This window comes from Saimiri boliviensis, chromosome 17, assembly GCF_048565385.1.
Source record: "Saimiri boliviensis isolate mSaiBol1 chromosome 17, mSaiBol1.pri, whole genome shotgun sequence".
Lineage (NCBI taxonomy): Eukaryota > Metazoa > Chordata > Mammalia > Primates > Cebidae > Saimiri > Saimiri boliviensis.
The window spans coordinates 59993949-60066037 of record NC_133465.1 but is presented as its reverse complement, the minus strand read 5'-3'; positions in this window follow the sequence as shown (position 1 = coordinate 60066037).

The following is a 72089-nucleotide window of genomic DNA, read 5'->3' as shown; positions in this document are numbered from 1 at the left end:
TTGGGAGGGCAAGGCTGGCAGATCATTTGAGCCCTGGGGTTCAAGACCAGCTTGGGCAATATGGTGAGACCCTTCTCTAAACAGATAAACAAACAAACAAGACTAGAGAGGAACATAAACACAGAAACAAGACAGTTCTTCAAGATATTAAGTATCAAGGAAAGGGTTACATCTTGCCAGATCACATCAACATTTCATGAACAAATAAGCATTTGATATAAGTTTTGCTTAATAAAACTTTCAATGAATCAGCTAATAATGCTAAAAGCTCCCTTGTTTCAGCTAATAATGCTAAAGCCTCCCTTTTTTGAGCACTTAAATGTATCCAGCCTTTTACAGATCTGTTTGACAATTACAGCAATCTCATGAGTTGATTGCTATTGCATTTATTTTGTAGATACAAACAGGTCCAAATAAGTTAAGTAGTTTGTCAAAACAAATACAATAAATAAATGACAGCCCCAAGATTTACACTATTCTCTCATCCAAAAGCCCGTGTTGTTCTGTGCTGTTATGTGTATGTGACTTTCAAGTACAAATCATTTATTTAGGCAACAAGTGTGCCTATATGCCAACCACCACGTTACTGTAACTGTAATGGTAAGCTAAAGATACATGTGCTCTGTATTCCCAAATGATTGAATAAGCAATATCATGACAAATGACCAATACAATTTTGAGGAAAATACAGAGTTATAGAACCATAAATGGGAGAATCTGACTCATTAAAATTACAGAATAATGGAAGGTGTTCTGAAGTCAAATGTAAGACCTGGAGGATGAGTGGGAGACAGTCAAGCAAAATGGAATAGGAGGAAGTAATAGAATAATCGAACTCAAGGCCAAAAAAAAAAAAAGTATATGCCAAATGAAATTTGAGATAAACGGAAGGTAGAAGAGAAGGGTAAGAAGTGACAATAAATGAGACTGTAGTGATCGGAGGTGGGTAAAGAACCGAAGTCTGTGCTCCCATCTTGTCCCAAGGGCAATGTAAGTGTAAGAAGGGAATGGCATAATCAGATTTGCAGATTTGCAGTTTGGGTAGATCCTTCTGGTTGGTGTGTGGGATGAATTAGCAAAAGAGTATGCACCTCATGGCACAGCTGCCACAGGTAGTATGACAAGGGAACGGCAGTGAGAGCAGAAAGAAAGTATAACATTGGAGAAAAGCTTGGTAAGCAGAATTAGCAGAACTGCGTTCAGGGATAAATTTTGTCTTAAAGGAAAAGTTGCAATGAACCAGATTTCTGGTTTAGTAAATTTACACAGAGCAATGAGCAGGCGCCTTTTAGGGTGGGACACTAATTTCGTATATATGGGGGAGGAGGTAGCCTAGAAGCTTCCTTTTCTAGGTAAAGGGGGAAGCAGTGTGGATTCTTTAGTGTGTTCTAATAGCCATTGTCACTATGCACTTCTTTGAGTTTTTACGTCTCCTCCTGCTACATTTTAAAGCATTTTCATAGTAAGTAGTTTGGCCTAATAAAATATTTTTATAGCAAAAAAAAGGGTTTTGGGTTTTGGGGTACATGTGAAGAACATGCAAGATTGCTGCATAGGTACACACATGGCAATGTGGTTTGCTGCCTTCCTCCCCATCACCTACATCTGGCATTTCTCCCCATGTTATCCCTCCCCAGCTCCCCACACCCTGCTGACCCTCCCCTAGTTCCCACCCACAGACCCCAGTGTGTGATGCTTCCCTCCCTGTGTCCATGTGTTCTCATTGTTCAACACCTGCCTATGAATGAGAACACGTGGTGTTTTATTTTCTGTTCTTGCGTCAGTTTGCTGAGAATGATGGTTTCCAGGTTCATCCATGTTCCTACAAAGACACGAACTCATCGTTTTTTATGGCTGCATAGTATTCCATTGTGTATATGTGCCACATTTTCCCTGTCCAGTCTATCATTGGTGGGCATTTGGGTTGGTTCCAAGTCTTTGCTATTATAAACAGTGCTGCAATGAACATTCGTGTGCATGTGTCCTTATAATAGAACGATTTCCTTTTGGGCAAGTAGAGATTAAGATACCTAAAAAACTTTTAAAGAGACAAGTCCACTGGAAGTTAAGCCAAAACTACAGGCTTGATTTTAAAATAGACTTATTAACTGAACATAGAGTGTTTTTTTAATTAGTATGTAGATAGTAATTACATCCATGAAAGGATGATAAAATCTAAGTGTTGAAGTGAGAACTAAATAGGTCCAAAGATAGAGCCCTGAAGACCAATAACCTTTAATGAGTGAGCTGAGGAAAGGGAACCTGCAAAAGAAATATAATCAGAAGAGAGAAAAATAAGGGGCTAGAAGGGAAGAAGACAGAGGAGGAAAGTAAGTCAAGAATCATGGAGTGGGTATTTACTAGAGTTTGAAACTCAAGGAGAAAGTTTGATTGTTTTCCATGATTACTGATGTCAAATGTCTACACTTACCAATCCCTCTACCCAAGGTGTTCTTTGTGCACCTGCATCTACCCTCCCCAGCCTTCCATAGAACTCATTCATCTTTGAAGGTGAACCTGAAAATTTCCTCCCACTGAAGTAAGGTGGGACCGCCTGCTACGTGTTCCATAGCACCCTGGTCTCTTCCTTCAAAGAACCATCAGAATCATGGTAGTTTAGAAAGCAAATAAATACACATCTGGCTAATTCCTTGCTTGTTCTATTTTCAGGGCCCTCTCTGCCATGCCTAGCATAGAGTAGAAACTCAATAAATGAAGTTTGTGTGTTTCATATATGAATAACCAGTAACTGCTCAATAAGCATTTGTTATCTTGAGGCAGTATAGAAATTAAGTGTATATACTTGAAAGCCATATTGTCCATGTTCTAATCTCATCTGAGCCACTTCTTAGCTATGTGATTTTGAGCTGTTACTTAACCATATAATCCTGCAAACTAAGCAGAAAATCTCTTGGATTCTATTTATAAGTTGTTAATTTTCTCTGTAAGGTTTTGACTCTTTATAATTTCACTCTAAGATGAGTCTTTCATAAAATGACTACCATAGATAGTGATCTCTGCCCTCTCTTCTCCCACAGAGTTTCAGTGAGGATTACATGTGATAATGTACGTGAAAGTCTGAAAGTGTTTGCAAGTTATTTAAACCAAAACAAAACAATGCTCAGCTACTGCAGCATTGATTAGCCTAACTGGCACCTGAAATGATCTTTGATCTATGTCTGGGTTTACTGTTGGTTTCGTTTTAATGGTAGCTTCATACTCTGTTGTTTAAACAGTGATTCTCAGACTTGGAGTGGAGCAGGTGGATTCGGTAATAGCTTAATTGTATGTATATAATAAGGCTTGGCAGTTTCAATAATATTCACCATGCTGAAACAGTAGAGAAAGACAAATCCCCCTGGGTAGATGTAAAAGTCTAAAATAGTAACAACAATTACCCAATTTTTCTGGAGTTGGAGAGCCATGCTATGTCTCAAAAGCAGTAGAAAGAGGTCCTGGTTTCAGAAACATGTGACCTCTGTTTTGAATCGAAGTGTGATTACTTGGCATGATCTAAAGCTTTTTTGTCACACATAGCAACAACACACTCCTGGCACAAATACACGATGGGCCTGTTTTAGTGTAAGTATGCAATTTGAGTCACTTATCTTTTTAAAAGAGGGTTGAGTCACTCTATAGGCAACTGATACGGTTCAGATCTGTGTCCCAGCCAAATCTCATGTTGAAATGTAATCCCCAGTGTTGAAGGTAAGGACTGGTGGGAAGTGTTTGGATCATGGAGGTGAATTACTCGTGAATGGCTTAGCATCACCCCTTGGTGATGAGTGAATTCATGTGAGATTCGGTGGTTTAAAAGTGCATGGCACCTCCCACCCTCACTCTCTTGCTCCTGCTTTTTCCATGTTATATGCCTGCTTCTGCTCTAGTTCCTGCCATGAGTAAAAGCTCCCTGAGCACCCCTTACCAACAAGCCAAGCAGATGCTGGCACCATGCTTGTACAGCCTGCAGTGCCATGAGCCAATTAAATCTCTTTTGTTTATAAATCACTTAGCCTCAGGTATTTCTTTATAATAATGCACAGCTGGCCTAATAGAGCAACTAACACTATCCCCAATTTTGAAACTCCTGTGTGCAGCAGTATAACTTTGTGAATTATTGACTGCAGGAAGAACTAAAACCTGTGACAAAAGAATAACTTTATGTTTGATGCCAACTCCCTTCAAAGTGGCATGTGATTGCCAGTCCTCCTGCCTCACTGATATGCACACAGACATGGGGGTTTTCTGTCATCCCTTACGCCCAAGAGAAAAAAAAAATTGTAGATAAATATTAACTTCAAGCACTCTACAAAGGAGTCAGCAAACTTTTCCTGCGAAGTGCTAGAAAGTGAGTATTTTAGGTTTTGCAGGCATAGTCTCTGTCAAAACTATTCAACTCCATCGTTGCAGTGCAAAACCACTCGCACAATATCTAAGCAAACAACTGCAGTTGTTTTTCAATAAAACTTTATTTACAAAAACCGATAGCAGGTCAGATTTGACACATGGGCTATGGTTTGTCAACCTCAATGCAACAGCGTCATGTTACCCTTTTGAATATTAACATGTAAAATATGTTTATAAACTGTGGCATTCATAGGTATAGAATCCTTCAGGACATAACATTTACATATGACCTTACTCTTTTCAAAGAAACCCAGGACCTATCCTATGTTACCATCAAAATGAACCAACTGCTTTCACTCAGAAATGGTACTTCATCTAAATGCATACCCTGAAGTTAAATTTAAAATTTGTCACAGTGGCATATTTAAGCTAATTAACTTGTTTAAAGGGTAAGTTAAGGAGATTGTTTTTAATGTTGAATATTCAGTGGAATAAGTAAGTCACTGTAGATAATTCACTAAGTAATCAGAAATCTCTATGTCTTTTGCCTTCTCTTTTACTGTTTGCCTTCTAAATAGCAAGCTACTTGACCATTAGTTTAGAAGATATTAATGTGAAATATAACAAAGTCTCTAACAATTACATTAACATCTCACTACTCTGTCAGTATGCGAATATCATTGCATTTTAGGCACCTGAAATGGAGAGAAAGATGCACTGTCCACCTTCTTCTTTCATGACAAATCCTCTTCTTGTAATGTTATTTAACTTTCATTACTGAAAGAAAATGACTTTATGATTTAGGCCACTGACTCTAAGTACTAGAACTTATCTGTGAATATTCACCAGGATCTTCAGCTTCTTATACGAAGTATTATGGAGATTATTAATAGAGATGTAAATGAAAATAGACTTGCTTTTCTGCATATATATATATATATATATATATATATATATATATATATATTGGTGGTGTTCTTGGCCATTTCTGCTGCTCCATGTTGTGAGAAAACAACTGGAAAATTTTAAAGGAAAAGGTATCCATGTGAATGGATGAGAAAAGGAGGTCAAGCAGAAAATACGGAGCACTGAAAAGAGGTTTGTTCTGTCTACTGCTGAGTGCCAAAGCTTTTTTTTTTTTTTTTTTTTTGAGGCAGAGTTTCACTGTTGTTACCCAGGCTGGAGTGCAATGGCACGATCTTGGCTCACTGCAACCTCCGCCTCCTGGGTTCAGGCAATTCTCCTGCCTCAGCCTCCTGAGTAGCTGGGATTACAGGCACGCGCCACCATGCCCAGCTAATTTTTTGTATTTTTAGTAGAGACGGGGTTTCACCATGTTGACCAGGATGGTCTCGATCTCTTGACCTTGTGATCCACCTGCCTCGGCCTCCCAAAGTGCTGGGATTACAGGCTTGAGCCACCGCACCTGGCCCCAAAGATTCTTAAATATATTAATGGGATTGTTTTTACAATTATTCCCAATATGATAAAACCTTTAGTTTTCCATTTCAAGAGCTTTTTCTCTTTCAGGAAATTGAAGACACTAATAATGGGAAGGTTAATTCTCTCCCCCCTGTACACAGGTCAGGCATGACTGGGGACAGATGCAAGCTAGTCTTTTTTCATTATTTTTTCAGGAAATCCAGCTCAGGGTCTTATTCTGCTTGAGTGCTAATCTGATACAGGTGAGTGTTGATGCGGGTTCTCTGACCTACCTTGTTGCAGAACAGCTGTAGCTTCAGCTTATCTGACCTTGATAAGGAACCTCAGTACCCTTAAAGATCTGACTGGTCTAAGCAATTAGGACCAGGTAGTGCCTGCCTCATTCTCTGAGCTCCCATATGTTATGTAATAAGATATGTTGATAGTTATTTCATATGTTGATAGATTTTTGACCTGTGTCAGAAATCCAACTCAAGGCTTACGCTGGTTACATTTATGATAGATATACAAGTACCTTTACAGGACTTAAAGGAGAATCACACAAAGCTATTTTTCTTTCTTTTTTTTTTTTTTTCCTGGGTATTTTGTTTTTTGTTTTTTTGAGACGGAAGTTTTGCTCTGTCACCCAGGCTGGAGTACAATGGCATGATCTCAGCTCACTGCAACCTCCACCTCCCAGGTTCAAGCAATTCTCCTGCCTCAGCCTCCCGAGTAGCTGGAACTACAGGCACCCACCACCATGCCTGGCAAATTTTGTACTTTTAGTACAAATGAGGTTTCACCACATTGGCCAGGCTGGTCTTGAACTCCTGATCTCAGGTGATCCTCCCACCTCTGCCTCCCAAAATGCTGGGATTACAGGCGTAAGCCACCGTGCCTGGCCACAAAACTATTTTTCAGGAAAACAAAAACCTGAAATCAGTAATTTTTTTGAAATTCGCTTAAGGGAAATGGGCAGGGGAAAACAAATGGAAGAATTTTATAAAGGAAGCCTCCACCTCCCCTCCCCATTCTTTTCCTTTGTAAATTATTTCCCAGTTAATGATGAGAACATGAACTTCCTAGAAGACATAGAGACCTGGGTATGCTTCAGGGCACTAACCTTCTCTTGGCACATGTCACTAGGAATGCAAGTCACATTTCTCGGTTGAATATTTTTCAGCTGCACTGCAGCTGACTTCATGCAATCTTTATGTTGTGAACCATCAGGTATCTACATCTGACTGTTTCTTTTCCTGTTTCACGTTAAACAGTGGCAGTAAAAACTGATGGAATCGGTTAAAATTTTAAACTATGATTGGTTGCTAAGTTAGCTGTGAGTCTGTGAAACCAAGCCCTGGCAGTCATAGGCAGGTACCCAACAAGGAAATTATAGATGAGCGGGAAGAACAGACCTGCCAGGCAGGATGATCTTGAAATTTAGGATTCAAAAAATTCAGAAAGTTTTCTGTCCGTTTAATTCCTCTCTTGGTGTTACATAAATTCACCACATACATAGATTTAATGTAATTTTATCCTGTTGTTCTGTGTGATCAGTTAACTGTCAAAAACTCTTTACAAAACTGCCACGAAATAAGTGGGAGCTAAATGATGAGAACACATGGACACATAGAGGGAAACAACACACACTGAGTCTGAGGAGGGTGGAGGGTGGGAGGAGGGAGAGGTTCAGGGGAGAATAACTAATGGATACGAGGCTTAATACCCAGGTGAGGAAATAATCTGTACAACAAATCCCCATAGACACGTTTACCTATGTAACAAATCTGCACATCCTGCACACGTACCCCGAACTTAAACTGAAAATTAAAAAAAAAAGAAATTCTAATTCTCTTCACCCAACAGACCCATTTTCATTCAGCTGGGGAAACACTTTGATATGACCAGGTGTTTTTGCCTCTGACTGGGCAATTTGAGTCACGGTAGGAAAAGTGGAAGTCGCAGTTGGAAATTATAAGTAGAGAGAGAGGCAGATCATTCTCCAATTTTTCCGCAAGGTAGATCGTGTTACATTCTCACGTCCATGACTTGGACTCAATACAAAATGAGGTGTAGAAAACTGCCAAGATACATCTCCTGTTCTCTTTTTCTAACAGGAAGTGTCACAGCATGGCCACTATTAAACACAAGTCACTTGTTTGTCTTCCTTTTTAGACGAACACCATCTATTATCCTCCTAGACTCTTTTAAAAAAGACAGGCACAGCAAGTCTTGGCATTGCCTGCACCTGACTCCAGTCTTGCTTCTGACTGCAGACAGGCATTATCCCCTAGCAGATGGAAGATTTGACTTATGTCAGATTCTTTATTAGTGTGTCTCTGGTGCATGCACAAAGACGTTTTTAAAAGCAGGATGATCGTTGATGACACCACATAAGTCTGGCTGTTCTAATTTGGAAGAACGAGAACTACGACTGAACCACAATCAATAAATAAACAGGAACGGCTGTCTGCACAACTTCCTGATTAGACTTGGGAGTGTTGTATCCACTGATCTGAACAGTAGCATTGCTGTTTCACTCATGTGGATGGATAAATTTAAATGAATCAATACTTTCTGTGGACTAGAACATCCCTATATGTTTCTACCACAACCAACTGATATTCAGAAAAGCCTTAAGTTGGTTTTTATTTCTTTCCTATGATTGTTCATTATAATAATTCAGATTTTTGTGCCCACTCAAATCATTTTATGTGAGTCATTCTAAAATGGCTTACTGCTTTCATAAAAATAGGTAATGACTAGGCTCTGTATTTAATAGACACGATTAATTTTAATATAAACAGAAGGTAATTTATTATCTCTAAGAGATTAAATGCTTTGATTTTGAAGAGCAAGAATAAACAGATTTAAGGCTATGAGAAAAAAATAAGTTTCCTATAAAAATTAGTTAAAATCAGATTGTGTATAGATGATATTTAAACATATTTGTATCAAGAATTCTCAGTCAACATTAAAATGGAAAGAAAAAATTTAAAGTTGATTCTCAACATCATTTTATCCTACTGCCTCAGGTGGCATGTGTGTGTTTCTCTCCCAGAAACACACACACACACTCATACACCTATACATACATGGCAACTCATATACATATATCGGTAGTCCTGATACTCCTGCAAAGCACTGAATGGGTTCCAAGCTACTAAATATTCACATTAGCAAGGTTCTGTATAGAGTGCAGACCATGTAAAATAACTAGATAATAGATTAATTTGACCCCCTTATTTCTAGCACCTAATCATATTTATGTTTAAGTGACATGCAGCTATAGATGTCGTATCACAAAGACTATCACTTCTTCTTTTCTATGGTACATATTCTAAACATTAAATCTGAATGTTCCATGTTTGTAGTTGTGTTAGTTACTACAATGGCTTTTGAAATGGAGTTATAACAGCCATTCTTTTTACTCTCAAATTTAGTCTTTGCATTGCTAATAAAGTAGTCTTTATGCATACAGTATTTGATCAGTGAGGTCCCCTGCTTTCAAATCCCTCTGGTTCCAAATTGCTTTCAAAATGAGGTACTACTTCCTAAAGTATAGTCTCCAAGGCATTTTGCAAATTGATTCCACTGCATCTATCCTGGCCCATGCTTTGCTATAAACTTTGCTAATTCTGCTCCTTTGTGTCTCTTATAATCTCAAGGGAGAGAAAATACTTTACAACAACTCAAGCATGCCATGCAATATAAGTTGGGTGCTTCCCAGGCAAAATATGCACCCATGCAATGTATTGGTTGAATACTTTCTGTATGCCTTTTTCTGTAGCAAACATGGGATAAATAAGAAAATATGGAAAAAGAGACACATTATTTTTCTGAAGACTGTTTTGATGTCCCCATGGTGTTTTGACCTAGCCCAAAACATGAATTACTGGATTTTTACATTTTCATAATTTTTATCTTGACCTGTATAGAAATTATCTCGCCACATTCCTGGGCTTCACACCATTGGTCTCACCATCACCCCATCGCTCTTACCATCACCCCATCAAAGGGAAAATTGACAGCAAGGGATAGCAACAGGTTTATACATGGAGTGCCAAATGGAACATGGAGTTAGCACCATTTAGATTCATTTGGCAAGCGTTTCTCTTTCAGATAAAACCATTAGTTAATTGTTCCTCCTCCAAGAGTCACTTGTCTCTAGAACCATGTGCATCTCAAGTTTGCTAGGTCATTCCTTAAAGTTATATATTGTTGAATGAAGGGTAGCTGGACTACAGTATGATTTATTTTTCTTGTGTCCAAAGTACAATTACTAAGATTTCAATACTACACATACATTTAATATCATTAAGGTCTTATTTATAAACTTTGGGGACAGAATGAAATTTGGTAAATACTAACTCTTTTGAATTGGGCTTTTGAAAATACCTGCATCACTTTTAAATTTTAAAAGGGATATATTTTCTAGTAAAAGTTCAAATAATTAAAAAAAATAACTGAAAATGAGGCAGGAGAATTGCCTGAACCCAGGAGGCGGAGGTTGCGGTGAGCCGAGATCGCGCCATTGCACTCCAGCCTGGGTAACAAGAGCGAAACTCCGTCTCAAAAAAAAAAAAAAAAAACTGAAAATAATCTAAACTAGGAACGGGGTTAAGGACAGTGTTTTGTGTATATTACTTCATAATAAAAAGGGATTTTTTTTTCCACATTGATGTGGACATTGTGATGAATCCTGCTTCATTTAGGTTCAGGAGAGTCATATATAATTGTAAGTGTGTAATAAACATGGGACAAATTATCTTTTCCCCATATTTTCTTGTTTATTTATCCCATGTTTACTATAGAACAGGGCATACAGAAAATACTCAACCCATTTATTGTATGGGTGCATATTTTGCATGGGAAATAATACATAAGGAGATTGGCAATATGCTGTGGGAAAATAATCACCTAACTACTCTTTGTGAGGAAAGGAAGGGACTCAGAGCAAATGAAAGAAAAAAGTAACCACTAAATTATAGTTTGAGATCTGGTCAGAAATTTACAAAAAATTTGAGAAGGAGGAAGGACATTCTATGCCAAGGTAACAAGCCTGTACAAAGACCTCAATAGAGAAAAGAGTCATCATTTTAATGGAAAAAGAATGATTTAGTGTAATTGAACATTGAGCTTTATCAAGGTCCAGATGGGATTTCTGGCAGATTCAATTTACATGTTCTGAGTTTCAATAGATTCAAACAAAAAGTATGACAATGAATCTTACAAAAGTCAAGTTTATCCAAACAGCTTACATTATAAAATGTCACTTTGGTAGGCTGAAAATTGTCCCCAAAGACATATCTCAATCCTAGGAACCTATGACTATGTTGCCTTACATAATAAAAGAGATTTTGCAGATGTGATTAAATGAAGGATCTTGAGATTTTGAGATTATCCTGGATTAACGGGGTGCGCCTAGTATAATCACAAAAGTTCTTGTAACTAGGGAGGCATGAAGGTCAGAGAGATGTGAAGTTGGAGGCAGAGATTGGACTGAAGTCCTTTGGTGATGGAGGAAGTGGCCACAGTTCAGTTAACATAGATAGCCACTATACACTAGATAAAGCAAGGAAATAGGTTCTCCCCTAAAATCTCTAGAAGAAACACAGTTCTGCCAATATCTCGACTTTAGCCCAAAAGATCTACTTCAGACTTCTGACCTCCAAAACAATATGATAATAAATTTGCATTATTCTAAGCCACGAAGTTCATGGTAATTTATGACAACAGCAAGAGGACACTAATGCACTCACTGCATTGGAGATCTGTTTTTCTGTTTCATTTTACCATTTTTTTGCCATTGATATTTTTTCTTAGAGCAGTTAATTTAAGAGACTAGAAAGTACATAAAGAATGTACATGGTGCAATACTTGCCAACATTTCTCCTTGGGTTTTCACTTTTGTGAAACAAGGCACATCTACTAAAACATAACTTTGAGAAAAGGAGTTCAAGACCAGTGTGGGTAACATAGTGAAACCCCATCTTTAAAAAAGAAAATAAAAATTACCCTGGCATGGTGGCACATACCTATAGTCCCGGAGGAGGCTGAGGCAGGAGTGTTGCTTGAGTCAATGAGTTCAAGGCTGTGGTGAGCTATGATCACACCACTACACTCCACTGCTCTCTAGCCTGGGCAACAGAGCAAGATCCCGTCTCTAGAAACAAAACAAAACAAAATCTCCAAAGCATTATGGTAATGATCAGTGATTCAGATCTTCAAACAAAGTAAATGACTTGGATAGAGAGTCCTAAGTCAGTAGCTTTCACTAAGAAATTTATGATGGCTAGCACAATTGTAAAAAAAAAATATTGATATGAGGTAGACAGAAGCTATCAAAACAAAAGTAACTGAACCTTACACAGTCTAGTAGCTACTTCCTAATTCCTCATACTGAAGTTTCTTTGAGTAGTAGAAGACAAGAGAGATACTTATTCATGGTCTTTCTTGAGATGTCTGTAAATTTTAATCTTTGCTAGTTGCTGGTATGTTTATCAAGACGGCAGGGAGTCAATACTTTTAGAGGTAATAAATTGTTCAAATGTGCTAGCTGCATTTAACAAATGGAGGGAAAAATTAAAATATCATCTGGATATCATCTTCACGACAAAAGTGCATTGACAGTTACTGAGTATAAGCTTACCAAAGTACCAGAATATTGTAGGACCGTAGCTTATGAATATTTACTCAAACAATCCAGACTGTGTTGCTTTAAGTGATCTTGAAGTACACTTGCCAATGTGTAGTTTACTCAGCCTAAATAAATTGGTTTGGGAAAACAATCAAAAATCTCTAGAATGGGTGGATACTTCCTTGAGACTACACAGGATTCTTTAAGCTGGGTCACATGCGTAAATTCTCTCAGCTATTGGGCTTAGCCATGAGCATTCCATAAAAGGCTGACACCCTCTGTGTTCTGTAACTTCCTGGAACTTTTCTGTGGTGCCTTCCAAGCTCAAAATTCTTAACCCACCCTCTCACCCTTAGGTTGCAATGCAATTTTTGTTTTAGCCATTTTTTCTTTTTCTTTTTTGAGATGGCATCTCGCTCTGTCACCCAGGCTGGAGTGCAGTGGCATGATCTTGGCTCACTGAAACATTTGCCTCCCAGCTTCAAGCGATTCCCCTGCCTCATCCCCTTGAGCAGCTGGGATAATAGGCACCTGCCACCATGCCCAGCTAATTTTTGTATTTTTAGTAGAGACAGGGTCTCACCATGTTAGCTAGGCTGGTCTTAAACTCCTGACCTCAGGTGACCCACCCACCTTGGTCTCCCAAAGTGCTGGGCCCACAGATGTGAGCCACTATGCCTGGTGATTTTGCCAATTATGTGTTTTAGATGCCATAGTGGCATTTTACTGATTCCTACCTACCCTGCCTTTCATTTCACCTACACACTTGAGCCAAAAATGAATTTGCTCTTTGCTCCCTGCTTCTTCATCATGATTATCTAATAAAATACACTCCATTCCTGGCTTTGGCTCTTGAAACACAAACTTGGGCCAAACCCTCAGCCCTCAGTGGTTCTAGGGAAGAGATCAGACCCCAGTTACATGACTCAAAAGTGGAGAATGTCTATTGGTGATGGATGAAAGATCAGCGATTTTTCTCAAATCTCAGTATAACTTGATGGAAGTGATTTGGAAACTTTAAATATTCAGAAAGGAAAAGAAAGAGAGGTGGGGTAAGGATTCAAGGAGGCTAAACTGGGTCTAAAGCCTGACCCCATTAAAAATGACAGATTCTCCAGTGTACGTGGGTGTGTCTAAAAGAGGAACACGAAAGTCTGCGGTCTGGTGCAGGTTGGTCTAAGAAGTCACATCTGATTAGTGGGATATTAAAAATGTTATTTCAATCTGTAAGTTACAGCTGAAGTCAGGGAGATGCAGCCTCTTACCTTCCAGCCATTGGGTAGCTTTAGAAAGTATAAAAATCACTCCAATGGGGAGACTTGATTTCTGTACAAAGGCAGAAAGTTAGTAAGATTGCAAGTCACCATGTCAGACTACAACTTGGCATAAGCCATCATCCAAACCTGATAGAGTTTTCCTTGAATAGGTGGAGTCTGGATTTATCTTTCTCTAGCCATGATTCATTTCATGATTTTGTAATAGAGATAAGAGAAAAGAGATTGAAAAGTAGGAAGAGGAGTGGGAGCAGGATCCAGGTTTGGAGTTTTGTGCCATTGAAGGTCGGAGGCAGAGAGAGTTGAATGTGGTGGCAGTGTGAAAGTAGCAGCTCAGAAATCTACATGGAGGCACGGGGAATGCAGTGGTGATTAAGATGGGAGCTGAGTCCCAGGTTTTTTTAGGACATGATACTGGACCACCTAGACCACAAGTTTGTAGGGGTAAAGTCCAAGACATATGAACTGTATTAAACACTCAGCGGGTCTTTCCTGTACACTGAAGTTTCAGGACTTCTAGCCTACTGAAATGTGAGCAGAAAAGTGAGTACAAGCCATGCAGTTAGCATAAGGCACAGGAATTTGGGAGGAAACATGATTGAAACTGGCACATTCTCTATACTCTGCATAGTAAATACATTTTAAAATATATTCAGTTACACATTTATAATATGTTTAACCTATAATTCTGTGGGCGATATAATCCATGCCAGAGGAAGAATAAGGTGCTATGAAGCCTAGTGGACATAAAGTCAGAAACCCTGGATTACAGTCCTAGTCTGCCATTTACTGGCTTTGTGGGGTTGGCAAATCAGTTGGCAAATCTCAGAGATTGTTATAAGGACAAGTGAACTCATACACATTGGTAGATTACCAAAAATATGTATACAAAATAATCATGAGTATTTTATTTGTACTGTTACCATTTTTAACTAGTAATACATTATGTTTTAGACAACAAATTTAGTTCTATAGAAACGTATTTTACCAAAATGTAAATGATATTTATTGTTACTAAAAGGCAAAATAGGAAAACTTTCAGATAATAGAAAGCACTGCAAATTCTGCCTGCAAGTATTTTCCTATCTCTCTATCTCTACAGAATTAATTCAACTGCTAGACAAGAAGATAATAGGAGACACTTTAGGGTGTTATGTGCTATATGTTTTAAGGCTTGATATAAAACATTCTCCTTTCTCAGCAGCTCAGATAAGCAACCCCCCATGACTTCTGAAGCATTATCCAAGAGCTGATGGGCTGGATGCCCAAGAGTCCCTCTAAATAATTGAGTGCCTGTGGTCTAGCTCCAGAAAGCACAGTTGTGTTCTCCAGAAAGGCATTTATTTGCCAAGTCTAGTTACACTCTTAAGAGTTATCCACTTCATTTAACGAGATTCCCTTTATGGAAAAAGAAAGACCATTCTACTCATTTATCAGGAGATATTGCACAAATACCCTTCCTGGCAGCTGTTGCAATTTGGTATTGTATGTGCTAATTCAGATTTTTTTTTAAGTGACTTAACTCCCTATCTAACATCTCTAGGCAAGAACATTTTCAGTAAGACCTTCAACCCACTGCTGTCCACCCCTCACTGTCACACCCTCCAATAGATTGGGGTTTCCCCACTTAGCAACTTTCTAATTCTTTTTTGCTTGCTTGAGGAAATGATAGAGAAAGAAAAGTAAGACAATCAAAAGTTTGTAGGATGGAGAACAGAGAATTCAGAAGCTGTTGTCAAGTATAGCACATCTTTGGATAAATTACAATAATGAAAACAGTAATATTAATAATAATACTATTTAGATTTTAGGTGCTTGTGTTACAGAAACTGTGCCAAATTATCTATAAACATAATTTCACTTACAGATTCCAGTAATCTCATGAAGTAAAAAATGAAATAGAAGCCAGTACAGAAAGGTATAGTAACTTGCCTAAGGTTCCACAGCAGTCAATCACAGTTAGAATATCAACTCAGACAGTCTGAGTCCAGAGTAAGTATTTAGCTATTTCATACGGTTCTTATACTAATTACTTGGAATTACCTAGACTTTCTCCAAAAGCTAAATGTGACTTGTCCTTGTTCGTACAATTTGGCTATTGGGCAGCTGGTTCTTAAGGAGATGATTAGTCCACTTAATCCAATAATTAAATTGTGGGTTTTTCTGGCTAGGTAATATTCTCTGATATGTACTATTTTTGAAAGTGATTTCAGTAGCTATAATCTTCCTGGCCTAGACTGGTAAGAGACACACAAAGAAAAATATTCAATTATAGGTGGAAAACCTGATTAACCACCAAGACAAATCATTTTAATTATATTTGCCTAAGGAATACATAACAAATATGAAACGAACTGATGAAATTGCAAGATGTTCTTTGATTGTTGGGGATATAATTAACACATCTCATCTAGAAAGGGCGGGAAAAGCACTTTGAGTCTTAGTTAATTAAAGGATAGATGTAACCTTGGTCATGGAGTTGAAAAGAACTTGTCACTTACTCTACCTTTAGGACATGGGTATTTGGAAACCTCATTCTTCTAGTGGTTGAAGACAATTTTCTCCAGTCATGGTGTTAATAGTAGCAAGACTTGAATTATCAAGGGCTTTCATCATTGCAGGAATTGTGCTAATACTTTACTTGCATTACCTTGTTTCAAACTTATAATGTCTGTTGAGTCCATTTTACAGATTAGGAAATGAAGGCAGAAGTATTAAGTGACTTGTCTAATTCATATTCCTAGTAAGTGGCCAAGCCAGGTTTCAGTTCCAGGACTCCTGCTAGCTCTGTCTGTATTACCTAATGAGTAGGTCCCGATGCTTCCAGTCATATTATAGGGTAGAGTCAAGGGATCTAGGATTTGGTTTCAAATCTGCCACCCACTAGTCAGGAAATACCATACAAGTTACCTACCACCCACTTTCAGATGCAGACAACACCTGCCCTATTTCTCCCACAGTTTGCTTCCCTTGCATAACAGAGTTTTCTTACATGAAGGATTTGATAACTGATAACGATAGTTAGATTCTCAAAAATATTTTCAACTTAAACCAATTAAATTTAATCTTTTAGTCTTCATCGACATGATTAGACTTGAATTACATATTATGGAAAAGGCTACCATTTTGGTAAATAAAGATATGTCGGAAAGAACCTCCCAGAAAAGGGGAATTATGTGAGCAAAAGCTGTCACCACTCTATGCCTGGTTGCTTCATGTGTAAAATGTAAATTCAAACAGTGACACCTCAGAGGATTACTGAGACAATTCAGGCAAGCTAATTTTAGAATGAGGCAATAAAAATTGATAGGGAAGAGGAAAGAAAGACAGCAAAGATGGATCAGTGAGTGTTCAGAAGATGGGTCGGTGAGTGTTCAGGTGTGTGTGTGTGTTGTTGCACTCAGAGTGCTCAGAAGAAATCTTGAAAAAGCCACTCTCCCAAAATACCAAATAAGAATAAAGTTTAATGTAGGCATTTGGTAATTGACATGTGATGCAGTTTGAATTTAACCTGTAGGTAAAGTGAAATGCTAAAGATCTTTTCACATGAGAGTTGTGTCCTGTGCCATTGCCTGTTTTGTGGTAGTGCTGTCTAGGACAAAGTAGGAGAGAGAAAGAGGAAAGCCAGACAGACCAATAATTGAACTTCTGCACTACTTAAGGTACGAAGTGATAAGCTAGAGAAATGGCCATGACATAGATTGGACAGATGTAAGGGGGAATATGAGGGCCCTGTGTAGATTCTGGAGGCTGGGCAATTACCCTAATAAAGAGAAATAAAGGAATAAGGGAGATTTAAGAATTTTGAGCCTGAGTATATGGGAAAAAGAAGTGAAATGGGAAAATTCAGAGTAGAAATTTCTGAGGCAGAAAGATGATGGTGGAAATCTTTTGTGGAGATGGCAAATGGGCAGTGGAAGATGGGGAATCAAAACAGCTTGAATCCCAGGGAAAACTATGTGAAGCCATCTGGGTATTGGTATGTTTAACAGCAAAGCTATGAGAACAGCTGAGTTTCCAAGTCTGCCAAAGAATGACTGGGCAAAGTTTGCAGCTCAGTGTATCTCTGTTTTTGAAGGATTGGAGAAGGAACAATTCACAGAAGTTAAAAAAAAATGGGTCATGATTAAAAAGATTCATTAATCTGAAATTATATCACATGGATGTGTACGTATATTTATATATATGCACTAAGTGCATATGTATGAGTAAATATAGTCGTATATATATATATATATATATATATATATACACACACATACATACATACATACATACATACATACATACATACATACGACAATTCCAGAATGAAAGTTTAAGAGGAAAACATGAACAGGAATCAACTAAACTCTGGTACTTTTACCACCTTTGTTAATACCCTTGTGTTTTTCTTACTCTCTGAACAGGGGCCACTTTCTATAGGTAGACAAATTTTTAGAAATGTCTTCTATGTCCAAATGCATTTGTTTTTCCCAATGAATAATTTTCCTTTATTCCTATTTTGGCATTGCTCATTACATAATTCCCCTCATCATCATCTCATTTTGCTTACAGAAACATATTCTCAAGTGCTTGTCTACGTAATAAAAACTGTCTATGGATGCTGCCCAACTCTTGATTATGTGCAGAATTGCTGAGCCGTAATGCTGCTACTGCCTCTAATATTTCTAATGCGTCTTGGAATCATACCAGCATTAACCATTTATAAAATACCAACTGCTGCTTAATATGTAGAAATGTGATTGCATTTCACTTCTTGCCAAAACAACAGGCCGTTCTGAGATCATTTGTTCTTTTTTTGGTTTCTGGGAGAATATAATACTGAGATCCATGATCAGTTGTCAAGTGCAGGCTAGTGGTAGTTGTTTTTTCCTAAATGATTTTATAATATTGAAGATTTGTCACAGTCAAAATGTTCTACAGAGACTATATCTGACATGTGGAACCATGTATTTTATATGGTGACCTTTCACCCCATTTCACTTCTCAGTGTTTATGTAAAGTGTAGTAAAATAGGACTTAATGAGGAAATTTAACATCTTGTTGAAAACGCAAATAGTGGATCTATTTTGCACTTGGAAAATGCAAAATGAGATTAGAACAATAGGTTCAGGCTCCTTCTCCTCTTTTTTATTTTTTTAAATATTTAAGCTAGAATCAAAGGTAGAAAATATCATGGTGAAGCATGGTTTACCACTGATCACAGAGTGATAAATCCTATTTCTCAATTCAAAATGCTACGAACACTTAGAGACTCATAGATAAGGTCAACTGAATATTTAGTCTTCCTTACTAGCTTTGAGCTTAATAATCCCAGTCTATTATTTTCTTTCATTGCTGTAATAATCATTTGCAACACAGAGCAGTATTTCAAAACATTGTATTTATTAGGTCTTTAATAGAAGATTACTCTGAACTCAAGATTGTCAATTAGGTTTTGTAATCGAAAGAACCATTATAAATATTGAGCAAGCAAACGAAAACGAAAGAATATCCTATTAGAAAAAAGAAAGAACAATTGATTCTGTTTATATTAATTCTATAGCAAAAGTCTGGAAATGTAACCTTGTCAATTGACTGGTTCCATAACAGCTATTTTTAGTCAATCAGTACACAGACACATTTAGCATTTATGGAGTTGAATATGGTACTAGTTTTTGGTGATAAAACCTAACTCTAGAATACCTGGCATTCTATGTGGGTTAGAAGAAATAAAGGAAGGCTTCCTTGTAGAAGAATTTGGATGAGTTTTCAACAGACAATTGAAAGCTTTTCTGGAGAAAAATGGGAAGAAGAAATACAATTCTAACAAAAGGAAACAATTTGTTTAAAGGCTTGGAAATTGCATTTTGTTAAAAGTATTTGTTTCACATACTAAGATTCAGAGAATAGAAATAGGGAGAATTATGAGGGAATGTCAGAAGAAAATATTAAGGAGGTTCTGATATTTTAGTTCATCACTCAAGATGAGATAAAGTACTACTCATAAAATTATGATGTAAGCACGAAGGACATTGGAACATGGTTCCTGGAGAAATGTCTGACATGCGGAGAACACTTTATCTCCATGATTTTAATAAATGTTGTTAGGATAAATATTACTTCTAAGCCAATAAACTTAACCTTGAAGTTGAGCTTCAAGATCATGACACCTGTTACTTAAATCAGTCCAAGCATAGTTCAGTTCATGGCATTTGCCAAAGGAACAGCCTGTATCTGAAGGAATCTCATAGATTAGTCCTGCAATATAAAGTAAACCATTTGTAGATATGACTGAGATGTAAAATTTTAAACCTGAAGAATCTCTTGAACCACTGATTCAGGAATCTGCCTGTGTGCCTCCTCAAACATTTTGCTCTCAGAGTTCTGGGGTAGGTCAGGTTAGGGCCACGGAAGACCTATGACAAACCCCCTTGTCCTTCCCTGCCTTCCAGAATGTTGACAGAGAGCCACCACTGCACACTGAAAAACATATGTAATTCAGGCATGACCATATGTAGTTAAAATTCTTAAAAGGCTTTATAAAACTACCTGAATAGGCAGAATAATGACTCATCCAAAACACTCAAACCCTAATAGGGCAAAAAGAGACTCCTTCATTGTGACTATGGTGACAAGTCTTGAGATGGGGAGATTACTCTGGATTACTCTAGTGGGCCCAATTTAATCAAATGAGTTCTTAAAACTGGAAGAGAGGCCCAGCACGATTACAGGCTTCATGTGTAAAATGTGAATTCAAACAATTACAGGCTCACACCTGTAATCCCTGCACTTTGGGAGGTGGAGATGGGTAGGTCACAAGGTCAGGAGATCAAGACCATCCTGGCTAACATGGTGAAACCCCATCTCTACTAAAAATACAAAATATTAGCTGGGTGTGATGGCCGTGCCTGTAGTCCCAGCTACTCGAAAGGCTGAGGCAGGAGAATTGCTTGAACCAGGGAGGTGGAGTTTGCAGTGATCTGAGATCTTGCCACTGCACTCCAGCCTGGGCGAGAGAGCGAGACTCCATCTCAAAGAAAACAAACAAACAACAAAAACAAAAAATGGAAGAGGAAGGCAGAAGGATGAGGTTAAAGGCCTCTGGGAATTGGTACCAAACACAAATGTGAAGGCAGAAGGATGAGGCTAAAGATGGTAGTATAAGAAGGACTGGAAATGCCCTTGGTGTTCTGAGATGCAGAGACCATGTGCAAAGACCCAAGAGAGCCCCCTGGGAGAAAAGGGTGGCCTCAAGTCAACAGCTGGTAAGGAAATGGGGCCTTGAGTCCTACAACCGCATAGAAATGAATTCTGCCAACATCTGAATAAAGCATAAAGGGGATCCAACCAATAGAAAGGAAATCAGCCCTGTAACGCCTTGGTCTTCACCAAGTGAAGCTGTGTCAGACTTTGAGCCACAGAACTACAAGATAATACATTTGCATTGTTTTAAGCCACTACGTTTTTGGTAATTTGTTATGACAGCCTAGAATCCTGATATACCACCAAAATGTGTGGCAAAAGTAATTATTCTATTGACATTTAAGAATGGGAAGGGAAGGAAACCATTTTTAGGAAGAGTTCTACTGACGTGAAAATTGAGCTAGCTTTGACAGACTACAGAATGTGGGCAGGGTTTAGGAGGAAATAGTCATTCCTTCCCAAGCAAAGTTCACAGAGAAGAATCTGAGGAGAGGCCTCTGACTAAAGCAGAAGGCTTGTGTGGGGAAGGAGTTGGAATGAAGTCTGGATTAGAAATGTGCTCTGGAGGGCTTTGCATACAACATGAGAAATTTGAGCTATGAGAGGAAATTCTTATTTCAGCCCACCCTTACAGAGAAGCTATTGGAGTTTATCTGCTTGCTGCCCAGCATGTGCTGACATCATTGCATCTTGCTGCCCTCCCATACACCTCTTCAACAACATCAAGGGCAACAACCAACAGAAAGAAGAGTTAACATTTATTGAGTGATGACTCAATACCATGCACTATACTAGGAACTGTATTCATATTATGTACTAAATCCTCAAACCAAATCCTGTTTTTAAATGAATTAGTTGAGGCTTAGAGAGATTCAGTTAACTTGCCTTAGGACACAGAACTAACCAGGGGCAAATCTAGTGTTCAAATCTAGAGCCCAGAGTCTCAGCTGTTTTATGTGATGCCATCTATGACCATCAGATTTGCATTTCATTTTTCTTGCCTGGAGACGATTTTATTCACGCGTGTCCTATTAGGCAGCTCTAGATACAATAAAGATTATGTGTGCTGACATATGTATAATCAACTGTTTTTAAAATGAAACTGAAAAATAGATCCAGTCATTCAGACCAGAGAGAGGCCTGTAATGACCACAGCATGATTCATCCAAAAATTGTTGATACACTATGGCCCAAAACTCCAGCTGGCTGCAAAAATGATTCAAGGATCAAATATAAACCTACGCGAATTTGCATCTGAGTCTAAAAAAACACCTGGCGTTTATGCAACTATAGAGACTACTATGCCCACAGTTTTATCTGTGGTGAAGTGCAGCTGGGACCCCAGCATATAATAGGTTAAGAGAATTGCTTTTGTTTTATTCCGTTGAAATGTCTTCCTTTGCTCTCATCATTCCCTATAGATTGTAATGACCGGAGGTAAACTGGACATCTGAAAAGGACCTAATCAACATTGTGCACAAGTGAAAGAATAAATGAATAAAAGGATGAATAAGTGAATAATGATGCTGAGGGCTGAGATGTGTCATCTCTATCCTGGCAGAAGCTCTGAAAGAAATAGTCATTACTTCCTGTCCTACTGCACGCAGCATGTTAGGCAGTGCCTTGCTGAAATCCAGAATATAAAGTTAAACTTTCTGAGTTAAAAGTTTGAACTTTTGAGTGAGATGTAATTAAGCACAAATTAGTTTGTAGAATCCTAAATGTCAGTGCATCTAAACAAAGCGCATCTATTTTTATTTGAAAGCAAAAAATGATGACACATTTTTAGAGAGTTAAAAGGCAATAAACTGATCATTGAAATTGAATTAATTTTTAATGGCAAAAATTAATTTGTGTAAAGTAGAAAGAATGTGGCTTTTATTGATGATGCATAAATATTATCATAAGTCATTACTCATTCACTTGAAAGTCAACATTCTTCCAGGAGAATACATTCTGTTGTTTTTGTTTGATTGATTTAATTTTAAAATTGCATTTGATGAGGTAGTGTAAGTAAATATAAGAAATGTCGAAAGGTTAATCCTCTCATCCTCATCCATTACTACTTTATTTTTTCCTCTAGAGGCCATTATAGTTTCCTTTGTATCCTTTCAGATAGCTGTATATCTACACTATAGCTATAAATCTACGTATCTAAAACCTAACCATACACATGGGGTGTGGGTTACTATAAAAAGTCAGCAAGAGATGATGGATATAAACCTACTTTTCCACAGCTTATTAGAAGAATAGCATTTAATAATTTACTTAAAAAAAGATTTTTATGTGGCTATGAATGACAATAAATACAGCTGATGGAGTATGCATTATTGCCATTGTTTAGCCTTGTACTGGGAAAATAGATTGTATGGTTGTTAAAATCAAGGGCTCAAAAACCAGACTCCAGCAACAAGCTGTGTCACCACTCTATGCCTTGGTTGCTTCATGTGTAAAATGCAAATTCAAACAGTGACACCCCAGAGGATTACTGAGACAATTCAGGCATAAAATTTTAGTGTGAGGCAATAAAAATTGATAGGGAAGAGGAAAGAAAGATATCAAAGATGGGTCAGTGAGTGTTCCGGTGTGTGCGTATGTCCTTAAACTCAGAGTGCTTTGAAAAAATCTTTGTAATTACATTGCCCATTTGCTTTCAGAAAATGAGATGATTCATTTTCAGTTTTGGAAAACAGAGCATTAGAAAGCTCATTTACACATTTGGAATTTGTCGCCATTGCAAGGATAATGGAACCGACCTATGTGCCCATGGATCAATGAGTAGATATAGAAAATGTGGAATAAGTACACCATGGAATACTACTCAGCCATAAAAAGGAATGAAATAATGTCTTTTCAGCAACTTGGCTGCAACTGGAGGCCATTATTCTAAATGAAATAACTCAGAATACCATTATGTTCTCACTTATAATTGAGGGCTAAGCTATGAGGATGCAAAAGCATCCAAAGTGAGATAATGGACTCTAAGGACTCATGGGAGGGGGTGAAGAATAGAAGACAACATGATGGGTACAGCATATGCTGCTCTGGTAAGGGGTGCACGAAAAATCTCAGAACTCATCCAGGTAACCAAAAACCACCCATACCCCCAAAACTCCTGAAATAACAAATTTGGAATTTGAGATTTAAAACTCGATTCAAATATGTCTTATTTTTTTTTTCCAGCAATGTATTGAAGTCATGAATGAAATCACGTTAGAGTTTTCAAACCTCAAATGCTTAGATTCTTAAGTGATAGGTCAGGAAACCATTGCTTTCCTATGGTTCTAGCTTTTGCACTCATTTACTGCTCCAGGGCATTATGACTTCTCTTTCTTTAGGATCCCATTGTACTACTTTGACCTTTCTTTACCTGCTCTCTCACATTTGACAATATAATAGAGTATAATAGAATAGAAAAATATATTTAAAAAAATACCCAGGTTTCTCATTCTCAACCACCACCCATCAATATGAAAATCTTTTTAAAGGCAAGAAAAAAATACTTTCAACAGGAACAAGTGGACATCAAAGCACACGTCTCTGCCATATCGATTGTCATCACTGTCACCCACTATGCTCCCACCTCTTTCATAGTACCAAATGTAGTGCTGACAGAGAGGTGGGAGAAATTTAACCTTCTGGCAAACAGTAGATAGATGCGAAAATAGAACCAAGCAAATATATCCAGTTCCCCACAACCTCTCCTCGAAGGACCTCGCTAAAGTGATATCACCTTGGCTCCCATGACAACCCCCTGACAAAGATAAATAGGTGTCAAATATGCATTTGCTCCTAAGGCCTCTGGGAGTTGGTACCAAACACAAATGCAAAATTCAGGCTGAGTTAATCTCCTGGGACTCCACTTAACAAAAAAGCCACAAAATGCGGGCTTGCCAACCTCAGCAGCCGCTAGTGGTGCTTCTGCAGGGCTGTCAGCACTCTCTAAAAAAGTAGGTTGATAAAATTAAGCAAGCAGTTTCTGTTGGCATTTTCACACCCTGTGAAACACATGTTTGTAATGCAAACATGACTTCAGAGTTGTAGGATGTTTTTGGGATTTATGCTGATTAAAAGATTTCTCATCTCAGGATTATGGTCTCAAAATGTAAAACTTGGTTGAGCCTACAGCAAGCAAGTTAGGGCTTTCCTTTGAAGAGAAGTTTAGACAAATTTCTAGCAAATTTGAGCCAGGCAAGTAGTTAATCCTGCTACAAAAAGCAGTCCTTTCCTTTGCCCTTCAAACACTCGAACATAAATTTCTAGTCCCTGATTCAACATAGTTTCAACAGTCAAATTCTGTTTAACAGGGGTATTGCCTGCTGCGGAGAGAAAAAGCCTGAAGTGAAAGTTATTTTGGGGCTCACTTTTGCTTTTACATAATCTGATGATACCAAATAAAAACAAAATTATCGTACCCAAGACAAATTCCACCAAATGCCTGTGTTAGTTACATTCAGTGTCCTGCAGCAATAAGAGTTAAGCTTTAAAATCTAAAGGCCTTTATCCATTGGTCTATTTTTAATCTGCATTAAAATGGGGATGATAATACTAGTATATGCTCTATTGAGTATATATGAAGGTTAAAGGAAATCATACCTATAAAGCAAAGCTCAGCGCAAGATGAGACACATATTGCATAGTCCGTATATAATAATAAAGCATATGCTAATGAATGTGGAATAACGCAGACAGTAGGACTCAAGACTTGTAGCATATATTTACTGTACGTATTCTGTATTCTATACAGTAAAATTACTCTGTTAGGAAACAGAACCTAGAAGGAAAGGAGAGCAAATGATGATAAAGAAGAGCAGGATGATTATAGGTTCTGCAGAAGAACCCAGAGAGATTGTTTAGGTTCAATATTACGTGTTCTCCATGTGTCTGAATGTCAGTGCTTTTCTCTCCAGAAAGGAAAAGAGCTGAGAAAATGGTTATATTCATGTTAAATAGAGCTTAGGGCAGAAAGAGCTTGTAATCTCTGCAACTCACAGTTCTTTGTTTTGGAGCAGAAATTCATTTGGCCTCCTTTCTTGCTGTTTTAGGTACTAATCCAAAGTCTCAAAATGATACTCTGTCTCCTCGTACTGTCCTCTGACAGCAAAATGTCACGTAAAGGGAATAGACACAGGCCAGAAATCTTGGGAGTGAGTCTAGCTGTGCAGTTTATTAGGCCATGACAAAACCCTCTGATCCACAGCTTCCTCACTGAGCGTGGAGGTTTAGCTGACTTGAGGCTGTTCACATGCAGGCACTTGGTTATCTAAGTACAAAGATCAAATGTTCTGGCTGTATTTTATTATTTTTTCATTCCTGGAAAGTTGTTTTGTATTTACAAATATAATAGTACATAGCTGGAATAGTACATAGCTGGAAATATAATAATAGTACATAGCTGGAAAATGACTGATAAACTAAACTGAAAATGTGTAGGCTGTAATCTCAGGCTGCTGTGGGTTTTTATTTTCTTAAGAGAATTATGGAGGGCCAGGCCCTGTTGTTGTTTGTTTGTTTGTTTGTTTGTTTTTGTTTTTTAAATTTTCACAGAACTTGTTCAGAAAAGAAGCACAATGTGAAAATGCCTTAGTCTTGGACAAAGCTCTCCTACTTTCATATAAAAAAGGAAATATTAAAATGTGACCATTGTGATTACTGAGAGGGTTTAGTATAGCTGTGTCCTCTGTTGAAAACACTCCTGTTAAAAGCATTGTCTTTTTGGTCCGTTGTCATAGGTTCTTAGGAAGTCATACAAGGGGAATGACTCTTGAAGGTCATTTTTCTTAAATCAACCATACCTTCTCTGTCCACCTTCTATCTAGCTCCCCTGTCTTGCTTTCACTTTAAACTTTACATGACTGAAATTGAATGAATAAACCTGCTCTGAAAGCAAATTTCCTAATCCCCAGTGGGCTCTATTTGAACTTTATTACTTTCTAAGTATACCTCATGTTTCCAGTAATATGAAAAGTAAATGACCTCAGAGTGGCAGCCTCTGAGTTTAAAATATTAGGACTCCAGAGCAGAAACTCTCTTGTAATGCTCCTCAGCTGAAAAGACTGCAAAGCTTCACTGAATGTATGTTGAAGAGGTTTTATTCTCCTGTTAAAAAAAAAAAAAAAAAAAAAAAAAAAAAGAAAGAAAAAAAAAACAGAAGAAAAAAAGAAATGAGGATGTTTATATCTTTGCTGGAATCCTAAAAAGACCCAGGAAGAAAATGTTCCATTCCAAGTCTCTGTTCCTGTTGTGTCATTTCAGGTAGAATAAATGAACAGGATCTGATCACAGTCTTGTGAAAGTGAAATAACTCTTGAGTGATGTCAAGCAGCATAAACATCCCACCTTCTATCTGTATCGCAAGTCTCCAGGGGTCCCCTGGAGCACTTCCCATGGATCATCGTTCTTCCCTTCCAGTTCCTAAGGTTGCTTTGCAATGAGGCTGATACCTGGAGCTCAGGCATTTGTGGCACTTGGCCTCCAAAGCATTCTGGGCTGGGCTGGGACTGGAGAAGGTGATTCAGAGCCAAAGCACAGCTCTGTTGCCAGACGTTCAGTATTGACGACTGCTGCCTGGGTTTGCCTAGCAAGGCTGCTGTCTCATTTCAACAGTAAAAACATTAGGAAGGAAGAAAGGTTAAAGTTCCTAAAACTGCTTTCATAAACCATCATCTCTGACTGTCTACCCTTCAGTCCTGCTGAGTTTCTAACTGAATTCAGATGACTTTCACTAACCCCATTCATGTTCTAAACAAACAAATGGATGCTTGGTTTAGAAATATCAGGTTGTGTGGAAGTGAACTGATCGAGCTCAATTGCAGTGAGGATAAGTCCTGACGTCTGTGGGCAGGGAGTAGGGTCTCTATGAAAAATGCCCATTTCTGCAATCAGTTACCTAAAGAACAGGCCAAGTGTCTGTCAGTCTTAAATTGTCAGCGTATCTCTGGGAGGTGAGAGGAAGCCTCAGCGTCTCTCTTAGTTGGGCTAAGGAGCACCTGGGCATCTAAGATTGTGCCCTGGATGTTACATAGTAAATACAGGATTTGGCACACAGAACAGGGGTTCTTTTTGGGGTCATAAGTTTCAACTATGGGGGCCTCTACCTAGAAAAAAAGCATATAAGTATAAGCATACCTATTTTGCAAATAATTTCAGGTATTTGCAGGATCTTTGAGACCCATTCCTTGGACCCCAAAATAAGAAAGATGTGATGAGATGCTGGAACCTGGTGAAGGGGAAACAGAAAGTTTCCATTTGGATGTAATGATCTTGCAACTCAGACAGGAAGCAACATAGAAGCCAGATTTTCTTGTTCCATGGTGCTTTCCCTATAGAAAAGATTTTCAGTGCAAAGAAAATAAATTCAGAGAAAAGGCCTTTGTTATGTTTCAGATTCAATTTAGTCGATGTGGAAAAATCAAGGGAAATATTCTTGGTAAAGAGGAAGCTCTCTCTCCTTCCCTTCCCTCCATCCTTGGGCCAGTACATTATAGGGCCGTAATCCAGAGAATTTGAGAGACAAGTTTGTCCCTAATGCCTGATACTAAACTCTGATTTCTTTGCTAATCTTGGGATAGCTGAGCTATAGTATACAGGCTAATTTTTCACTTTTGGGGGTTCTATTTTTTGTTGTTGTTGTTGTTGTTCTAAAAATTTCCTCCTCCATGTCTCCTGATTGCCTATACACCTGATTTCCAAACTCCTCATGATACAGTTTAAATAGCAGATATCTCTGCTGTCTTATCTCTAAACACTCAGCATCTCAAACATGCCCTCCAGTCAAAGGTCAAATTGCTTTATTCACTCACGTACCAGAAAACATTGAAATTTCAGACGTATGTCTGGGGGATGGGGAGGGGGGTGGTGTGTTTCAGTTTCATTCATCCAGTTCCCAGGGCTTTACTTCCACCCTCGTTTCTCCTAAACTGATTCTTTTCAAAAAGCTGGATTCTAACTCTTCTACAAAGCCTTCCAGAACAACTTTTCTCCCACCATGATATGATCCCTCTTACCTCAAAACCAAATAATATGAATCTCCTAAATAGTACACATCCTCTTCGTGATTGCCTTAAACTATAATTCAAAACTTTACTTTTTGTTTGTTTGTTTGTTTCCCCAACTATGTTTCAGGTCTCTTTAAGGAAGGACTATGTGGTAAATGTTCTTATTATGCAGTGCTTCACAAAGTATCTGAACTTTGTAATGTACAAAGATGTGTGCAGATTGTTTCACTGCTTTGTAAACAAATTATTTATTTTCTAACTCTTAGTAAATGTTCTATAGTAGCATTGAACACCTAGACTCCCTGACGAAATAACACATAGAACATAAAAACATCAATGTCACTTTCTGGTCATTGACTCCAAGGGTAAATGCATTTTGTTTCAAGATGCTCTAAAATTTGTTGTTATTAACAGTTATTTCAATACAAAACTTTAGCTTTTAGAACACAGGTCATGCACCATATTTGAATTTGAAATTATAAAAAATAATAGTCTTATTACATCTATCTTTCACAAATTATTATCGTCCATCTTCTATGCAGCAGTGCTCAATGGTTACCTTAATTTGTATCGTATTCTTCTAGCAAATTCTCTATGCTATTAATGAATACTTCCAATTCTCTTCCACTTCCCATAAATGATTCATATTCCCTCGCTTTCAATAAATTTTTGGTTCTTTATCAGGAAAATGCAAATCATGTTAGTTATCTGTTGCTGTATAACAATCACCCTAGCTTAGTGACTTAAAACCATAACCATTTAATGTGCTCATGACTCTGTAGGCTGGTTTGCCAGGACTCAGTGGGAATGTCTTTCTCTTCTCCATGTGCAGGCAGCTGGGCCTGGTCAGGTGGATGCAATTTAGGCTGGAGGATCTAAAATGGCTTCCCTCATGATCTTGTTCCTCTGCTCGGGTAGCTGGAGTTTTGAAGCCATTCACTTCTCGTGATCTATCATTTTCTGTGGTCCTCCTACCCCTGTGGACTTTCACCCTTCAGAATGTCACACTCTCCATCTGTTCTCTCTAGCAGGGTAGCCAAAGTTATTTACACGGTTGATCAAGACTCAAAAAAGAAGTAGAGTCTGCCAAAATCTTATGGCCTAGATATATAAATACAGGAAGAAACATATATAGGAATTTAATATATGCTAAATTCTATGATCTGAATTATCAGGTAAACTGACATACTTTAGTAAATTATGTTGAAGCCGATCACGGGGAAAAAGAAATCTGGCTGCTTCAAAGATTATAATGTAATAATTAAAAACTTAATAAACCATAAAAAAACTTTTTTAATCACAATGTGAAGGAGAGTTTAAACAAAAATTTTACAAAATATGTAAATGAGAACTCTATAACTAGTTTGACAGAACTTACCATATTCAACCTGTAAAATGGATATCAAAACCTGGTGCTCTGCCTCCACTTGGGATGGCAAAATCTATAAGAAAATGTTGCTTACACCCTAAGAAGGAGAAAAACAAAGGCCAGATAATTTATAAAATCATAACCTTTTCTGAGCTCATCAGAAACCAAAAGTTACACAGCAATTAGGTGAATTGAATTCCAAAGTGGGGCAGCTAACAGCCCCTCTGAGGAGAGGTGGAGCAAAAGAACAGTTTCACCTTAAGCTCAGTGTAAGAGGGAGAATGAGCCCTCATAATAGTAAGTAAGAAGGAAACAGTCAGATCTTTAGTGAGTTGCTAAAAACCAAAAGTTAGAATAGCCAGGAGCCTCAGGCTTGCAGGGAGTCACACTCATTTCCAATTTCCTTTTCATGAGACTCTACTGGTGCTCTTGGGAAAGATTTGTAGCATGACAGGAGACCTAAGAGAGCCTTCTTCAGTGGTACTCAGCATGAAACCCCACCCTTGAAATCCCACTTCCTTGAAACCTCTCCCACAAAGTGAAAGTCTTGTCATTGTGGTAGGGCAGGCAAACTGCCTATCCTCAAGGCTCCAATAAAAACCCACCACCTCTGAAAGAGGAGCAAAACAAGAGCCATCTGCTACAGAAGGATATGTGCTACCAAGGATAGAAATCCCTTCTGCCCACAGTCCTAATCAAAGCTAAAGGAGAGGAAGAAAGAAAGACAAAAACAGTACAGAGATAAAACAGTCAACAAAAATGAGATTTAGATATTACTAGGCTGATGTATGTTAACGTATCTGATGGGAAAAGCGAATAGCATGTATGAATAGATGGAAAAGTATTAAAAATAAAAGGGAAATGCTAAGGGGAAAATAAACAACCTAACATCAGAAATGAGGACTTCTCCATGACTTTATCAGTAGATGTGATGCCGAATATAAAGGAGTCAATGAACTTGAAGACTGGTCATACATATTATCCAAACAGAAAAAAATATAGAGAGAGCTATAAGAAAGATTAAAGAGTTCAACATATATACAATAACAGACCCAATAAAAGAAAAGAATTTGAAGAGAGAATGGGAATGAATTTCCCAATTTTAAGGGAAAAAAATCAAACCATAGATTGATAAATTTCAGAGAACACCAAGTGGTTTTTAAAGAAAGACACAGACACATCATAGCCAAACTGCTCAAAACTAAGTATAAAGAGAGAATCTTAAGACAAAACAAGACTAAAGAATCATCACATATAGAAAAACAAAGATAAGAATGGAATCGGGTTTCTTTCAGAAGCTGTATAAGCCAGTTTAAAGATGAAACAACATCTTTAAAATTGGGGAGAAATTTCAATCCAGAATAACTAATCTCAGTGAAAATATCTTCCAAAACTGGAGGATATGTAAAGCTTTTCATTTTTTCAGATACATAAAGGCTGACAGAATATGTTGGTAGATTCCTGTATTATAAGAAAGGTCAATGAATGTTACACTAGCAGAAGGTTATAGAATCAGATGAAAATTCTGACCTATTCAAAAGAAAGGAAAAATATCAGAAATAATTTTTAAAGAGGAAAAACCAAAAGCATATTTTTAAATTATTTATATACTCCTTAAAGAACAATTGGATTTCCAAATAAAAAACATAATATGTTGTAGACCTTATCCTATTTTTAGTAGTTACGATGCCAGTAGCACGAGGGATGGGAGGGAGGAAATGAAAATGTTTTAAGGCTTTTTGTTTCATGATAAATGGGGTGATATTAGAAAATAAATAACAATGTTATATATACATATATACATCTTAAATAATCCAACAACCAGAAAATACATAAAAAGAAGAAATAAACCAATAATGAAAACTGTAAAAATCCTTGATGTAAAATAATATGGAAAAAAGAAAAAAGATGAGAAATCAGTAGCAAGATAGTAGATTCTAATATTATATCAGCAATTACATTAAATACTCAATATCTATGCATTCCAATTAGAAAACAGAGATTGTCAAAAAATAAATAAATAAAGACATTATTATGCTCTTAATAAGACAGTCACAAAAAGTTTTAAAAGTAAAGGAATGAAAAAAGATCATGCAATTTCCAAGCAAAGGAAAGCTAGAGTAGTTCTATGAGATCAGAAAAGAAGACTTTAAACTATTACAAACTTTAAAAGGTTTAGCACATACCAAATGTACCACTTTGGTGCAAGATGTTGATGGTAGGAGAGACTGCGTACGTGTGGGAACAAAGGGTACATGGAAGCTCTCTGTACTTTCTGCTCAATTTTGCTGTGAACCTAAAGTTTATTTAAAAAATAAAGCCTATTAAAAATGACCATAAACAAGGAAACACACATAATGATAAATGGGTGAAAAAAAATCAGTAAGAGAAAATATTCCTAAATTGTGGATACTTAATATTAGAACTTCAAAATATACAAAGCAAACACAGGTAAAACTAAAAAGGAGGAAGAGACAAATCCACAACTATGGTTGAAGACTTCACACCTCTCTCAGAAATTGCTAGTGCAAGACTATAACAAATAAATGAATAAGGACAGAGAAGATCTAAAAAACACTATCAACCATCTTAACCTAATTGATGTTTATAGAAGAGGACTCTGTACCCAGCAGTAGTACAATGGACATTATTATTATTAAGAGCACACTATTTACCCAAGGTAAAACATATTCTGTGCCTCAAAACAAAGTTTTAAAATGTACAGGAATTAAAATTATACAAAATATGTTCTCTGAACTACATAGGAATCAAGCTAGAAATAAATAAGAAAAAGATATTTGGAAAATACTAACATTTCGTATATTAAACTACCAAACTGTAAATGACACACGGGTTGAAAATAAATCACAAGAAAATTTAGAAAAAAGTGAGTTGAATAATAATTAAACAAAATATCAACATTTGTGGGATGCAATTAAAGTGGTACTTAGAAAGGTATTTACAGCAATAAATGCTTCTACTGAAACAATAAAGATTCAAATCAGTGATCTAGGCTTACCTCTTAGAAAAAAGAAGAGCAAATTAAACACAGAGAAAGCAGGGAAAAAAAGAATACTAACATTAATAGAAAAAAATCAAAGAAAAAGAAAACACATAAGGAATAAAAAACAAAACCAAAAGCTGTTTTAAAAAAATCAAAACAAATGATATACCTCTATCCATACTGATCAAGAAGTATAATAATTTACAAACATCAGAGTGGAAAGAATGCATATTGTTACAGATCTTATTTCAAAATGTTATTAAGGGAACGTTACAGAAAATGTTTGTGTCAGGAAATCTGATAACATATGAAATGAACAAATCATTTGAATTATGCTAGTATCAAAGCTCACTCAAGAAGAAATTGTCTCTATCAAATAAATTAAATTTAAAATCTTCCCACACAGAAAACTCTAGGCCCAGATTGTTGCACTGGTAAATTTTAGCAAAACATTTAAGGAAAAATAATAGTAATCAGCCCAATCCTTCAGACAAAAAATAAATAAATAAATGAAAAAAGAAACACTCCAACTTAATTTATGAGGCCAGAATTCCCTTAAGAAAACCCATTAATGAAATTATGAAAACAAAACACAAGCCAATATTTTCTCTGAAGATGGAAATATTTTCATATACAATTTTAGCAAATTGAATCCACCAATTAAAAAAAAAAGATAACACAACAGAACATACTGGCACTGATCTCAGAAATGCAAAGCTGGTTTAATATTAACAAGAAGAATAAGTACACCAGACAGTTTAAACAAAGAAAAAAGAAAAAATATATCAATACATGCAAAATAGTACTTAACAAAATTCAATGTCTGCTTATCAAAAAACTTTCAGCAGACTAGAAATAGACTGAAAATCTTGAACTTAATTAAGGACATATATGAAAAACCTACAAGAAACCTCATGTTTAATGTGAATGACTGAATACAATCCTCCTACAATAGGAAAAAAGACAGGCATGTTTACTCTGACTATTTTTATTTAAAATCGTACTGCAGGTGGCCTGGCATGCTGGCTCATGCCTGTAATTCCAGCACTTAGGGAGGCGGAAGCAGGTGGATCACAAGGTCAGAAGTTCGAGACCAGCCTGACCTACATGGAGAAACCTCATCTCTACTAAAAATGCAAAATTAGCTGGACATGGTGGTGCATGCCTGTAATCCCAGCTACTCAGGAGGCTGAGGCAGGAGAATTGCTTGAACCTGGGAGGTAGAGGTTGCAGTGAGCTGAGACTGCATCATTGCACTCTGACCTAGGCAACAAGAGTGAAACTCTGTCTTAAAAAAAAAAAAAAAAAAAAAAAAAAAAATTATACTGGAGGTTCTATCACTGCAATAAAACAAAGAAGATAAATAAAGGCAATAGATTAGAAAAGAAGAAGTAAACCACTTTTTTTTTTCACAGAACACATTATCATTTATGTAGGAAAAAAAAAAAGAATTTATAAAGAGCCACCAAGACTAAGAAGTGAGGTTAACAATGTTTGAGAATGAAAGTTAATATATTGAATTTCTATATATCACCATTAACACTTAAAAATTAAAACTAGAGCAGCGTCAACAATTACAATAGCATCAAACTTAAGAAATAATTAAAAATAAATTTGACAAGAAATGTGCGAGATTTAAATGCCAAGACTACAAAGCATTGGTGAGAAGAGCTGATTGTTTAAAAGGTACATAAACCAAAAAGCAATCAGATATTCGTTGATCAGAAAGAAGACTCTGTATGATTAAGATGCCATTTCTCCCATTTCAATCTATATATTAAACATAATACCAGACAAAGTCCTTCCAGGCGTTTTGTGAAAATTGATAAACTGATTCAAAAAAATTATGTGGACGTACAAATGACCTAGAACAAGCGAAACCATTTTGGAAAAAAAAAAAAAAATGTTGGAGGATACCCAATGCCTATTTCAAGGCTTAGTATAACGTTCCATAATTAAGACTTGGTGGTTGGAACACTGTGATAGACATACACGTTAATTGAATGGAATGCTTATTTTTGTTTTTCAGATAAACTTGGTGTTCATTTCTTTTAAAAAAATAATTCACTTCCTGTTAAACCATTCATCCCAACTCTCTTCTGTTCTCCTTTACCCAGCTGACTTCCTTCCACGACGGCCCTCTTCCTTGAAGCTTCCTCTTCCACTTCTCTAAAGAAACTGCTTCCTTTTTGGGGGAATTTCTGAAACTTTCTTGCCAAACCAGTGACTACATTCTCTCAGAATGAGTTTTCCCTCACTTCTCCTGAGAAAGTTGACAGAATTTGTCACGTCTTCCTTTCTGAAACTCTCATTTCAGCTTCTAATACCACGTTTGTCCGTTTCCCTTCTTAACTGTTGACTTCTTTTCCATCGCATTTGGTGACTTCTTTTTCCTGCCAACACTTGCTTCCCCACCCTGCCTCAGGTTACGTGCTTAGCTCTCTACTTTGCACATTCTTTTCAGTTTGGTTTCTACATATTCAGTTGTCACTTCTCTGTAAACCATTCTCAAATCCCCAAATGCAACCTTAACTTGTTGAGCCAAATTCACTCCATAGCTTTGCCCTTTAGGTGTCTATGATAAAGTTTTCATATGGATAACCTGTTCTCTCTTTACCTGCTCCAAATATGCTTATCATTTTTATTTACATACAACCACACATTCTTAATTTATCTCTCTATGTATTACTATCACTCTTACTCTCTGTCTTGGCTAGTAAGATACCATTTCCTCAGCTTCAAAAATTGGTGGAGAATTTCCATCTATTCCTGAGTGAGTGAGCTGGTTACCAACAGCAATCGAGGCTTCTTGAACATTTCTCACCTTTATTTTATTCCCCTTCTTATCAAGCTTCTAACTTGGTCATTTTCTTGGTCAGAGAACTTTATTGTAATGCCCTCACCTTTTTTTTAACTTATTTTTTAATATCTCCAGTTATGGCACTACTCAGTACACAAACGTTTCATATTCCAGCTTCATATGTGTAGATATTTATTCCTTAATTATTCTTGAGTAAAAAAAATATTTATTTATATTGTTCTCCCACCTCTAGATGACTTTTTAAAAAACTCTAGAGTAGGAGACAAACATGAAAAGAGATAACTATAATGTAATATAGTAGGCAATATAAAAGTAACTTTAATTCGACAGGATAAATGAGGGCTAATTATCTCCTTATTAACAGGTAGTAAAAGATACAAAGAGGAGATAACATCTAATGTGGCCCTTAAGAGTTGCAGGATGGATTGTAGTAAATAAAGAAGAGATTTGAACACAGGGATGACGTGTGCAAAGTCCTCAAGATTGACAACCCATCACGTATCGTGGCGAGACGGAGTTCAGAACTTCTAGAGACCTTCTCTCGTCACTGAGAAAGACCACATGTTGCCTGTGCTCCTAGGTCCATCAGCAAATCTTTTTCATCTTCTAATTCTAATTCATGCTGACCATACCTTCTTTGACGAACTCTTAGGAATGGCTTATTTCACCTTTTTTTCAAGAATTTCACCATGAACGACTTTGCATTAGCCATAGCCTATGCTATTTTGGTGGTAATATTGTAGGTGTTTTCTCTACAAATTGCAAGAATCTGAGTATCCAAAATACAGCTAGTGCTCGACTTACGACCACAGTCGGGACCGCGGAATGGTCGTAACACGATTTGGTCGTAAGTTGAGTAGGCTATATGTACAGTTGAAATGGTGCACGCGGAGATGGTGGTGCTGCCAGAAGCTGGTCCGCACTGCCGTAGACCCAACTGGGCAACGTTTGTGCTGCCAGACGCGGAGCACTCGTGGCTAGCGATTGTGGTCGTAAAGTCAAATGGTCCTAAGTCGATCAATACCTGTAGTGATTTACTTTTCTCCCTTCCCCCTCCTGTTACCTTCTCCTTCTATCTGTCTCACTGCCATACACATAAAAACTCCCTAAAATTATTACAGAATTGGCTTTCTACTTGGGAAGTAGTGGTAGCATAGACATTATTAACTTCAGTGGTCTTCAACCCTACTTATAAGTTGGGTAGATTTAACATATAATAATTTATGTAATGTCTGAATTTCATTCTCTTTTCTATTAAATCTGAGCTCATGAAAAAGAACCTGAGCATTGATGCATCTTTATCTATTTGTACATATATGTATGTGTATATGTATATATACATATATATGTGTGTTATATATGTATAACCTGTATCTATGACTATATGTGAGCCTGATAGGCAGATAAGGTTGGAAACTATTGATATATATGTTTTAAAATAATTTATTACCGGGCGCGGTGGCTCAAGCCTGTAATCCCAGCACTTTGGGAGGTCGAGGCGGGTGGATCACAAGGTCAAGAGATCGAGACCATCCTGGTCAACATGGTGAAACCCCGTCTCTACTAAAAATACAAAAAAAATTAGCTGGGCATGGTGGCGTGTGCCTGTAATCCCAGCTACTCAGGGGGCTGAGGCAGGAGAATTGCCTGAACCCAGGAGGCGGAGGTTGCGGTGAGCCGAGATCACGCCATTGCACTCCATTCTGGGTAACAAGAGTGAAACTCCGTCTCAAAAAAAATAAAATAAAATAAAAAATAAAAAATAAAATAAAATAATTTATTGATATATAATGCTGTACATATTTAGGGGGTACCTCTGATATTTTGAGATATGTATGCAGTGTGATCAAATCAAAGTAATTAGGATGTCCATCACCTCAAATATTTGTCTTTTCTTTGTGTTGGGAATATTACACTTACAATCTTCTATTTTGAAATATACAATAAATTGTTGTTAAATATAATTTCCCAACTGTACTCTCAAATATTAGAACATATTCATTCTCTCTACCTGTATATTTGTACTCATTAACTTCTCTTCATTCTCCTCTCTCCTCTCTTCCCAAACTTTGGTAATCACCATTCAACTCTACCTCTATACAATTTGCTTTTTTGGCTCTCACATATGAATGAGAACAAGCAATATTTGTCTTTCTGTGCCTGTATTATTTCATTTAACACAATCATCTCCAATTACATCCATGTTGTTTCTAGTCATAGGATTTCATTCTTTTTAATGGCTGAATAGTATGCCTCATTGTGTGTATATACCACATTTTCTTTATTCATTCATCAGTTGGTGGACAGTTAGGTTGATTCCATATTTTGGCTCTTGTGAATAAGGCCAATATAAACATGAGTGAGTGTGCAAACATCCCTTCAATATACTGATTTCCTTTCTTTTGGATATATTCTCAACAGCAGGATTGCTGGATCATACACTCTTTTATAGTTGGGAATCTTGAATCTGGAGAGGTAAAATAATTTAAGTCAAGTCACCTAATTTGAGGCAAAGCTGCAAATGGAAGCCAGATCTACTGACTCCTCATAGAAAACTGATTTATGCCCTGCTCTCTCTCATAAACCAACTCTATCCTCCTTTTGAATGAGATGATTAAATTCTCCCCATTTCAATGAACCTTAGAGACATCAAACCAATTTTAAAGAGGATAACAGTACATGACATTCTTTAGTTATTGCAGTTTTCCTTCCCCAACATGCCAGGCTATTTTTATTAAAGTACATTCGGGACATGTGCAAAACCCAGAAACGAAGAACTACTAAAATTGATCCTACTTTCAAAAGAAAAGCATAAAGGTATAAATCTATGGAGAAAACTTCATTGAAAGAAAGTCTATCTTAGGTCATATAAAAGCAGCTCCAAAGTTACATGAGGAAGCAGAGAACTGGCTGAAACTTAGCCAAAATGCCACATGGCACAGCCCAAGAGAAAGCAACAAGGGTGTCCTTCATGTGACACTTGAGTGACTCTGATAAACTGCAGCAGGTGGGAGCAATGTGAGCAGATGGGAATAGAGCTATGGGACAGAGTGGTTATATATATATATATATATATATATATATATATGTATGTATATATATACATACATACACACACACATATGTGTGTGTATACGTATATATGTATATATGTATGTGTGTGTGTATATAGTATAGGTGTATATATGTGTGCGTGTGTGTGTATTTGTTCTCATTAAGTACCTTGAATTCAGGGTCTTATTGTTACCTCATTGTTTCCCGATCATGAGAAGTAGGACATTCAAGAGTTTACTTCTCTCAATTTCATTGTAAACTACCTGGCTTTCTTTTTCCTTTATCCGCTTTGATGCATTGTCTAATATATTTCAATTCTCAAGGATTCTTTCCCTTGTGAATTCTTTTTTTCTGTAGAGGTCATTGCTTAATACCTCAAAAGTTTGCAATTTCTCAACATTATTTCCTCTTTGGCTCACAGGGGTAGAAAATGTTTCTTTTAAGTTCTCCATTTACAAGAAAAACTGGAAATACTAAAATACCCTGAAGTAAATATGCCCTCAGGGAGGTAGGTATTGACCTGGTGTCTTTTTTTACACATGTTATAATTTCATAGACCCTGATTGAAAGTAAAGAATACCAATAAAGTCCTTACTTGCCCAAATGAAGAGATGAAAGGGAATGAGTTATTGAAATAGCGTAGGTAAAAGATTTCCATAATTTTTGGATTGGGAATTTTTTTTTTGCATTTTAGTATAATGTATCTGTCGGCTTTGTGGTATAGAATATAGCTTTAAGTAAAATACTGAAGATAATTTCTGAACATTTCACCAACAAGTGGCCATAAGTTGCCTAATCATCCACACTAGTCCCCAGCTCCCCAACTTGAGAAGGGTATAAGATGAAAAAACCACTAATGTCTCAGCCTGTAGAAGTAAACACCTGCAATACATTTAGGACTATGGAAAGTAATTGGTAAAGTATTCGAGTTCCAAATCCCTACTAGGATAGATATTAAATCTAAATTTAGATCAAATAAAGAACAAGGTCTCAAAAGAGGGTATGATTTAGCAAGCTACTTCAGGTATTGTCAATATAATTCAAAGCCCATTTGCTACTAATATGCTATCAGAAAAAAATGCCTAAAGAAAACCTGATATTTTCTTCTTTCAGTTGGAGATTTTCTATTTCTGGCCTTCATTGTCCCCATTGTTCATTCACTGTTTTAAAAATATACAGTAGGGAAACTTTAGCCCTCTATCTGTTCATATGTAAATTTGCCTTGTGTTTATAACACTTAAAAAGTTGAGAGCATTTTCGAGTTTCTTATGATTAGATGCTCTGAAAAATGTATTTATTTATTTTTACTATGGACTATTAATAGAGGCAATTATTGCTTAAAAAATCTTAAGAAATTACTATAACCTTTCCTGAGCATGAGTTTCTTTTTCTTTCCTTTCTTCCTTCCTTCCATTGTTCCTTTCTCTTTCTTTCTTTCAAGTTCCAGGGTACATGTGCAGGAAGCATAGGTTTGTTACATAGATAAACTTGTGGCATGGTGGTTTGCTGTACCTATCAACCCATCATCTAGTTATTAAGCCCAGCATGCATTAGCTCTCTTGCTAATGCTCTCCTCCCCCCCATCTCCAGACAGGACTCAGTGTGTGTTTTTCCCCTCTCTGTGTCCACGTATTCTCATTGTTCAGCTCCCACTTATAAGTGAGAACATGTGGTATTTGGTATTCTGTTTCTGTGTTAGTTTGCTGAGGATAATGGCTTCCAGTTTCATCCATGTCCTTGAAAAGACAGGATCTCGTTCTTTTTTCTGGCTGGATAGTATTCCATGCTGTACATGTACCACATTTTCTTTATCCAGTCTATCACTGATGGACATTTAGATTGATTTCATGTCTATGCTGTTGTGACTAGTGCTGCAATGAACATACATGTGCATGTAACTTTGTAATAAAATGATTTATATTCCTTTGGCTATATACCCAGTAATATGATTGCTGGGTCACATGGTATTTCTGGTTTTAAATCTTTGAGGAATGGCATTCTGTCTTTGGCTGAAATAATTTACACTCCCATCAACAGGGTAAAGGAATTCCTATTTCTCTGTAACCTCACCAGTATCTATTGTTTCATGATTTTTTAATAATCACCATTCTGACTGGCGTGAGATGATATCTCATTGTGATTTTGATTTGTATTTTTAAGCATGAATTTCTTGATCACTATAAGTGATATGAATGCTTGTAGTACCCAAATCATACCATTATTTTGAGAATTCACTTAAATCACTGATTTAGATAATAAATGACTGACTGACATGTAGTAAGCACTCAATTGATAATGTAATAATGACAAGCAATTTTAGTTAATTAATAAGTTATATTACTAGATATAGGTGTAATAAATTTATAGCACAAGTATCCCTTCATTCCTAATTACTTTTAAAATAATGCAAGACATCTGATTTCCCCTGATGTTAAAATTGGCAGTACTAAGATAAATATTAAAAGTTGAAGTACCATTTTGAATTTATTGTCAGAACATCAATCAATCAAGATTGATGATTGAACTCTAATCACTCAATAAGTTTGTGAAGTACATTTATGTCTATCAGCCCTGAAATTTGATACATAGGGCATGTGAAATTACAATAAATTGATTTGAGCAAAACACACTCAATATAGCCTCCCATTATAATCTTGGTCTAAATTATAGCACTTTGTATTAGATTGAAGACTCTTGAGTAACTCCATTGGAAGAAGAATGATTCGTTTATTGACATCACATTAGAGAGAAGTAATTAGTTACAGGCTACAGCACAGTGTTCCTGGCACTGTTCAGTAAAATGTATGTTTGACTTGAATATAATTATATACACATAAATACTGTCCCACAGCATTGCATGACACAAAATTGGAAGCTATAGCTAACATAAGACACAAAAGAATCAAAATTCCAAATGATTTCACCAGACTGGAGCAGTGACATTTAAAAGAACAAATAAAAAAGTGTAACATTCTAATTTTAAAATAGTCCCTGAACAGATACAGTGTAAGTCAAATTTCCCAAAAAGAAATCCAGGGAACGCTACAGTTATCCAAGATGATAATGCAGCACTGCCCCCCGCCCCCAGACAACTGTACAGTAAAAAGTAGTCATTTTCACTTCTTCCTGGAAGATACTATAATGTCTCCTTCTAAATAAATAAGTAAACATTAAGTAAATAAGTAGTTGAAACAAGCTAAAACACAAAGAGCAAACAAAAAGCAAATATCCTGACTCTTCTAGTTTCCATCATCTGTTACCGACATCAGCATTTACACACATTCTGCGCCATGGCTTTACTTAGAAACATCTTGGACCCTTTCTATCTCACCTTGCAATCCAATGGTTCACAAACAGTTATGAAGCAGTTTTCTCCTCTCGATCTCATCTGCCCAAACTTTAATTCTGGCTCCAATCCTCATTCCTTGGGGTTTCTCCTGATTTATTTTTCTCTTCTCTAGAATCTCATTGTTACGGCCCTTTCTTCTAAAATGCACACAGAATCCTGGCATTTCCTTGCTTAAAATTCTTCCATAAATATCTGTAACCTAGACACCTAAGTCCAAATGTTTTTGCCTGTCATTAAAAGCCCTTTTAACCTCTGTTCCAGCCACTTAACCTCCATGCTCAATTGTATTGAACTATTTACATATTTCCCCAAATATTCTGATCTTTTACAAGACAATTCCCTTTGAATTCTTTAGTCTTTGCCTAGAATTACCCTCATTCCCTGTATCTTACTTTGTCAGGCTTCAAATATAATGTCAAAAACCAAATCTATATAAAAAGTGACATGTTCTATCATTTGTCTTTCTCTGGCCATGTATATGTGTTTCATAATTTAAATATTCGTTTGTATGCCTTTTTCTCAGAGTAAGAAAATTTTAAAGATACATCACAATGACATATCCTCAGCTGTTGTAGAGTAACTGCCACATTGGAGGTATGTAATAAAGATTTGGAAAATTAATGCATTAATTGATGGGATGGGCATATCTCATAATTCAGATAAAGCGATTCTTCAAGTTGTATATTAAAATTAAGAGATTGTCATTGATTAGATAACCTCCACACTATAATCGTATGGGACAATTATATGTATTTGTTTTGAGTCAACAAAACAAGACTCGGAATTTGGTGAAGAATTTCGTATGACTAGGCCTTTAATATGCTTTTCTCTTGGAATGTGATTATGTTTTCTAAATTTGACAATAAAAAAACATGCATTTAACTCCCACATTGGAAAGCCCTGACATAATTTTAAGAAAATTCTACAAGAAACTGCAGTCATTAAGTTTGGTATTGATGTTTCAGAGACAAAAACTGATCAATGAGCATGCATGTGGTCACAAAACTACAGGCACATTTCCAAGACAGGAATGCAGATGGCCACAATTTCACCCACGACTTATTCCCATTCTTGATCAAACAACTGTCAGAGAAATACTGTTTTTAAGTGAACAAGTGATTCATGCCTCTAGAGTACAGAACATGAATTTCACATAGTAGAAATAATCAGCTAGGAAAAGAGAAAATACGCTGGTTAGTGTCCCTGTTGGCCCTGAGTGTCCCGGCTTTGGAAGAACATTACATTAACTCAGCTGTTCTTAAGTGCATATCTAGAAAACTCTCTGAAAGACATATAAATTGATTTGCTGTTGGGAAATTTCCTTCTGTTGGGTTTTATAATTTTAATCTACTAAGTGGCAATTCCCAAGAAGTTTATCATCTCACCACGGCAGCAAAACCATTGATTGGTTGGTTTCCAAGAGTACAGTAGACTCATTTTGAAATGAATCCTTTGCCTGAAACAATAGAAAATAATAAAGATGAGGAAGTCTCTAAGAAATTGCATTTATCATAGCAGCTCATTTAGAAGTTGAGGCTCTAGGATTATAAGTTTTCAAAGATCCCTAATATTTTATAATCACAAGCTTGAGCACCATACTTTATATCTTGTTCTATGATAGGATATCAATATTTTTCTTGAGAATAAATATTTTAAATAGAGTTCACCCATTGGGAAGCAGGGACTCTAAGCTGAACAATGAAGAAAGAGAGAGAAACTCTAAGCTGAGCAATGAAGAAAGAGAGAAACTAGACTGAGAAAAAAAATACACTGCTACCCATCCGGAGCTTTATTTTCACCTATTTGAACTCTGCACAGCCACTGATCTTGGTGCAGAACTGTCTGTATCACACGCTGAGGAGAGAGCCACAAAAAAATAACTGAAGAAACAACGTTCTGCCCAGTCCAATTGGGTAAATTACTTTTGTGCTTTTCCATGACTTGCTCTTGCCAGATGGAATACTTGGCCTTGAAGATAGTGGCAGTAGAGCAGATTTTGGAGCAGTGGGGTTTTTAAAAATGACTTACTTTTTCCCTCCACAGACAGTTACTCTGGCACAGATGACTCCTCTGAATGATGAGCCCAGAGTCTTTTCCATCATATTTTGCCGTTGTAAATGTCAATCTCCTGTAGTTTCTCTATTTGCTCTGTGTAGCCAGGAGAATATGTAAGAAATTTTAGAATGAAGATCAAATTTTGGCATTTAACATGTATAAACTTGAGGACTTCAGAGATGGCTCTGTGACTGTGATGAGTTGAAATATTTCTTTTCCTTCCACTCCTGTTCCTATTATGAAATTCTATCTTCTACAACTAATGTGAATAGGGAAAATACTCAACTAGAAATTACAATTGTCTTCTTTCCCTAGACTTGCAAGCAAACTTTGATTGTGTTTATATGAATGCTTAGTACTTTACTATTAACCTTCCCAAATAGACTAAGAAGTCCTAATTAGAAACCCTGTGTTAACACCAAAGGAGGAGTTATGGTAAGAAAAATGCTCCATTAAAACTCAGCCATGTTAGCAATGTATGCAAGGTAGAAGCTGCCCAATTTCTGTGAAGGAAAAACCTGTCTTTGGAAAAGAATCCTAACCTTTCTTTTAGAAGCAGCCATGCACTATAAATGCAAACCTCTAGAAACTCCTTAAGACATCGTGGATTCTTAGTTTCATTTTATAGATAAGTAAATTGAGAATTAGAAAGATACAGCAATTTACCCAAAAGCACTCCAGTAGTTTGCAGGAAAGACAATGGATTTACTACAGGGTTCTTTAGAGTTCTGCATTCTAGCATAGTGTATCCTTTCCATATTAATCACATGTAGGATACAAGAATAAATGTTATTTTTGTGGGCAGGAAAGATGATAGCAATATATTCTTTGATATCATTAGCAGAGTGAAATATACCGAATGATATGCCTGGCACAGTGCACTCCTATAGGGGGCTGTGTAATGGAGAAAATGACAATGATAACTGCAGGATGTGATTCCAATGCATGGAACTCAGCCAGAATTGGAGCCGTCACAGCAAAATGGAACACAAGCAATCATCTAATTACATTGAACAGATTTGGCAAGAGAGGACAAGAATGAACATATCAGTTAATTATGATTATTTTACTTCTCTCTGTCACAACTGTGAGAGTTACAAATAGCCTTACAATATGGGATCTGTGAAAGAGTATAAATGTATTAATACTTTTCCATATTGATCTGTTATATATTTTGGGCTATTTTGGGCAGCTGAATTTCGATTTTTTAAAAAATTAGATGACTGCTGGAAAATATGAATGTGTGTGTGTGTGTGTATGTGTGTGTGTATGTATACTGTCTTACACTAACCAACCAAAATAAAAATTGCAGTGAGTAGTTGCATATTAGAGTTTTTCATAGTCATGACCCAACTCTGTAATTTTTGATAAGTCACTTTTCTTCGTTGGTGGTAAGTTGCTTCATGAGTATGGTGACACAATGGTATTATACCCAAACTTCCTCATTTGTAAACTGAGAGTAACAAAAACAAACCTAAGAATGAATGAGAGATGAAACACTTAGTACGGTCCTTGTGACATAGGTCAAGTTAATATTCACTATTATTATTTTTGTTATAAAATTGATGAGCTCATTGAACCAGATATACTTCAATGTACTTTTTAACATCCAAGAATCTTTGTATCTTGTGGTCCCTTGTTCTAGCTTTTAAAAAGCTCTGTATATTTCCCCTACCCTGTTATATGAGGAGAGCCGTATGTCTTATGTGTCATTTATATCCCTCCCCAAGGAACAATAAATGCTTTGTATTCCAAATGCATTAAAGCAGGGATTTCCTTTTCATCAGTGAGCCATAAAAACACTGAAGACCAGTGGAAATAAGAGAATAATCCAAAAGTATAAGAATCATCACTTATACATCCCCATCAGGTGTGAGCCAGATATCATTCATGTAATTTATAAACAATGGCCTGCCTTTTATATTTTTAGCTTCTTGTTCACCTTTTGCTGCTAATATTCTATGTATTTATTCAACAAATGTATTTAAAATAAATGTTATTGTGCATATTAACGTATACAATCTTATGTTGTGGGATACATTTAGATAGTAAAAATGTTAGCTATAGTGGAGCAAATTAATATATTCATCATTTCACAGTTTCCCATTTCTTTTTTGTTTTCATGATAAGACCAGAAAGAATCTACTCATTGGTCATGACTCCAAAATCCAGTACGATTTTATGACTATAGTCATTATATTGTGCATTAGATCTTCAGACTTGTTCTTCCTACATATATGCTATTTCGTATCCCCTGTCCTACATCTTCCTGTTTCCTACTAATTGTAGCTGCTTGCTCTGCAACAGCAACCACCCTTGCTACTAAGATATGCAGTAAGAAAGACAGACACAATTCCTGCTGTCATAGAACTTAGGGTTTACAGAGATGAGAGACTCTCACTATGTATCCATAAATGTGCTGGAAGTGAGCAACAGAGAGTGCTATGTAAGTGTATTTCTGCGAAGGCAGAGAGAACCCAACTTCTATTTTTCTATAGAAATAGAAGAAATACATCCCTGAAAAAATAATATGTAAGTTGAATGAGAAGTGAAGAATATATAGGACTTAGTTGAAGAAAGAAAGTGATGGGGTCAGAACAACTTCCAACAGAGAAAACCACAAACAAAGGCCCAGAGGCAGCCCAGAGTGAAGTGAGTGTGACAAACTAAAAAATGCCAATTCTGACAGTAGAACAGGTAAAAGGAATGTGATTAATATCTTATTAATAAATATATTATTAATTATCTAAATAGATATTAATAGATATATTGGTATCTATTAATAATAAAAGTGTATAAACTTTTATTCAAATTTTTAAGAATTTATTTATTTAGATTGCTTAAAGTGAAATAATTAAATTGATACATGTTACAAAGTTTCCTGATAAGGCAAAAGTACTTTTCAGAAAGTTTACACCAATTTTTTATTTCTATAAGCTGTATATATGATGAATCTCTCTCACTTTATCCTTAGAAACAGTAAGTATTCCATTTTTTTTTTTTTTTTTGAGACAGAGTCTCACTCTATTGCCCAGGCTAAACTGTAATGGAATGATCTCAGCTCACTGCAACCTCTGCCTCCCAGGTACAAGTAATTCTCCTGCTTCAGCCTCCCGAGTGGCTGGGATTACAAATATGCACCACCACACCTGGCTAATTTTTGTATTTTTAGTAGAGAAAGTGTTTCACCATGTTGGCCAGCCCTGGTCTTGAACTCCTGATCTCAGGTGATCCACCCACCTCAGTCTCCCAAAGTATTGGGATTACAGGCATGAGCCATTGCGCCCAGCCATTTTTCTATTTTTTCAAAGATGAACTGGTTTAACATGCCGTATTAGTCTTCTCACACTGCTACTAAAGACATACCTGAGATTGGGTAATTTATAAAGGAAAGAGATTTAGTGGACTCACAGTTCCACATAGCTGGGGAGATCTCACAATCATGGTGAAAGGCAAGGAGGAGCAAGTCACATCTTACATGGATGGCTGCAGGCAAAGAGAGAATGAGAACCAAGTGAAAGGGATTTCCCTTTATAAAACAATCAGATCTCATGACAATTATTCAATACCACAAGAAGAGTATGAGGGAAACCACCCCTGTAATTCAGTGATCTACCACCAGATCCCTCCCACAACATGTAGGAATTATGGGAGCTACAATTCAAGATGAGATTTGGGTGGGGACACAGTCAAACCATATCACTTGCTAACCATAATAGTGAAAACGTAGCATTATCTTTTTAGATTTAACACAAAAGTTGCTTACTTCCTCTATTTTTTTTCTGATTAACTCTTATTCATCTAAAATAACTTCTATATGGCATACTTCCCTATGATTCAGATATTTATTTTATAATACATTACATTGCAATTTAAAATGCTTTTTCTTGTTTCTTAATGTTATTCAATGTATTTCTTTTTTTAATTAATTAAAAGCCCCACAGGGAAGTTCAAAACAATTCAATTTAACCAATAGTTAGCTAATTCTTATTTTGTAAAAGGGGTAGTGCAAAGCACTGAGAAAGATAAAAACACAAAAATGCACAGTCTTTGTTCTCAGAAAGTTCACAGTTTAGTTGGAGGAAGTTAAAACTTGCACAGTTAGCAATGACAGAGGCTAACCTTGTTTCTTATTTTTTTATACAGCAAGTAACGACAATTACTGATTAATAAAGAATTAAATAAAATTTGATAATAATATATTAGAACTCAGGACAGGGAGAAATCATTAATGACCAGGGATACCTGGGAAATACATATGGATCAGATGTTAGAGCTAAGGTTTGATGAATCAGTAGGAAAAATGGTCATTAAGTAGAAAGAGAATATTATTAATAGTAGGAAATGAAGGTCACATTCAATGAAAATATGACCTGTTCATTGAGTCTGAATGAAATGTATTGATCCTATATTTTAAGATTTTACATGAAGAATCCTAAAGGAAATGCTAAGTTAGGACTTTATTCTGTGATTAATGGTTAGTCTCTAAAAGTTTTGGGAAACGGGGGTGATGGTTCTCCATGAACAAGTCTATAGAATTTTTGTAGTGGCTGTAATATTCACAGATTTAAAAATTTCAAGGGACACAATTAAATTCTTATTTCTGCCCATCATTATCAAACATAGGTTGTCTTTGTGGCAAATAAGGATGTAATAAATAATAAATTTTCTTAGGATCTGCTCCAAAGATCACCTTAAACTACCTCTAATAAAACGAAAGTCTTCTTAACTAGGACTGATTCTATGAGCGAATCTCCCACCAAGAGTATGCAAAAGTTCTCATTTCTCCATGTCCTCACCAACACTTGTTATCTTTCATCCTTCTGATAATAAGTGTGAAGTGGTGTCTCATTACGGTTTTCATTTGCATTTCTCTAATGATGTAGAGCATTTCTTCATTAGTTATTTTTATGTCTTCTTTTGAGAAATGTCTGTTCAGGTCCTTTGTTCATTTTAAATCATGTTATTTGTTTTCTTGCTATTGAGTTGTTTGAGTCCCTTACGTATTTTAAATATTAATTCCTTATTAGATGTATAGTTTGCAAATACTTTCTTCTTTCATTCTGTAGGTTTTCTCTTGGGTTTGTTAACTGTTTCCCTTGCTGTGCAGAAGCTTTTAGGTTTGATGAAGTCCAATTTGTCTAATTTTGCTTTTGTGTCCGTGCTTTCAAGGGCATATCCAAAAAAATTCTTTGCTCAGACTCACATTGTGAAGCTTTCCCTCTATATTTTCTTCTAATTATTTCATAGTTTCAGATCTTATATTTAAATCTTTTATACATTTTTAGTTGTTTTTTGCAAAATGTGTGAAATAAGGATCAAATTTCATTCTTCTGCCTGTAGATATCCAGTTTTCCTAGAATCATTTATAGAAGACACTGCCCTTTTCTCACTGTGTGTTATTGGCAGCTTTCTCAAAAATCAATTGACCTAGGTTTCTGGGCTTATATCTGGGCTCTCTATCCTGTTTCATCGGTCAATATGTCTGTTTTTATGCCAATATCATGCTTTCTTGAGTACAAAAGCTTTATAAGATACTTTGAAATCCAGTAATATGATACCTCCAGCTTTGTTCTTTTTACTCAATATTGTTTTGGCTATTGGGGGTCTTTTGTGGTTTCAGACAAATTCAAGAATTTTGTTCTATATATATGAAAGACAACATTGAAATTTTGTTAGGGATTGTATTGAATCTGTATATTGCTTTGGGTAGTTATGGACATTTAAAGAATATTAATTATTCTAATCTGTGAACATAGAATCACTTCCCATTTATGTTTTCTTCATTATTTTTCATTAGTGTTTTATTTTTCTCAGTATACAGATCTTTCACCACCTTAATTAAATTTATGCATAAGTTAATTAGTACAGCCATACGGCAAGTAATATGGAGGTTCATGAAAAACCTAAAGATATAACAATCATATGGTCCACCAATCCCACTTCTGAGTAAAAAGTCAAAGGAATAAAAATCAATGTGCTAAAGAGATATCTGAACTCCTATGTTTGTTGTAACATTTTCATAATTATCAAGATATGGAATTACCTCATGTGCCCATCAATAGATGAATGGATAAAGACGTGGTATACATACACAATAGAATATTCAGCCATAAAAAGAAGTACATCCTGTCATTTGCAACTACATGGCTGAACTTGGAGCACATTATGCTAAGTAAAATAAGCCAGGCATAGCAAGGCAAATACTTTATGATCTCTTATATGTGGAAGCTTAAAATCTTGAACTCACAGAAGTGGAAAATAGAAAGGTGGTTACTAGAGTCTGCGGTGAGGAGGAAGGGAATAGGGAGTTGCTGGCCTATGAGTACAAAATTCAGTTAGACAAGAGGAATGCATTATTGAGATATAGGGCCACAACAGGATGATTATCACCAATAATAATGTATTGCATTTTAAAGTAACTAGGAGAGTACATTTTAAAGGTCTCCCCCAAAAAATTAATAAATAAAATGTAAGTGAGGCAATGGATATGTTAACTAGCTTGACTTAAATCATTCCACATTGTGTACGTATATAAAACATCACACTGTTCCCCATAAATAGATACAATTATGATTTCCCATTAAAATCATATTAATCTAAAAAGTATTTTTAATTAAAGTAGTACATTTTTCTCTGTCAGCAGGTGGACAAATCAGGTGACAAACAAAAACAATGATTCATCTGATTTTGAATTTACCCACTGTTCGGCAGCAGCATTCACAAGAGTGGGGCATTGGATTGCTAGCTCAGACATCTGCTGCAATGATAGCTCTCTGTTATTCCAAATATAGGACAGTGTGATCTGACAACTATAAATGAAGAGGATCTGGGAGATAATTTCTTGGGAGCAGGTGGAAAAATGAATACACGTATCTAGGTGCATGTTCTCCTGGAAGGTTATATTTTATTCTATCATTCAGACATCCATTCAACAAACATTTAAGAACTTGCTATAAAATTGTATTTTGAAAGATGCTGTGGAGAATATGATGATTATTACATAGATCAGACCCTCTGATATTTTATAACCTAATAGAAGAAAAATGTCTTTTTAGAAAGTGGCACATTTTTGTTGGACTGATTTATATTAACTTGATGTTGTAGTTTTCAAAGACTTACTTATTCTGCAAAATACCCACAGACTTCCCCCCACAACCTTCTCTCTACTCTAATTGTCTATTTGGCCCCAGAGAGTGGAAAAACTAATTGACTTTTCCTATGCCTCTCTGAGCAGATCAGGTTGATATGGGTTGCAGCTGTGGCTTACTCTGTGACTGTGCAATAGAAAATAAAACACTTATTGGATTACAGGCCCTGACCAACTGTTTGGCAAAATAACAGCATTGGCCAAAAATATGGGAGTTGTATAGTAATTAGAGAAATGATTACAACTTCCAGAGTGGTATCCTGGTTTTATCAATGCAGAGATTTTGCTGTAATTGTTTTAAATACATCCCCCGCCTTTGTTTTTAGGATGAAGTCAGTTTATTGGTCTTCTGGATTTTGCTTTCTTTGAAACGTTCATTTTCTCTGCCTCTATATCAGAAGCTCTCACCATTCTTTTGTTCATATACATAAATAAAAAGGTAGACTACAAAGTCTTTTCTTATCTGTTTGGTAAATGCTGTTTGGTAAAATCTGTTTGCCTCTTAATCCATCCGATTAGAGAGAAACTCAATTACAAACATCTCTGTGCCCTCATTTGGCAAGCCACTGTAAGTTTAGGAATAGATGTCTCTAAAGGGACCCAACAATTTATCACGTGAAAGGACACAAGCTAGTATTCTTTCCTAGATACTGAGTATTTCTGCACTAGCCAGGAATAGTCATTGTTTCTTTCTCTCTCTTCCTTCCTCCTCTTATTCTTTTCTTTCTCATTCCAGCTATCCCAGCAGTATTACTATAACTGAGGCTGAATTTGTAGACTGAGAAAAACTACACTAGCTGGTGCCTTCTCCACCTTTGCACTGATGACTCTCCCATCATATCCTGGGATACTCACAGCTGTATGGTCCCTCTGCTCTTCTCACCCCTAACTGCCAAGCAGCAGTGGCAAAGCCTTCACTCACACTGGTCTTCTCACTCCAAACTTTATCTATTAATTCATAGTTGTAGGAAGTTTGGAGAGGCACAAGAGAGAACTTTTCAGCTATAGGGAGGTGTAGACTCTAATACCAATTCATAAATATGTAGCATCTCTATCTCTGGATGTCTCTGAAAGAAGACTTGGAATATATTTACAGCCGGGTGTGGTGGCTCCCTCCTGTAATCCCAGCACTTTGGGAGGCTAAGGCGGGCAGATCATGAGGTCAGGAAATCGAGACCATCCTGGCTAACATGGTGAACTGTCTCTACTAAAAAAAAAAAAAAAAAATTTAGCCTGGCATGGTGGCAGGTGCCTGTAGTCCCAGTTACTCAGGAGACTGAGGCAGGAGAATCGCTTGAACCTGGGAGGTATAGGTTGCAGTAAGCTGAGATCATGCCACTGCACTCCAGCCTGGGCAACAGAGTGAGACTCTGTCTCAAAACAAACAAACAAACAAACAAAAACAAAACTCTGTCTCTTTCTCTCTCCATATATATATATATATGGAGAGTATTTGAAGTATTTGAAGTATTAGTGCATTAATACTTCAAAACATGTGTTGCCTACTTTGGTCAGTTTATGCAAGTTATGTAGTTATAATTGTGTATATTTTAACACATTATAAAAAGACCAGCTAAAACGTATTTTTTATGTTTTACTTCTGGGGTACATAGGCAGATCATGCAGGATTGTTGCATAGGTACATACATGGCAGTGTGATTTGCTGTCTTCATCCCCCCATCCCCTATATCTGGTATTTCTCCCCTCGTTATCCCTCCTCACCCTCCCCATCCCCCACTGTCCCTCCTCTACCCACCCTGCACAGACCCCAGTGTGTGATGCTCCCCTCCTTGTGTCCATGTGTTCTCATTGTTTAACACCTGCCTGTGAGTGAGAACATGCGGTGTTTGTGATTTTCTGTTCTTGTGTCAGTTTGCCGAGAATGATGGTTTCCAGGTTCATCCATGTCCCCACAAAGGACATGAAGTCATCATTTTTATTGCTGCATAATATTCCATGGTGTATATGTGCCACATTTTCTTTATCCAGTCTATCATTGATGGACATTTGGGTTGGTTCCAGGTCTTAGCTATTGTAAACAGTGCAGCAATGAACATACGTGTGCATGTGTCTTTATAATAGAACAATATATAATTCTTTGGGTATATACCCAGTAATAGGATTGCTGGGTCAAATGGTATTTCTATTTCTGGGTCCTTGAGGAATCGCCACACTGTTTTCTGCAATGGTTGAAATAAAAGCAACATTCTGATGAAAACACTCAAAGATGATGTGTTGCAAATTGTGTTTATAATGTAACAAAAATAAGTAGATTGTCATGCCTTTCACAAATTTGTGTTTCTAGAAATTCAAGAGGGATGTGTTTTTGAAGGACCTATTCGTTGGTGCAAGTGTTTTTTGTTTGTTTAGCAGCTGTATACTGGAAAAAAAAAGAGACAGGTGTTGCAGGTAAAGAGAGAAGAAATAGGGATGAAAGGAAATTAATTGGAAGGTCAAATGACATATCCAAGTTACCCGGCACTTATTTTAGTAGCTGATTCATGCTCAATACCGTCGGCTGTTCGCCCACACAACACTTAGAAATGAGAATATGTAGTGAATAGAATAGCTCTATAAGCTGGCAGAGACAGATGAAGAGGGTTATTAAGCAAAAAACTTTAGAAAACCTACATAGGTCTATCACTGTGCACTAGATAGGGTTCACCTGAAACAATGACTTTAGCATTGTTCCTCTTTTAAAAATTATTTTATTTTTGCAGTTTGAGGTATTGCTGATTGAGATCTACGAAAAAAGACTCATGATGTGATAAACACATTGTATTATTAAAGCTCATTTTTTAATATTAACACAAACTAAACCATATTCTGTTAAATGAGACAAATATGGGTGATATCTCATTTAGCCTCTTTCAGTAACCTGGCAACCTAGTAACCTCTGATCATGAAAATGCAAATTCAATCACATATTTTTCAACAGCTGCCTTGAGCCTAGGATTGTGGGACTCAGGGTAGGGATAGAGTTGAGTCAGGAGAGAGGAAGCATACTATCTGACAGGCCTAAGAATATAGCATTTTTTAAAAAGTTAACTAGAAGCAACTTATAATAACAATTCCAAATACTGTAAAATGTGAACTATTAAATTAAGAGAAAGTATAAAATATTCAAGAAACAATTAAATACTAAAATCAACCTTTTGGAGCTAGATGCAGTTGGAAATCATAGAAAACCAAGATAAATGTAGATGGGGGCTATGATCCTGTTCTAGATGGTGACTAAGTTTTTGAATTGATATAGTAATTCATCTTGTGAAATAAGTTACTTGGATTGCTGCTATTGTTATCATAAGCTGGGTATTTCTAACATTGTTTCACTGTTTGCAAAGACTAAAGGAAGAGGAATATGAATCAGGAAAATATGGAAAACAGGATGAGTGAGCTAAGGTGGGAAGAGGATTCAGGATTCTTGTATCCCAAATCAAATCAAAGGTTTTTATTCTAGATTGAAATCACGTTGAGTGAGATAATCAGATGATGAAGATGGTGTTTTAGCTCTTACTTTTCCCCGAAGCTCTTTGTTCATGACACAACTGGAGCCTTTGTCGTGTTGCACTACTTTTTTTTTTTTTTTTTTTTTTTTTTGAGACAGGATCTCTATTTGTTACCTCAGCTGCTGGGACCACAGGTACATGCCACCACGCCCAGCAATTTTTTATATTTTTATTAGAGACAGGGTTTCATCATTTTGGCCAGGCTCGTATTGAACTCCTGGTCTCAAGTGATCTTGAACCCTCAGCATCCCAAAATGCTGGGGCTACTGGCATGAGCCACTGTACCCATCCTATGTTGCACTTTTTGTTCAGGGGTGGGGAGGTATTGTTCTTCTGAGTCCTACCTCTACACTGGATTGTGAACTATGGAGTGTTAAATAACACATCTTATTTCTCCATAAATCCCCAGTTTCTTAACAACATGTCTGGTCTGTCATAGATGTTCAATTCCTAGCTTAGGGGATCAGTCAAATAAAAGCTGGCTAATAAGTTCTGTCTATTTCTACAATGGATTTAGGTGGATTGTTGGTGATATTGGCAAAAATCCAATGATAACCCAATAAATCAAGAGTTGCAAATGATATTCCATGAGATCCATTTGCTTTCATTTTAATGGACTCTCAAATATTGAATAAGGAGATTTGTGCTGTGATAAAAAATAATGTCCTATGTGCTGCCCATGTTAATTAGTGTCTACTCACTTTTCATGAGTAGAGTGGCATGTCTCTGTTGCCAGGCTGAAATGCAGTCACGTGATCTCGGCTCTTGGGTTTAAACTATTCTCCTGCCTCAGCCTCCCGAGTAGCTGGGACTACAGGCACAAGCCACCACGCCCAGCTAATTTTTGTATTTTTAGTAGAGACGGGGTTTTACCATGTTGGCCAGGATGGTCTCAGTCTCCTGACATTGTGATCCGCCCACCTCGGCCTCCCAAAATGCTGACTATAGGCATGAGCCACCACACCTGGACTACACTTTCTTAATTTAGCAAAATTTTTATTGTAACTCCTTTATAAGATAGACAACAAACACACTGTTTCTCTATATAGTTCAGGTTCTTCTTAAACATGGTTTTAAAAAGTCTTGCAATAACTTTGAGAACATTATTATTAATCTCAATGGAAGACAATTAGAACTCTGAGAGATTTCAAAACATGTCTAAAGTCTTACATGTGGTGAATTGTAAATCTAGGATTTGAATCTGTGTTTGTTTTGACATCATGTTCATACTCTTCCACACCATCTGCCAGGGAAGAAATGGTATGTGCAAAGATCACCAGTGGCTGAGCCTGACCCCTAACCCCAAGCACCAGAATGCACCATCCCTGTGGTTAGTCTGTTGCCTGCTTAGGGAACCACAGGGGTATTTCATCCATAACACACTTTGGACGGTGACTGTGAGGTATGATTGATAATCCCTCTCACGTCTGTGTGGGGAAATGCATTGCTTGTTCAGACCTCAGCAAGATCTTAGGAAACCTGGTCTTTTCACTGAAGGCGCTTGCATATTGCTGTTGGTCACATTTCCTTGTCAGAGTTTATGAGAATTTTCAGTACAACAAAGGCCAGAGTTCCTGTCCACAAAGTAGATTACAATCTATCAGTGTGAGAGGGACAATGCAGCTGGTGCAGCACAAACCCGGTCCTTATTCATAAACACTTCGTTGGCCTTTAAGCACTTGTTACCGACAGCAGGGCATGTTTATACAACTCCTTCCAAAAATAAAATTGAAAGAAAAAAAAATCAGTAAATTCATAATGTAGCACTTTCCCAAACTCAAAAACATAGAGATATTTCTGTTTTGGATTTTGAAACGTTTCCCATTGAGAAATCAGGCCCCAGATACAAGAGAAAAGAATGGATTCTGAATACAGTAAAACCCAGGAACCATGGAAAAGACCAAAGTGTCCTACACAGGCAATGAGAAGCTATGGAGATGATTAGCTCAGGTTTATTTTACTCTAGATTTCTTTATTCCATAACATTCAGATGCCTGAGTCGCAACAGCACAGGAAGCAATTGAACATTAAATTGTAGTTCTCCTAATAGTGATCTGAAAATGTGTAATTGACTTGTTTATATGTTCATGCTTAAGAAAAGATGCCACTGGTTCAAATCCATTGAGCTCATTTGCCCCGTTGACTCACTGGTCAATTAACTGACGTTTTCTCTATTGATGTTTCACTCAATCCTAGACAGAAATAGAGTTCAGTGTTTAAAAAAAAAAAAAAAAAAAATCAGTACCTTCCAATGTCACTGAACCAAACAACTCAAAACATCTATATTTGTAACTTTACTGGTTCTTGTTTTTGTTTTTCACTATACAAGAGATAAATTTGCCCCATAATTTTAAAATGCAGAAATAAAGAAGATAAAACCAAAATATCTTCGACTATATCCAATTTAACTGCCTTTTGCAGAAGGCATCATTATTTTTGGTTTGCTGTGGATCTTTTCAAACTGCATTCTATATACATGTTTTGTGTTTTGAATATGTTCATCTTTATAATATATTATTCTGTAACTTGATGACATACTCTTAATAACTTACCTTAGAAAACTTTAATCCTTATTTAAATGGCTGTATGATCATCTATGTTGTGGGTATACTCTAGTTCATTTTACTATCCTAATAATAGGCATTTAGTTTGGCTCTGATTTTGCCAGTGCTAATAGTACTACAAGAAATATCCTTGTAATATTCTATGTCAGAAATGCACAGAAAATCTGATTATTGAACTTAGCTACAGGATGTATGTATAATTAACTTAAACTGTAGGATACAGAAAAGTGGTTATAGATAGTAATTATAGCTAACTTTTGCTGAATACTAATTATTTACTAGTTTAAGTTCCTTACATACATTAACTATTTGGCCTTTAAATGACCATACAAGGTAGCCACTATTACTAGCCTTATTTTACATATTGGGAAATTGAGTCATAGGGAGGCTAATTATCCTTGCTAAAAGTCAATAAATGGTAAAAATGGAGATTTGAACTCACACAAAGCCTTGGTCACTATACTGCTAGCTGTCATGCTGCACTGACTCTCAGTGTGAGTATATAAGGACCTAGTAAAGTAATTTGACACTTTTCTGGGGGTAACTTTGGTGTCTACAGTATGGTTTTTGATGGAGAGAGGGTCCATGAGATTCACATGGTGACATTTCAAGTATACAAGGTGTGTAAATCAGAAAAAAAAGCATGAAAGTTCAGTTAACCCAGATGAACAAGATTTATAGAGCAGCTAAGGAAATTAAAAATTTAAAAATATTCATGAATTCCAATGACACAGTTTTATTCTTTACACGTGTGTCCCTGGAAGGTACTTTACCAAACTTACATTTTAAGAATGTGGAGAAACTGGAGTACATCCAGGAGAAAGGAAAAATGAATTAAGTGATAGAAAGTAAGTACTAAGAACAAAAGCCAAAACATCAGCTTGTTCATTCACTCGGTGACTGTTTATTGAGTATTAACCACATACATGGCCCTGTTCCAGATGCAGTGGCAGAAATGAAGTTGAAATTCTTAAAACATGGTGTCTCTAGCAATTTGCTTGTTGTACAGCAATGGAGATGAGACTTGAGAATAAATATTGGCAGTATGATGAAGATACTATATAAACAAGATGAACGGATGATATGAAACATTTATGGAACACCTACTTTGTGGTAGACACCATCCAAGGACTCATCTCATTTTAATTCCCACAAGAAGCCATTTTCACAGCTAAGGAAACAGATGCTGTGTTATTAAATAGCGTGCTAAGACACATGCATAGTAACTTTGATTCAAACTTACGTCTGCCTCACTCCAAAGCTCAAGTGTTTCTTAGTTCTACTCCCACTCCTAACATTATGTAGAAAAGAGAAGATAACTGGGAAACAATTACTCTTGTAAAGCAAATGAAGAGTTCTTATAAGAGGTCCATAGAATAGAAGGTTATGCCAGAGAGATTTCAAAAGTATACAGGTAAGAGCTCTGTGCTAGAGGAAAGACACTTTCTAAAGAGAAGTCTCATCCTGAAAAAGCGTATGGTTAGGGCTGATATCTGGATGGTGTACTCTGAAAGACTTAAATTCCTCATTAAAATATTGAACTATGTATTGAGTACCAAATGCACCACGCGGGTGAAAGGGGCAGTAAAATCTCGGAATTCATCACTATATTATCCATTTGTGTAACCAAAAACCACTTGTACCCCAAAAGCTATTGAAATAAAAAAAAATTTAAATAAAGAAATACCATTGACACTGTCAAAATATATATATTGATGTCCAAACTGTTTGATACATAACTGCTGTCCTCAGTCCCCTATCTCTCACTACTCTCTCAACCACGTTGGCCCCCTGCCTGGCTTAGCCCCATCTCCTCCCCATTATCCAGCAACAAATGTGCCCTCAAGAATCCTGCTTCAGAGAAATGGCAGACCCCATTCTAATTGTTGGTGTCACTGCCTTACCAGTTGTTATCATTTTGAATACTATTCCTGCACATAACCATCTGACTCCCAGGCAGGAGAACTGTCTCATACTCTTGCTTCTGGTTTTTTTCACCTCCATAAACATCATCTTACGTTACACCGTAGACAATCTGTAAGTCTGAATTCCCATTAGGTCCTGAATTCAAGCCACAGAAGTTGTATTTTTTTAAAACACCAATTTTTGAATCATCATTCTGTTCTCCTTTTCATTTCTATTCTTATGCCCAAAGAATATTCCGAGTATGGATTCTGATCTTAATGACCCTAAATTTGACCTGAATAGAGTCACATGTAAAAGTGACCTGCATAGCCTGAAAGAATCCACTATGACTTAAATCATGAACTATTAATATTTTAATTTGAAATATATACAAAGGCAATAGAAGCAATGCCATAAAACATGGAAGATCATCTTTATGTGCCCAGTAAGTACCAAATACCACATAACTCAGTTTTCCAACATTTTTCTTAATCCACTAATAAGGGGAAAGGGAAGAACTCTGAGTTTCTCAATAAATATTCAATGAATGATGACTTTCCTCATGAGCTGATATCCCATACATGGAGTGTGAAGAAGAAAAGAATAGTTTAAATAGGCAACATGACCAGAAGCAGCCAGTGGAATCCCACAGGGGTTAATTTGTTCATCTGTCTTTCCTCTAAGGCCAAGAATCTTTTTTGTAACACATAAAAGATAAATATTCCCAAAGAGATTGGAAAGGAGAAAGGCAAATTGGTGCAGTGGAGCAAATATTTTAACCACTCTGCAGATAGGACTTCTGGAGAGTTCAAGAAAGTTATTGCAGTGTATTCATGAAAACACGTAGCACATGGGTTAGAATACAGGTATGTTTGCTGGGGCTAGGAAAATCAGTGAAAATAAATGCATATGAACTGTGCTATTAGACCACCTTCCTATCTTTCTCATATAGGGGAAAACAATTCTAAATTTCAAGTGCATTCCTGACTCTATTCATGTACAATCACTTTTAGTTACTTTTGCCTTATTCTTATAATACCCTTTAGAATGGGCCATTTGATATTACCTCTTATTCATTAGCTTCCATCTCTACCTGACTGAAGAGTGAAATAAACTAAATTACTTCAGCAAGTCAACACAAAATGGCATAAAACTGAGGAATGTAAATTCCCACTCTACCTTCTCCAGGGCGTGATGCACTTCCCCTTTCTGACACAATATGGAGCCTTATACTTCCCAGTTCTGGTTCTCCACATCTCTACCCGACATGGTAGAAACTATCATTTTGAAGTGACTTGTGAATTCTGTTTTTGTAAGCTATTTAGTGGTTCTTTCTATTCTATTCCACTCATACTCTCACTTTCACACAGACATGGAACTCTTTAACTCTTGTTGCTATCTAGCCTTCTGCTGCCAGTACCTGGTAAAGAATTGTTTCAAGGGAATGGAGAATTAGCAAACTCCCTGTTACGGTTCTTGATTTGAACTTTGAATTCAAATTATGCATTAACTGGGTGACTTTGGCCAGATATATAAACCATTTATTCATTTGGAACAACACAATGTAATGACTAGAGAAGGCTATTTTAGGCATACGGTCTAGCACAATGCAAGGTACATGGTATTATCATCTTATAATACTGTCTAGTGCTACTGTTATTGTTCTACCAACAACAAAATCTTTAATCAAGATGGATATTCTATTGCACTTTTAACTTTCTTAGTAGAACACGAGGGGAGAAAATTATACGTGAAGTTAAAAAGCTGGCTGGGTACAGTGACTCATGCCTGTAATCTAGGCACTCTGGAGGCTGAAGCAGGAGGATCACTTGAGCCCAGCAACTCAAGACCAACCTGGGCAATACAGGGAGACCCCATGCTCGGAAGGTCAAGGCTGCACTGTGCCATAATCATATACGCTGTGCTCCAGCCTAGGTGACAGAGTGAGTCTCTGTTTCGAAAAGTAATCATAATGATAATAATTAAAGTAAAAAGAGAAAAAAATCTTGATTTCTAAAAACTCAATAAAAATTTGATTTCTAAAACAGAGGCAATACAGAATCATAGAAGATTGTAGCTGGAAGGTAATGTAGATAGCAACTTTTCTATTTTTGAGGTGAGGAAATTGAGACTCTAGATTAAATGAATAGCGACCTGATTCCTGCAATATTTCAGCTACCACAAAACCAAAATAATCTGCTGCATTCTAACCATCAAGATAGGATGATCTATAAGAAATGTTACAACATGAATAGATCACTTTGGCTGCTTAGGAAACTTCTGCGTCATTTTCTCATAGCCACCTGTCCTTGGCCAGTATGTGTCCAAAGAAATCTAGTTCATTTTAATCTTAGCCAGCATATCTCAATAAGGTAATTGAGGTCTATTTTAAAAGATCCATCACATCTAAGGTTTCAAAATGTAAATTAGTTTATATTTAAATTTTGAATCTTAAATTATGTATTATTTTTCATGGGCAAGTTTTATTCTCATTAAGATGTCTATGTAGGTAAATGTTTTAATATCAAATCATTTCTGAAGTTATTCAAAGATGACCAGTTTTTAGTAGCAGAAAAAGTGGTGTTTCTTTGGAGCACAGCTGCACATCATCATGTACAACCACAACTCACACATATACAGTCTTATATAAACATGTATTCACAAGTGTGTGTACATGTGTCCTCACACATGTGCACACATGCTCACACACTAATACATTCTCACACATAGTGACGAACTCAAACACACACACAGTTACACACATTTATGCAGTCATTATATATGTATAATGTCACATACATTTATGCAGTCAAATATATACACATATATGTGTATATATTTGAGACAGGGTCTCGCTCTGTTGCCCAGGCTGGAGTGCAGTGGTGCAATTATGGCTCACTGCAGCCTTGACTTCCTGGGTTCCAGTGATCCTTCTGCCTCAGCCTCCTCAGTCCCCTAACTGGGACTACAGGCACATGCCACCACTCCCAGCTAATTTTTGTATTTTTTGTAGAGATGGGGTTTCACCGTGTTGACCAGGCTGGTCTCGAACTCCTGGACTCAAGCAATCTGCCTGCCTCGGTCTCCTAAAGAGCTGGGCTTACACGCATGAGCCATCATGCCCAGTTCATTATATGTTGATTATCCAAGAGCTACTAGAAAATGTAAACCAAATCTATGGTCCATGTCTAACGTTAATACTAAATGGCATGGTATTCATTTTTATATTAGTTAACATTATCATTGTTTTTGTCTTTATACTTGGTTTTTGGCCTGATTCCTCCTAGTGTTTATTGTTTTCCTTTTTTGTTATGTATAATATTGTAAGTTTATCAAGTTGTGTGGAGTAAGACAATGAATTAATTAATGAAGATCACTAGGATAAGGCTATAGCACACAAAATCTATTGGACTGCACTTAACTCTTGGTGTTCTGGAAAGATCATTTAATTAGAAGTCACATAAAAGAGTATAATAGAGTACTACCTATCTTAATACAAAGTTAAGGGTCTCTGATTTATGGCATGTTCCCTTCCATCTGCCAGTTTTTTTAGGAGAATCCTTTCCTTTGTTCAACAAACTGTTTTCAGAATTAATTATAACCTATAGAATTTAAGTATAAAACAGCTACTTGTAAATGCACAATAATGAAACAGTTTACTGTCATGAAAATGCTGTTTGAAATGGAATGTGAATATATTTGACAATATATTTTTTTATATGTGTGATCCACCTGAACTTTAACAGTGCATATTCAATTTCCTAAATTTCTCAAAAGGGAGTGGGATTATACCCATCAAGACTCACCGGATGGCATTCTGTCCTGGGAGCACCCTAAAATGATAGGGCCCTCACTGGTGGTGTACTTGCTGAGAACTGCCTGTGAAATTATTATTTCTCTGTAACAAAAAAAAAAACTCAATACCAGTTTCTAGGAGCCCCAGGGGTTTTCAGAACAGTGTCCACCCTCTTTTCTCATTATCAGTGGATGCCCATCTGCTCTAAGTGGAGGAACAAAACGACCCAGCTCCCCCCGTTCTCTTCATATTCCTCTATTTTTCTTCCTTGGGTCAAGGAAAGCAGCATTAATTATTTCTTTCATTTTTGTCTTAACATGGGAGTCTGTTTTCTTTGCATAAAGAGCCATGGATGGGGAATAAAGGAAACCTCAAGGATCCACTTTTGAAATCTGAAAAAACAGTATCTGATCCAATTCGCACATACATTAAGTAGCTGAGCAACCTGCAGCAAATCACCAGGACATTTAGGACTGTTGTTCCCAAGATTAGCGATCCTCTAGCTAAGCTCTCTTAAATCCCTTCCAGGTTTATTTAAAAATCTGTAACCCTATCCCAGTATCCTGATTCTAATCCAGGCCTTTAGCTCATAGATGAAGCCAAAAGTAATTTATTTGAAGAGTGTGTCACATGCAACTCTTCTCAGGAAGGACAAGGGATCTTCCCATTTGAAGTTACGTGTCATTTGCTAATTTCTCAATGTACATCCACTATCAAGAATTACGAAGTGGAGGATTTAAAATAAACCTTAGGAATGACTTCTTGACTCTGCTTGTTTCCCAGTGTGAGTCTAAGCTCACTGAGATTTGTACTCTAACTTTTGGGAGATGGCTTGAACACAGGTCTGCACACAGATCCAAATAGATAAAAAAGATGGTCTCTAGAGCATTCTTCCATGTTTGTGACTTACGTTTCTTTAATTTTGCTTCTTTCTTTTTCTTTAGTTTTTTAATGTTAAAAAATACACCATTGCCACAGTTTGATTTAATTATAATTGCTATAAAGGAAGACTATGCAAGCGTGTGACATGCTGTGAGACACTGTCATCTGAGTCTGTTTGGAAGCTATTTTAAATCATTCACTCTTCAGGAGGGGAATTCAAGATGAGCTTCTTATTGGATGAGTGCCCAAGGTAAAAGACAACATAGATGATTCCTCACAACGGAATGAGGGAGCATACCTATTATGAATTCTCAAAAAGTACAGCCTGAGCCTTAGGCATGTTAGAAGTCGGAAGAGAGTTCTAGGCCTAGGTTATTCTAGTAATGCAAGGGAAGCAGCTCCATTCTTGTAACTGGAAGGAGGCTTGAGACCACTTAGATCCTTTTTTCAAAGGTCAGCTGCCTTATTCTGTTACTTCCTGCCCCCCATTTCCTTTTTCTTATGGAAGACAAAGCTTAAAGCTAAAGCAGTGATTTGAGACTCAAAGAAACATGAAAACGTATGGATTAAAAAGACAATGTGTGCTCAGTAGCTGGTAATTTTTCCCTGAATGTAACAGGTCTTATTACATATAGTAGAAAAAGTTTCACATTTCCAGAAAGCAGCAGCAACCTTCCAAGCCTCAGAGTGCTATGGCCTGCTCAAGGCTGTGTCGTCTCAGGCTGAAATAGTTGTCTCCTGTTCAGTCTAATGAATGGGCCAGCAGGATGAAACATCCTGGAAGAAAAGTGTGACCAAGAACTCAAATGCTGGGGCACAAAGAACATAGCTCATCTTTGTGACCCGCTCCTATGTATCGATCCCTTTATTTCAAATCCCATGGTAATCCTGAAGGGAGCCAGAAGAGTTTTCTGCACATCTGAAGACAAATATGCTGAAATGGAAATCAACTAGTTCCTAACCTAGCAACTTGATTGCAGTGATATAGATTTTACGAATAAGTCTATTTCTTTTTAGAGTACAATGCCTCATTGGTGATTGTTTGATGTGAGATGTCATCCAGTTCTTGGATCCTGTTTCCTTATTCCCTGACCTCCTCCTTGAATCTCCCAGCACTTCTTATTTCTTCCATGCTATTTTTTTGTTGTTGTTAAATTTAAATCTAATTAACTGAATTTTGAAAATATTATAATCATTAAAAGCCACTGAGATTGCCAGTTACTGTGCTAAGAGCTAGCCAAATAGCTACGTGACAAGTTTTGAACAGGAATCAGCAAACCACAGCTAACTGGCCAAATCCAGCCTACCTTCTGTTTTTTCGATTTCTTGTGGGCAAAGAATGTTTTTACAGTTTTCAACAATATTTAAATTAAAAGAACAATATTTATTAATAGGTAAAAAGTATATGCAATTGAAATATCAATTTATGAAAGTAAAACCTATTGAAACACTGTCATCATGCTCATTTGTTTAATATTGTCTAAGACTGCCTTTTTGCTATAACAGCAGAATGGAGTAGTTGCAACAGAGACCACATGGACCACAAAGCCTATAACATTTACTGTCTTGCTGTGTGCTAGTCTGTTCTCACATGGCTATAAAGATATACCTGAGACTGGGTAATTTATAACGAAAGAAGATTTAATTTTGTTCATGAGTCTGGAGGCTGTACAGGATTCTGCCTCTGGGGAGGGCTCAGAAAACTTACAATCATGATGGAAGGCAAAGGGGAAGCAAGCACATATTCACATGGCCAGTAGGAGAGAGAAAGCAAAGGGGAATGTGCCACACACCTTCAAGCAACCAGCTGTCACGAGAACTCTATCATGAGGCAGCACTAGGGGCATGTTGTAAAACCATGAGAAACAACCCATGCAATCCAGTCACCTCCCACCAGGCCCCACCTCCAACAATGGGGATCACAATTCAACATGAGATTTGGGTGGGGACACACAGCCAAACCACTTCAAACTGCATTAGTTAGTGTTCTCAAGAGAAACAGAACCAATAGTATATAGATAGGTAGGTTGATTGATAGAAAGATGTTGTTTATGAGGAATTAGCTTATGTGATTATATGGAGGCTAATAAGTCCCACAGTCTGTCATCTGCAAGCTGGAGGTCTTCTGGTAGAGTTCCAGTTCATGCATGAAAGCCTGGAAATCAGGGGAGGCAACAGCGTAAATCCAGGTTCAAGTACTAAAGCTTACAACCGGAAGTGCACACATCTGAAAGTGGGAGAAGATGGATGTCCCAGCTCAGACAAAAAGCTAATTTGTCTTTCCTTCACCATTTTGAATTTTTAAGGCCCTCAAGGGATTGGATCATGTCCACCCACATTGGTAAGTGTACACAGTCTAACAATTCAAATGCTAACCTTTTCCAGAAACACTCTCATAGACACACTTGAAATGTTTAACCAAAAATTTGGATATTCCTTAGCCTAGTAATTAACACATAAAATTAACCATCACCTGTGTCCTTTATAGAAGAAGTTTATTGGTCACTGGTTTATAGATTCACCTATATTTAACTATGTAAGTTGAATACCTCTCAAAAATTAGAGTGTTAAGAACATGAAGGAATAATGGAATTTAAAGTTACAGTTTGCTTCAGATTCTCTCATATCAGGTGTCTCTGGAGAAAAACTGAGTTTTGCATTCAGAAATCTATCATGCAAAAAATATACATGGAGTTCCAAGATATGCTGTATCATCTACAGATGCCTGGGAGTTGGATAGAAAGGGCATGTTCTTATATACACTTTGAGGCCAGAATATATTTGCTCTACAAAATTGAATAAAGTCATGGTTGAAGACATTAATAGTAGAAATGTATGTGTCTCTCCTTATGGTATACAGATTCCTCCGAAAAATGTTGTACTTAAAATGATGGTTTTTAGTGAATTAAGTAATTACTTTTGTGAAGCAGAGAATCTTTGTATTTAAGATCCCTCTTTTTTTTCATTTCATAGATGGTATTAATTGTCTCATGTTGCATAACAAATTATCACAAACTTAGCAATTCATTATTTCACTGTTTATGGATAGCTTAGCTGGGTCCTCTGCTTCAGCATCTCAAAAGGCTCCAATCAACGTATTGGTTGGGGCTGTGTTTAATTCCAAGGTTCAATCAGGGAGAGATCTGCTTCCATGCACATGTGGTTCTTGGCAAAATTCAGTCACTTGTTGAGAGTGGACAGTGGACCTCATTTTTTGCAGGCTATTGGGTTAGAGGCTACCCTCATTTCTTTGTTCTGTGAGTTTCTCTGTAGTGTAGCTTACAACAAACACAGCAGCTTGCTTTATTGAAGCTAGTAGTGAATACAGTCTTCTAGCAAGACAAGTTATAAATCAGCTTATATACTATAATTTTGGAAGCGATACCCCATCACCTCTGCTGTGTGCTATTAGAAGCAAATCACAGGTTCCCCTCACAGTTAAGGGAAGCAGGATACGAAGTAGGTACAAGCAGCAAGAATGGGAATAACTAGGAAGCACCATAAAAACTGTCTATGACACATATGAAAATTATTTTTGTTTCTGACCAAAGATGTTCTTGATGAGAGGTATAAAAATGTGAGAATTATAACAGAAGTTCCAAGGAGAACTATTGATTTTCATTTCTCCCTTGTTTGATTAGCCCTGGTCAATTTTTAAACATTAAAAATCAAGGACTTTTCTTATGGTGTTAAAATTTCCCTCACTGATTTATTTATTTGTTTATTTATTTATTTGAGACAAAGACACTCTTCTTACCTAGGCTGGAGTGCAGTGGTGTGATCTCGGCTCATTGCAACCTCTGCCTCCTGGGTTCAAGTGATTCTCCTGCCTCAGCCTCCCAAGTAGCTGGAACTACAGGTGTCCACTACCACGTCCGGCTAATTTTTGTATTTTTAGTAGAGCATGTTGGGCAGGCCAGTCTCCGACTCCTGGCCTCAAGTGATCCACCCACCTTAGCCTCCCAAAGTTCTGAGATTACAAGCCTGACTGACCTTAATGTGCTCCCCTTAGTTCTCTCATCACACCATGGTACATCCTTGTATCCCAGCATTAACACAGTGATTCCCAAACATCAACTGGCACATCTAGCTCCCTCATTATATTCTGAATTCCTTGGGGGCAGAGTTTTCAAGTTGATCACTGTGACCCTGCAGGGCACAAAATAAACCCTCAGTAAATGTTTGCTGAATGTTTGAATGAATGAATAAATAAACAAATTTAATTTTCCACATCTTTTCCTCTTTGATCCAAACTTTACATTAGCCTAGTATGATGTAAATAATAATTTACTTATGTATTTATTTATGTATTCATTATATACATGTAGTATTCCAAATAGTGTATACACATCACATTTGTATTTGAAAATATGCAAATATTATGGAAACATTTATATTTTCAAATATTGTGAAATCTGGAATTTCCAGAGATTTCACAGGGCCAGAAGTTAAAATCATAAATTTAAATTCCTTATTTAAATTCCTTATTTTTTCTACTAGAGCTGGAACCTAATGGTTGACCTTATCTTTGAACTGCTAGCCAACTGACCTTGATTACAAAGACCATGTATGTCAAACCACATGTTCCTTTCTAATATGTGGTATAAAGAAATAGGAAAGGACATCTGGTCACTGAGTTCTTTGATGGTGATGGGGGTGGGAAGGGTGGAAGCATTTGTGTTTTTCATAGTTAGGATCCAGAATGTTCTGAAATAAAAAATAAATTTATTTTAGCAGCTTCTCTGCTGGGGTGAGGAATGCTGATTTTTAAAAGAACTTGGGAGAGAATGTTTTGGTGAACTTGTATACTGTACCATAAATATTTTTGCTTAAATTATAGAATTGTCTGTTTTCTTTCATATTGCATCAGGAACCAGGCAAGACCGATGAGCTTTTAATGTGGAAATTTCATGCACACGTTTCAGCTTCTTCCTTTTCTTCCTCAACTTTGCCAAGTTGTTTTATGTTTAGTAAAGATTGATTTATTGGTGCTTTTTGGCCTACCTGACGTGTTACGTAACTCTTTACCAAATTCAGGGATACAACCATCAGTTTGCAAGCTTGCTTTGTTGTAGCCCAAAAGAGCTTTATTAGATTCAGGCTGATTTATTTACTGTGCTGAACGATTTTTGCATAGCCTAAAGCCTGATTCTTCTCTTCCATTTCTTCTTTGAAATTACAGAAAAAATTATAAAGAGATACAGTGTGACTTGTTCTGTTCCTCAGGGTGCGGAATAAACAGATTCTGATCTGCTGCTGTTTGGAAACTGCAAAATGATAGAAATTGCTATTTTGGGTGATCTGAAAGGGGAAGCTCTTGAAGCATGATTGTTTTTTTTTTCTTTCCAGTAAAGTGTGAGTAAGGCAGGAAAGAGAACCCAGCAGAACTATCTGCAAGAGTAAATATGTTCCTCTTTGGTAACCGTAAATAGCAAAGGAAGATGGTGAGAGGCACTGGTGCTTTTAAGTGGAAGGCACAGCAACTAGGGTCACCATGCCTGGCTTCCACACAGTGGTTTACCCTCTGTGGAGAGACTTCAGACATGTTTTCAATTCTAATGAATGTAGTTGACATGAATGCTTACTGGGTCAACATCCCAGTGATGTATCTGGCCTCTCCTTCTCTCTGAGCATTGCCAAGGATGGGTTCCAGGTCAGCCCTGGAGAAAGAGTTTGCTCCAAGTTCTCTTCAAACAGAATTTCCACTTGTCCTCCAAACAATAAATCCTGAAAGGAGCATCTTGCATGCACCGTAGCTTGCCAAGATGACTGTTGAGCTGCACACATCATTGCCTAGCATCATGACAACATGAGCTGTATTTATAATCCAACGTTTCATCTAATGTTCAATAGCTCATGGTGAGTCAAGAACCCCCTAATGTTAGTGAAGAAGAAATATAAAGTTATGAACCCATGCTAATAAATAAGGCATCATTTTGGGGTGCTATGGGCTGAACTGTGTCCCTGCAAAATTCCTGTGTTGAGGTCCTAACTCTCAGTATCTCGGAAGGTAACTGTATTTGGAGGCAGAATCTTGAAAGAGGTAATCAAGGTTAAATGAGGTTGTTAAGGTGGGCGCTAATCTATTATGATTGGTGTCCTCATTAGGAGAAGAGATGGGATGCAGAAAATATGGGCAAAGGGCAACCGTGAGGATGCAATGAGAACATGACCATCTGCCAGCCATAGCAAGAGGCCTCAGAAGAAGTTGACCATATGACACCTCAGTCTCAGGCATCTCGCCTCCAGAATTCCGAGGAAATTAATTTCTGCTCCTGAAACCACCCAGTCTGTAGTAGTTTGTTATGGCAGTCCTGGAGAACTAATATGGGAACTTTGTCTTCTAGTGAAGATACCCTCCTCAAGCAGAATTACTTGTTCTGTGTGAGATTCAAATAAGATCTCAATGTGCCATGTGCCTTCAATTTTTCCTATAGCTGCCATTTATTTGTTTAAGCGACTTGACACGTATGATTTTCCTTGACTTTCTGCTGTTTGTCCTGGCATCAAGAAGACTGCATACTGACTCTTCAAGGGGTATAAGAAAGCATTCATAGGCCAGGCATGGTGGCTCATGTCTGTAATCTCAGCACTTTGTGAGGCCGAGGTGGGTGAGTGAATCCCTTAAGCCAGGGAGGTAGAGGTTGCAGTGAGCCAAGATCATGCCATTGCACTCCAGCCTGGGCTACAGGCTTACCTAAGAAAGACAGAGAGGGATGGAGGGATGGAGGGAGGGAAGGGAGGGAGGGAGGAAGGGAAGGGAGGGAGGGAGGGAGGGAGGAAGGAAGGAAGGAAGGAAGGAAGGAAGGAAGGAAGGAAGGAAGGAAAGACAAATATAAGAAAAAATGAGAAAGGAAGGAAGGAGAGACTTAAAAAAGAAAGAAAAATAGAAAGAAAAAGGAAGGGAAAGGAAAGAAAGGAAGGGAAAGAATGGAAAGGAAGAAAGAAAAAAGAAAAGAAAAGAATGAAAGAAAGATGGAAAGAAAGAAAGAGAAGGAAAGAGGGAGGGAAGGAGAGAGAGAGAGAAAGAAAGAAAAAAGAAGGAAAGAAAAGAAAAGGAAGAATTCACAAAATGATCCACAGGACAGTTTTCTTTGAGGGGATTATATAGTTGAAAATAATACAAATTCCGATGGAAAATAATCATTGTTTTAGGACCTACATGGACACACTAAATCACATTACCTAAGACTCCATTCTCCTAAAAGAAGATGACTACTTGATATAGTGGAAAAAGCATTAACCTGGAAGTAAATCGTTTATGTAAAATTCCTTTAAATCTTTGAATTACTATACAAATACAGTTCGCTCTTTTCCTTGGGCGTCTGTCCAACTGACCTTGGGATGTAAGTGGGACTTGCTTTATTATTTTCATTTTTAAGCCAAGAAGACAACAATTTCAAGTATTTAAGGGATTTGTAAATTAAGTACATTTGAATGAACTTAATTACTTAATGACAGGGATGCATCCTGAGAAATGCATTGTTAGTGATTTTATCATTGTGTGAACATCATAGAGTGTGCTTACACAAAGCTGGATGGTATAGCCAACCACACACCTACGCTATATAGCATGGCCTATCGCTTTTAGGCTACCAATGATAACCAGCATTCAGCATGTTACTGTACTGAATACTGTAGGCAATTGTAACGCAATGGTAACTATTTATATTAACGTAGAAAAATTAGAGTAAAAGTATGGTATTATAGTCTTATGGAACTTCCTCTTATATGTGGTTTGTGGTTGACTGAAATGTTATGTG